Source organism: Anser brachyrhynchus, assembly GCF_964034855.1.
Source record: "Anser brachyrhynchus genome assembly, chromosome: W".
Taxonomy (NCBI): domain Eukaryota; kingdom Metazoa; phylum Chordata; class Aves; order Anseriformes; family Anatidae; genus Anser; species Anser brachyrhynchus.
Genome location: NC_137704.1, coordinates 1,579,204 through 1,651,292, shown reverse-complemented (window position 1 = coordinate 1,651,292; position 72,089 = coordinate 1,579,204). Strand labels below are relative to the sequence as shown.

The following is a 72,089-nucleotide window of genomic DNA, read 5'->3' as shown; positions in this document are numbered from 1 at the left end:
AAGCTCAAAGTGGTTTTTAACTCTTCTGTAGATCATTAAAGTTCTTTGACTTTTCACAACTGGAGATAACATATCTTCATCACTGAAGATACATTTAACCAAAGTGTATGGACATTTATACTTATTCTCTCTGGTAAATGCATTTTTAATGGCAGCTCCGTTTGCAAGCAATCAAAGGCAGAAATGTTAACATATAGTTCACAATTTGAAGTGAAAATCTCCCAGAATTAAGAAGTGGAAATATCAAGTCTCAAAATCTGATATTATTTCAGCAGTATTGTGCATTCTTTAACTTACATATTTTATCACGCATTTCATTAGAGTGCCTTAAGGATACAATATTAAGAATGAGCTTTACTAAGGCTTTGTGGAAAGTATTTCCTGTTGAGCATGTACTCAGAAAAGATTTTTCAACATAGAGATTGCTTTCCCACAATGCAACCAGACCATTTTTTTCTTTATCAATGTTTTGTCAAGTTCAATATCTGGCTTCTTTTGTTCTAGTGCATTCCACAAAGAACATATATTTAATTGCTCAGGCAATTTAAATATATTAATAGTTTCAATTAGAAACTTTACTACAATGAAGAAACTTTACTATAATAAAGTTGTTTGGTTTTTTTCCTCAGTGGTTTTCTCAAAACAAAAAACGTCTTTGAATTTTTTGAAACTAATGTCAGTAAGGTCTGATCAGGTAAGAGACATAAATATGAATGTCTCAGAAAACATGATTGCTGAAAGATGCAAATTAATATGGAACCTGTCTTTTAGATCCTCCATGGTATCAATGAGAAAACAATTTTATGTATTTTTTTCTGTAAAGACTAAGCTGATTTTTTTCTTTTTTTTTTCTTTCTTTTTTAAATACAGTTTTGAGTCAAGTATGCAATTTGCCTCTGAAATTTATTCTAAGGATATTTTCCATACTTTTCCCAACAATTTTAAATGACATGCTTAAATGTTAGGACAGACAACTGCATAGTACATGGAGGGAAACAGAGAAAAAATAGCTGCTGGACAGATGTCAGGAAGTAATTTTTGTTTTATATAAGACATAGCAAGGCAAAGTTGTTGATATAAAAACCCTGAGGGGAAGGAGAGTCATTTAGAAGCACAGCTATGCCATCCCAGGGTACAGGCAGTAACAAAAGGAAATTGGCTTTTTGGAAACATCTTCACAGAGTGCCAAATTGAAAATGATTATTTTCAAAAGTGTCTTTAAAAAGAATTCAAGAATCAACAACACAGACAGAAAACCAGAGGAAATCTGTGGTAATTTCTGGAATCTCGGTGCTTTCTTACGGTCAGGAAGAGGGTAGGTGAAGCAGAACAACGGGGTTGGGACTATGAGTGAGGAGGCGTCTCAGCTCTGCAGTGCGTTTGCTGTGTGTCAGCCACTCTGCTCCTCCAGTATAAAATGAAGATGATAATTTTTTTTCCTGGCAAACCCAGTTTCAGTGAGGCATAGATGATTAGTGGTTGCTGACTGTTCTTATGATGTGTCAGTGAATGCCACAGAAAATAATTGTGGAAGACCACAGTGGCATTGAATAAAGCAACCAAGGGTTACTGTAGGAGGGGTTACATTACAATTTTCAGCAAAGGGCAGAGTGAAAGAAGAGATAAAATGAATACCAGGACTATCATGTAAACCAGCAATTAGTTGTCTCTTTAGGCTTACTGCTCAGAAACTTTTTACATTATTGTGCTCATTATGGCAATAACTAAATATTGCTGGCATTATAATTAGCAAAAAGAAAAATTGGGGCTGAATGATTGTGGAAATAAAAACTTTTTTTTTTTTTTTTGCAAACCCAGTTTTTCACATACTTAGAGGAGAAGCAGGTTACATCAACATTATCTAGTGTACCCCCTCTTCGATGTGGCAAAATCCAACATTTCAGGAGCTCAATGAATTGCAAGTCTGAACTATTCAACACTTCACAGGGTGGAGAGTTTGGGGGAGGGATTTTGGCTGTCATCAGCTGGTATCTTCTAATGAAAGGCGAAAGGATTATTTTTCTGCTTTGAGAAAAAGTCTGTTTAGACTTGACTTAACTGGATGTACTAAACACACAGAACAAATCTCACGTGCTGTAAACTGAACATACCATTCCTTTTATAATTCAAAAGCATTCCTCCAAAAAGAAATTTTCACAAAGATGTGAAAGGTTTTTATGCCACTCACCATTCCATGATACCCTCTGGAGCAACATCATTTCTGCCTCTAGATTTCATCTTCATCTCTGAGGTCACGTTTCCAGCAACATTGTTCTGTGTTTTTACCAATGGGATCTATTGTTTATGTACTGCCTGTCTCTGCAACACATTCATGTGGGATTCTCTGAGTCACATAATTCTAATGATGTTTTTACCAGGACATTTCAACATTTCAATACTGTGTAAAGACTTATAAAGGCATCTTCAGCAAAGATTCTAATTTCATGCAGCAGCTGTCTCAAAAACTTCATATTAGCAAGCTTGTAACATGTGGGATTCTTTTTATCACTTTGCAGTAAATGCCAGTCTGATCTACACAGGCATAAATCCTAGTATTTACCCAGAGCACTATCTGTAAGCCTACTACCAGAAATAATGTTAGTACCTCTGGAAAAAAATTAAAATTAAAATTAAAAAAAAAAAAAGGAAAAATCTCTAGCTCAAGCAAAACTTTACACCCAATGATCTAAAAGAATTCTCAAACATGAATAGCTTGTGTAGTCCTGCAGCAAAACTGCAAACTCCTTTTCCTCCCATCAAAGTTTTTCTTTTGGCATTCTCACTTAACTATCACAGAACATTCTTACCTAACACCACATCTAGCTGGTGCCAGAGGCAGGCCTGAGCAAAAAGAAACTTGAATTTAAATAAAATTTTACTTTTTTAATTGTTAATTTTTAGCTGATCTAACAAGAACAATGCAGTATAAGTCAAAGAACACAAAAGTCTAGGATATTAATCCAGAGGATTGAGAAATCCCTTCATAGCATAAGTCGTCAGTGATCCTAAGGTCCAATACACTTAGTGAAGTGAAAGTATATACAGTTTATTAGCCAAAAGTGTGCATGATAACTTTTATACACTTCATTCAAGAGAAAAAGAAGTAGCAATGAGTAAATATGTATGATTAAAAGGGCAACACTAAGTATCCTTTTAATCAGTAACAAAAGTCTCCTTACTTCATTACAAATTGGCAGCTGAAGCAGAAAATTGCCAATTGTATAATATTTAGCTTGTTATCAACTTCTCTAACGGTATTAAAGTAGACAGCAATTAAGACACAAGTATTGCATCAGTGCAGTGTTCCTATTTTCAATACATTATTTTTGGAAAATGAATGAAACCAGAGTGCTGGTATGTTTCTTAAAAGATGGGCAGCACTCTATGATTTACACAGTAGCAGCCATAGATCTGCAATGATGAGAGGGGTCTGAGATGTAATGACTCATTTATTGCTATTGCCTTCAAGTGAGACATATGAAAGATTTTAATTTTGTTTTGAATACTCTTTCACATAAAATGTCCCACATTTACTGCAGATACTGGGCTTTTTGACAACATCCCAGCTTTTTGCATGGATGTAGAACACTGGTCATGACAATGCCCTTTCCAGATCTTTGCCTCAGGCAAATGGTCATTTCTGTGGATTTGCATTCTTACTTAAATTCTTAATTTGTTACAGGGGGTTTAGAAAGACTTTCTGTCTTGCAGTTTTGTCTGAACTTTGTTTGCCTCTAATTGCTGGATCTGGTCTGAAATTTCACAGCCAATCACATACATATGAAAGTTCCTAAAAACAGAGAGGCTCATCAGCTAGAAACAGCAGTTCCATGGGGAGATGAGACATGAAGGTTTTAAAAACAGAAGGAGAGGGAAAAAGAAAAAAAAAGCAAAAAAAAAGCAAAAAAAAAAAGCCTTTTGCACCAGCATGGCTGAATTTGCATGTGCTAGAAACTAATACCAATAGATACTGGTATTAGCAAAAAGTGTGCTGCCTGCAAATGAGAGAGCACAGTCAATGTCAGTCATTCCATTTGTAAATGTAAAGGGTGATACTTTGACAAGATAAAAAACTACAGAGGTACTACCTAAGCTCCCGGAGCCAAAGTCATACATTATGTACAGGAAATGGGGAAGAATTTTAGTATGCAAAAAACAGTTCAAAGCAGCAGGAAAGGAATCATTTGGTAAGTCTTTGGGAAGACTAAAGACTAAATTGGAACCAGTGATACATCAAGTAGAAATGGCAGCATATATGTCTCTAGATATAGATGTAGCTGAAGAATGAGCTGACAGCACTGGCAATGTTTTGATAGTTTTAACTAGGGTCAATTGAGTGCAAGAGTAGAGTAAAGATGAGTTGCAGGTGCTCCTAATGCCTAAAGAAGTAATTTTATTCTCAAGACAAATAGGCAAAAGCTAGAATTACTGGGTAGGGCAAAAGGCATTTAAATTAAGCTAGAAAATAATTTTGTCAGAACAGGTAGGGAGGGTGGGCCAGGAAGCATCCATCAGAGCATTAAAACACATGAATAGTAGAGCAAATTCAGGGGATAATTTATATTAAAGAAAAACACAAAGGCAGAAACAAGCTGTTAGGATGCATCAGATAACAAACCACAAAGTGGGAAAATAGGTCTTGTACTGTAATAAATATCAGATACAGATATCTGTCTGTCCAACATGAAGTTATAGGAAAACAATCTATTTTTGTTAAGTCCTAGAAGAGACCTGAACTGCAGCAAGTAGTAAAATAGTTACTAAAAGACATTTACAGTGGATATCCCATTGTTAATAAAACTAATTTCTGTCCTTGTATCAATCATTCTTTATCCATACCACCATAAAATATTAAACAGAATATAAAAGGGAGAAAATTTTCAGAAACATTACAGTCGTGCTACAGGAAGGAAGCATTTTCGCTGCTTCCAATTGATAATACCTATTTCAAGTTCTGTAAAGAAATTAGTCTTTAGCAACCTATGCTAGTGATAAGTAAACTATGTTTTTTAGAATTTCAAGTCTATATACCATGAAGAAGTCATTTATCATAAAGATGAGATACTGTGCTGAACAGACATACTGTCTAAAGTGTGAGGTTTCTAGAGGTTGACATAGAAGTATAGCTTTCTCAGCAATCCTTCATAAATTTAAGTAGGTTATTTAAATATCCACTGAGTCCATTTAAAAATGTTTAGGTAGTGAACATTGGCTTTCACCAGTCTACAAAATGCTAAGAATACATAAAAACATTAAAGACAAAATACATGGTGGTTCTTCAAGTTCCACACTGATTGAGTGTAATATCATGAGCTAATTGTAAAATGATCTATACCTAAAGGATTAAGCACAGTGATCAAGAAAACAAAAATGGAATTCATACTGGCTGAGAATTACAGTACCCACTACCTGCAAAAGTAGGCATTCAAAAATAAATGTTGCCAGTAACTAAGGTTAGTAGATGTCATCAACCCTAGCTCTAAATAGAAATAGTGGTAATTTTACAGAGTAACACATGGAAAATCTTAACAGGTACCATACTGTTAAGTGTCTCAATATCTGTTTCTCAGGGCAGAAAGTGATCTTGTAGCAAAAGGTGATAACATCTCACTGTGGTATCTTCACTGAGCACTGTGCAAGGAGGGTGCAGTGTCACACACCTTAGTGCCAGGATTTGTAGTGTTAAATTGGAGACTTTTTCACAAGCCTGTCCAGTGATAATCACAATTCTCTGGGGGTTTCTGGCTTGGATGCTAAACCCATGCCTTATATGATGAACTTTTTCAGGTCTTCCAAGTGTTCCCTCCCTTTCACTTCATGAATTAGCTGTCCACAACCAGCTTACCTGCTTCAACTTTTTATTATTATCTACCAATTGCAGTTAATATCCTAAGCACACTTCAGGCTGTTTCTTAGATGGTATAGCCCCTGCCCTAATCATTGATTCTCAAGTCTAGTACATTTCAGCAAATGCCTAAACCTTCAGTGTATGAGTCCCCATGAGGAAGTAGGAGGAGGTGTTCCAGTCAATAGGGAGTGTGGGCAGCCCTGCTCAGACCCCCATGCCTGGCTCAGCTCAGCGGGCTCCTGACCCAAGAGCTGTGGGCATGAAGGAGAGGGAGGCAGAAAGGGCTGTCCAAGAGAGGATCATTGGGGAGCTACAGGAGAAAGGCGACTGAGCCTGCCATTTGTGCTAAGGGGGTAGCTGGAGGAGGAGATGGAGCTACAAAGGAAGACAACACTGAACATGACTTTCAAGGAAAGCTGCTGCAGGCACCCGTCCCAGGGGAAAGCCAAATGTTTGCGGAGATGGCAGACCTGGCTGCTGCACACCCACCTCTGGCATGTGGAGTTCCTGTTCCAGCTGGACATATGCCTTGGAACAGCAATTGTACTGAAGCTGCCAGCACTCAGGAGGAAAACAAACAAATCTGTAGAGTATGTGACACAGCTTGTAGGTCGGAGAGACATGAGAGATTTCAGGCATGAGAGACACAACAAGTCTTCAAAATTGCTTCATGCTCCTGCTCCTGCCAGAGCAAGTTTTTTCTGGGTGTTGTGTGAATTAGTCCTGTCTGCTACTCCCACATCAGCCAGAAATTTCAGTATAGTAGGAGAACTATTATTTGCTCTGCTCTTTTAGCACATTATACTCATCGCATTGTCTGAGTAATGAACAGTGATCAAATCCTGTATCCTAGATCTCTTCTGTATTTTTGTAGGATTATGATGGATTGATAGGTTCATGGAATTTAAGCCACGCTGTCCACTTAAAAAGTACATGATTCACCAAAGTCATATGTGAGGGTTTTGTTTTCTTTTTTATAAAGTCCACTTAGGTCTGCTTTTTTTGTGTGTGCAAACAAACAAAACCAATAAGACTAGCTAATAAAAATCCAGTTGCCATTAATGGTACAATACCCATCTGCTGTTCTGTTGTATCTTCAAGTTGATGTTCAAAGTCATAAATTTAAATTTTGTGTGTTAGTGTGAGGGTCTTTTTCTTTATTGTGACCATGGGGCTTACCTTGTTGGGAATCACCATCTTGCAGCAGTAATATGAGAGCCTTTGGCAGCCTCTCACATGCACAAGGACAGTGTCAATAATCCTTTGGAGCTTTATACCATTTACAGAAATGCAATTTATGTATGCAGAATTCTTTGAGGGTAAGCCTTTCCAATGACAATATTAATTTAGTGCCTTGTAAATGTTATTTAATCTTCACAACAGTGTTTGGACGTGGTACAGTTATTTCCATTGGAATGGCCTTGGATATTATGCATTCTAATGCATGTAGACCTGGATTATGCATACAGACTGTGTTTATTAGAAAGACAACATTTCTCACTGCAATGAGAGAGAAATGTTTTGAAATCTCTTTCTTTCTTAGGCAGTAGATGCTTTTATAGTATAATTATTGCATTTCTGAACTTGGTATATTAATCTTTTTTTCAACCACTCCTTAGCAAGCTGATGAGCTGGGAAATGCAAGAGGCTTCGGAGTGCTCAGAGAACTCAGCAGCAGTGGTAGGGCAGTCAGGGAAACAGCACAGATTCCCAAAGGTATCAAAAAAAGAAAAAAAAATCTATTTCTCACTTTTGCAGGCATTTACCAGTCTAAGTCTGAACTAAGTCTGAAGACTTTCTTGCTGGCCGTTGCATAAGTGACACATTTGTCTTTTCCAAAGTTTCCCAATACCAGATCTGTCTGCCCTATATTTTCAGTTTTTGTGGAGATGGGCAGCTCTCTGTAGATACAGATATCTTGTAGACCAGCACAGAGGACTCCTGTGACTGCAAAGGTTGCTAACCTGAGAAGGAGCCGTTCATAACTCATCACACACTCCCAGGGCTTCTGTGTCTTTCCGTGCTTTAGCTGGAAAATTCCAGCACACTGACCTAATGCTGACTCTTCACTGTGAAAACACAATGGGATCCATTCTCCTATCACAGTCAAATTGCCCATAAAAATCCTGTTGACTGAAAGAAGACTTAGCATGTCAAGTCTCCTTTGAATGCTTAGACCACTTTTCAGGGAACTGTTTTGAGGATGGGGAATACTTTCTCCCTTCCCTCTCCTTTGCTCTCTTCTCCTTACAGAAATGCACAGCAACATACATATAATCTCTTTTCTATATAAGGCTCTCAAACACCACCCTCATTCTTTTCAGCCAGTTTCCTCTCATTCTTACTTGTGTAGGGACATGCTCTCTATTCTACTACAACTGGCATTCACTCTGATAGTTCTGTCCACCTGCACCATCTAAGTCCCCTGTTGCACACTGGCTCTGATGAAGCTGTCTTATGAGGTGCTCTGGGATCATGTTTCACATTAATAGACATGACTAGTAATTGGGAGAGGATGTGGGAAGAGAGTTACTCTGTCAGAATCTATAAAAAGTGCAGACAAAGTATGAAATTCCAGGCTAGCAATTCAGTGAGTCCTTGGAGTTGCCAATATGTCAAGTGATATCCATCTCACACGTTATGGGCATGATAATGGCTCAGATAATTACTAATTTTGATCTACACTATTGCCTGTTGTAAAAAATGTTATATGCTTTAGATGTTATGCTAATTACATTTTAGCTAACCAAGCCAATCAGTCATGTCAGTGCCAAAGAAAAACTAGCAATCCCTGACATGTTACTCTTCTCTCCAGTTCCTTCTGGCTTCCAGTAAAGCTCAAATAATGAGACAGGTTCTGAAGATGAATGAAATGCAACAGATTTAAAGTGGAGAGACATGAATTGCAGATTTGTTTATTTGCACTGTGGTATTCTCAGTTTCTAATCCCAGCCCTGCTTAAAGCAGACATTTTATCTGAAGGGCAGAAACAACCATATAATAGCTAAAAAAGGGTTTGATCTAGAGCTCTCTGAAACGGACAGTTCTCCTATTATCTTCAGTGACTTTGGATCCAAACTCTAAGAAAGTATTACATGTAGATTCTTTTTTCTTTATGGCAGATAGTCACCTTAGAAATTTAAGTAATATTTGAACAGTTCATTTGGATCATTTGTGTTAATAGGTTGGTTCTTAGTCAAAGAATAGTATCTTCATAAAAATAAAGTAGCAATTGGTGTTTTGATCTTTGAATGCTTTGGAAACTGTTGGATGAAAGCAAAAGTTTTAAATGTGAAACTGAGGTAAAATATCTTCTTTGTTATGTTTTATAGAGAGAGAGATAGATATAATATTGCAAAGAAAAAAAAAGTTGTATAATGTAATCATTTAGTGTTTATTTTATTATGTGTACCTTCTACTCAGAGGGTTGGCATTATTGTTCCTAACAGTGACGGATACAAGCAGATCATGCCCTATGACCTCTACCATCCCCTTCCTCAGTATGTAAAACAATCAACCAGATGCTAGGATTAACTAATACATTTACGGCTTTTTTAGTCTTCTCTGTATTTCTGCTTTGCTCTCAAATCAAGGTAACAGATGTGTCTTTCCTCTTGCTCTGAATGCTGCACGTTAACCTGCAGATGTTCAGGCACTAACCTGTTATAAATTCTATTGCTGCAGAGCTGAAACAGTATTCTAGCTGAAGCAGTAATGTAGCTTTATTAAGTGTGTGGTCCCTTTCTTTCTCTCTCTCCCCCCACCCATCCCCACCCTACCCATCCCTCCATCTTCTTTCTCACCTTTCCTTTTCCCTCCCTTTATTCACCTATGAACAGGACTGTGATCTGTGGCTTTGCAATGAACCATCAGCTCTCTCTCTCTGACAGTGCTGTTTCCTGCATGCTTATAAATTGTGAAATTTTCGTTTTAGACAGCATTTGTGATATGTCCTGATCCAGCAAACCAATGCTAATGCCTTCCCAGGGGCATTAATCCATTGGCTCCTCTGAGAACTCAGAGATCAGGGACAGGAATAAGGTCAAGGCCTGGTGTATGTTATTTAATATCTCACAATTAAAATGTCTTTAATGTAAGACATGAGATTCTTATGAAAATAATTACCTGAGTAATTACTTTTAAAACAGTTAATAAGGCTTGTGCTGATAAAAATGCTGAAGGAGAATAACCCGTTGGGTTTGAAACACTGCCTGGACATGCAGTGATATTGTGCTTTGTTTCTTCCTTTGTTAATTTATTGTGTTCCATAGTATCATGCCACAGGGAAAAAGAAAAAAAAAAAAAGCCTCCATGGTAACACGTTAGTCTCAGCTTGGTGAAGAAATCATATACAGACCACAGTGAGTGGCTAATGGAAGACACAGCCACAGATCAGTTCTCTCAGAGACAGAGACAGCAGACACTGAACAGAATATGAGGCTGGCACAAGAGAGGGCTAAGCCAGAAGGACAAAATATGTCTTTCCTCCCAACCTGCAGAGTTTAGGAAAAATAAAAAATAAAAATAAAAAAAATCCCCCAAACCAACCAACCAACCTAACATACACACACACACACAAAAGTACTTGTCTGATAGTGGCACCTAATATCAGGGGCAGAGGAGAATGACAAACACTCCTGGAGAAGTAGAGACAAAATTTGGGAAAGTGTTTTTGCAAGATTTCCCTATTTATCCCTCTGCCTTGAATTTTATCACCAAGGAAAGGTACAGTTCAGTAGATACAGTGCTTACTTTAATGCATTACCATTTCCTCCCACAGATCCTCAGCGTTGCACATTTTGTAACTCAGAAGGAGCTGTGACTCCTTCTTGAAGAGCTGTACGGCAGAGAAAACTTTTAGCTTTCTGTCTTATGTTCATATAAAACCTAAAGACCAAACTGCTGGCCAAGATTTAAGCTGATTTGTATTGCCAAGGTTGCACAAGGCATCCAGCAGCCTGTCCCAGTGACTCCATGGAATTCCAGCCACAGCGCTCCTATGCCTACCTCAGGCTGGTGGCAGGAGTTTCTGCTGCTTCCAAATTTCAGTTTGAGACTTCTTCATTTAGATTTTTGGTATTTAGAAACCTTAGCTGGGAAAGTTGTCCAGAAGAGCCACAGGTAGCATATTTGAATTAAAAATGTTGTCCATTTACCCATTTATGACATACAGAGCTTATGCGGAACACATGATGATGGATAAGACATGGTGTAAATGTGGTTTGACCACTTCTTTGTGGTAAGTCATAGAATTAGTCAGTGGATTTACCATTCATAAACAGCTATTAATATAAACCATTTCACACAGGGTTTTACTGCACTTTCAGCCATTAGCCAACTGTGGGTAGTGCTTAAATGTGCTAGAGCTGGTCAGAATAAGATGGGTTGATATGATGAAAAGTCAGAGGGAAAGATAAGTATTTTTCATTTTGTTTAACAATTTTGGTGATCCTTTGAGGGTTACTTAAAAATAATTCCTTTGTTGTGATTAGGAAGAAAAAAAGTCAAAAAATGAAAAATTGTGACCAAAATCAATCTTTCAAATATTCTTTTAAATTTCCTTGTCAAAAGGAATAGCCACACTCATGACTATCATGGCAGTAGTCCTGTGTCCTCTCTGTGACAGTGGTTTGAATATGAGAGAGGAAATACCAGTCTGCATTTTATGCAAACAGATATACACACATATAAAATGATACATACATTAATGTATATGCATCATTGTAAAAAAAAAAGATTGTTCTCATAAGTATGCATGACTTTTCATAACATACACATTGTTCTGGGAATTTGTCATTACATTTTCAAATGTCACCTGTTGAGAAAAGATGGTTTCTGAATTCCTCCCACTGTCTCAGATGTAAAGAAACAAGGCCTATGTGGTCTATACCATGTAACCTGTCAGTATAGCCTCCTCTTCTCTTCTTTGATAATTTCCACTAATCCTTTTCTTTTTTTTTTTTTTTTTCCTCAACTCAGTTGTTTCGCCCAAAAAAACCACTTCTTTTTCCCTGTATATTCTAGCAAAAGGAACATCATAAGTTCGGGAGCTTACTGACCCTCTAGTAATATGTAACAAAGACTTCTCAGAATCTGGCAAGTTGTGGAGATATGATAATCCCATCAATTAAATAAAAGGAATCAATTTAAAAGTATTTAGAGTTTCTATGGTAGTAGTTATGGGTTTAGTGGAGAGAGGAGGTTTCACATTACTAGTCTGTGACTTAAAGACAGCACCCATTGGAGTCCTTTGTAGTTATCACCATTTATAAAACATGTATGTGCAATTTTTACTGATGGTAACCAGAAATAAAAGAAAACCAACTGCAGTTAACAGTTTATGCATTTGTGATGGGGGCAGCAAGGGTTCCTTTTCCTAACACCTCTCTGTTACATTTTGCTTTTTCCCAGGTGGGAAAGTACACCCTGGACTGCCTGTTCCTCCTCCTGTGGAGGGGGCATTCAAAGCCGCAGTGTCTCATGTGTGGAGGAAGACATTCAAGGGCATATTAGCCCTGTGGAAGAATGGAAATGCATGTATACTCCGAAGATGCCTGTTGTCCAACCTTGCAATATATTTGACTGCCCAAAGTGGCTTGCTCAGGAGTGGTCACCGGTAATGAGTTTCGCTTTGATGGTTTTGTATTTACTGTATTAAGAATACATCTTTAAATCAGATAATAATGCTAATATTTTAGTAAGCATGCTGAATTAGTAACTTTCATTATTTTCCTGCCTCATTACCGTGACCTCTGTTTCAATGATGCTATTTGTCTATCTACAAAGTAAATACTGAGGTTTAGTGTATTAATAGGATTAGTGTGATTAACGAGAATGATGGAAGAATAAATCAGATTTGTAATACTGATTTGTGATCCTCTACTAACAATAGACTGAGAACATGAGTGAAATGCACAAAACAAAAGCAGTAAGCTATTTGTGAACGTGACATCCTGATCTCCAAACTGGAGAGAGATGAATTTGAAGGGTGGGCCATTCAGTGGATAAGAAATTGGCTGGATGATTGCACCCAGAGAGTGGTGGTCAATGGCTCTATGTCCAGGTGGAGGCCAGTGACGAATGGTGTACCTCAGGGGTCTGTCTTGGGACTGGTGCTGTTTAATATCTTTATCAATGACGTAGTGGGATTGAGTGCACCCTCAGCAAGTTTGCAGACAACACCAAGCTGAGTGGTGCAGTCGATACAACAGAAGGAAGGGAAGCCACCCAAAGGGACCTGGACAGGCTGGAGAAGTGGGCCCATGTGAACCTAATGAGGTTCAACAAGTCCAAGTGCAAGGTGCTGCACCTGGGTCGGGCCAATCCCAGACTTGAGCACAGACTGGGAGAAGAACTCACTGAGAGCAGCCCTGCAGAGAAGGACTTGGGGGTTCTGGTGGATGAAAGGCTCGACATGAGCCAGCAGGTACATGCTTGCAGCCCAGAAGGCCAACTGTGTCCTGGGCTGTATCAACAGAGGGGTGGCCAGCAGGGAGAGAGAGGTAATTCTTCCCCTCTACTCTGCCCTTGTGAGGCCCCACTTGGAGTGCTGCGTCCAGGTCTGGGGCCCCCAGCACGTGAAGGATGTTGATCTTTTAGAGTAGGTCCAGAGGAGTGCCACAAAGATGATCAGAGGGCTGAAGCACCTCTCCTATGAAGACAGCTGGGGCTGTTCAGCCTGAAGAAGAGAAGGCTCCAGGGAGACCTCATTGTACCTTTTCAATACTTAAAGAGAGCTTACAAAAAGGATGGAGAGGGAGGTGAAAACATGATGTACCTTACCATAAATAAAGACTTAATTGTCTGAGGGAAGAAAGCCTAAATAGTTTCCCATTCTGTTTGGTGCTATGTTTCAAAATAGCTGTGTCACCCCTGTTAACCCATAAGCTCCAATACTTTGTTTAAGCAAAGCAGAGTGGCTCCAGGTGAAGTTGACAGGGTGTTACTGAGCAAATCCAATCTGGGATGGATGGCCACAAGCCAAGTAGCCAGTGCTGGGAGTGTGACACAGAAAAAAAAAAATGTTCCACAGGCTAAATGTCTAAACCAAATAAACGTGCAGAACACAAAGGCAAATATATATGCCAATTTTATGCCTCATCTGTAACTACCAAATATTATGAATAATTTATTATCAGGGTTGAGTGTTTCTGTATCATGTTTTGACCTCTGCTGTACATGTACTTCTGTTGCACATTCCCTTTTTATTTGTCACGCTCATGGCCTACCGCAATCAGTGCCTCATTCCTCCTTTTATTTCCTTTTTCCAGTGCACTGTGACCTGTGGGCAAGGGCTCAGATACCGTGTGGTTCTTTGCATTGATCACAGAGGGATGCATACAGGAGGCTGTAGCTCTAAAACAAAGCCACACATAAAAGAAGAATGCATTGTACCCACTCCTTGCTACAAACCCAAAGGCAATGAGAGAAAGATTCTCATAAAGTTTTCAGCGTTTTTCCATGTTGAGCAATTTTGTTTTGTCATTAGTAACACTGTTTCCACCTGCACTGAATTCTGAATTTTCACATTTAAGGCCTGCCATTCCTGTTCCAGTTTGCCTGCTAGCCAGGTAGAGTGAATGCTGGCTCTTCATACTTATAAGCTCTAGGGTTTTGTTAATTTGTGATCCAGCAAGCAAAAATACATGTAAATTTGACCACAGTGTAAGCAGTTTAAACCACATTGATCATATCAAAGCTAAACTTGCACTGTATTCTAAAGGAATTAAATATGTAAATAACATTCAAATTAGATAAACATAGCCATAATTTTAAAGAGCCTGTTCACAACTTGGATGCTTAAATCAGACAGAAGCAAGCATTGTGTATTGCACCATGAAGTTCCTCTTATTAGCAAGGCTGCAAAAATACTTGAAGCATCTTTATACAAGGGGGACTCACAATTGGTATGGTTTCTTGACTTGGGCCCCATAGAGAGTAAGATTGGGGTAAATTCCCCACAGTTTATTGAGAGAAGGACAAACTTCTCGAGCCCTTTGGATGTTCTTATGGGATAGAAGTCCCATCAGTCCTGGAGACTAGGTAAATGGGCAATGGCCAGTAGCACCAGTCCCAAGAATTTGTTTCCACAGGTATATCAGTGTGTATGTGTTTGTATGTATGTACATCTCTATTGATGAAACCTTTTTGTGTCTGTACCTTCAGTAATTTATGGTAATTTCTGGGCTCCAGCAATGTAGTTGAACTTAATCAGAGACTTAAACTCCAACATAAGAAAAAATCTGAAAAATGAATTTTTCCTTCTGAAAAATGAATTGCTGGTCCATATTAAGAACCTTTATTATGAAGTGGCCTGCGACTTCATACTGATCCGAGGTGGAAGAGTGAAATTTGGAATTTTAGTTTCTGTGCTCACCGGCCTGTATTAGACAAGCTTGTCAAGCTGCAGTGTTTCGGTCTGTCTGGAACATGGGAATTCACTGCATCTACCAGCCACCCAGTGGCAAAACCCAGATGCAGAGCCTCAGGGGAGCAATGGGTGTGTTTACACTGCACACTGCTGGACAACATGAGCTCAGTCAGCCCATGTTCCAGGATGAATAAAAGGCTCGTGCTGGCTGCGCTAGCATGACTCTGAGATGCAGTGGGCTTGGGCTCAGTCAAACAGCCACATTTATGGGGCTTTATCTGTTTAGAATGTTCAGATCCCAAGTAAAGCAAACTCCTGTTTGCCTGCAGCTTGCAGTGTAAGCAAAATGCAGTAAGATGCCAAAAATCAGGTGGTGTATACCACCCACAACTGACTTCTGCCTATGGAACCTGGGAAAAGCTGCAAGACCAGCTAGGAAAGCTATGCTTGCCTGCATCAAGAAGACTCTTCAAATGGGATTTGTCTGGGAACAAATGGCTGTTGTACGTCTGCTTGCTGGAAGCAGACTCTTGCAACAGAGTGGCATCTTTACCCTAGATGAATTCTTGTGCTGCACCTTGTAGTACATACATCATTAGTATCCGGTTGTAGGTGGTTATTTCTTTCTCCCATCTTTTCCCATGGGATGGAAGGCTCTACGTGAAGAATACTGTTTTGATTGGGTTTAATTTTACTCTTCATCTTGGTTCTGCAATTCTCTCTCAGTTCTTCCTCCATAATGAAGGTGGTAATGTTTGAAGACCCATGTAACTGAGGGCTATATCATGCTTTCAGAAGAGAACTGGACCAGACATTCTCCAGAGGTCTCTTCCAATCCAAATTATTCCATTTATATGATGGAAGCTTGTAATTTTTATGTCATGAATCTAGCATTATAAATTTAAAGCAGCGGTTGTAGTAAAGTACCTCACTTCTGTTGAATGTGTTAATCTTAGCATGTTTTTTCCTTCTGGAGCTGGATTAAAATAAAGCAGGAAAACAATGTTCCTAGCTGATTAAAATATCAAAACAAAAACTGTGGAATACACTTTTACTTTAATGCACTGTGCTAAAGAAAATCAAAATGCAAATAGTTGATGTTATTTATTTCATTTTAGTTTATTCAAGCACTCTGTTTTACACCAATAATGGGAAAAAAGGATAACCCTGGATTAAGAAATGATTTTCAATTTTAATAGAGAATGTGCATTCATGTAATAGAACTTTATGTATAATATAAGATTTAAGTGTTTTTCACTGGAACTCTCTGACAAAAACAAAGATTTTACCTTAATCTCCAAAATTAAAATGTCTTCAGTAGTTTATGTTAGGAGTGGTTTTCTTTCTTTTTCTTTTTTTTTTTTTGTCTAAGCACACTGTATAACATCAACATTTCTGATCCTCCAAATCATTTTACAATGTAGATTATAATTGACTTTATCTGTCTCTGCTGTTGAATACACACCTCTAAAAAAGAAATCTTATTTAAAAAGTCATGTAGCAGACAACTGTACATGAGAGCTTTTGCTTTTTACAAGCACTTGCATCCAAGGAAAAAAAGTGTAGAAGCAAGATATGGCTTTCCAAAACCCATAAAACAAGCTGCAATGCATATAAATAGAAATATCTCCTACATTTTTTGGATAACAAAAGCGGTAAAATATGGATTAAACTAAGAGCTGTGCTGGCAAATATTCATCCTCAAATGGCACTAATAAATATGTTAGAGTAAGAACTTGGCAAGCTATTTCTGGGAGACAGGCATAGTAACTATATTACTGTCCCTTTTTTTCCCGGCTAATATCTTGCTCCAAGAAAAGCTGCAGTAGTTGTGAAATCAAGTTGTAAATTATTGTTCCTCGATGATACATCTAACAGTTTGGAAATTTCATGTACATATATGAAAAGGTCATTCTTATCCACAACAAAGTTACAGAAAATTCTCAAATATTCTGAATGACATTAATCTGCTCCTATTGGCAAATAAATATCTACACATTATCTAAACTTGAAAGGCTTATGTGGCTTGTGAATGGCAAATAAGCCTATCCCTTGTTCTCTTTAGTGGTCTGAATTTCACTCTGTTTTATTTGTGTTTTTACCCTGATCCTGGCCCAAAACATTTTTGTTAAAATGCAGAGCTCATTTTCAAATTATGGTGCCAAATTTGCTCTTACTTCATACTCCTGTAGAGCTAAAACAGCTCCACTGCCTTCAGCTGAAATGCTCCACTTTGACACCGCATGAGAGCGGAATTTGGCTCAAAAAATGGAATGGCCTTGCACTCACCAGAACAGAGCAACTCTTTATGTTGTGTGCATATCCTGGAGGGGAGAAAAAGCAGCTCCACTGTTTTCCATCAGAAATGACAGAAAAAGTATCAAGCTCGTTTTTTAAATCCACATAGCCAATGAACTGATAAAGTTGAAAATATAGCTTGACCATTTGATTACAGTTTCTCTGGGTTTTGTGGTATCACTCATCAAATCAGGATTTTCTTCCTTTTTGTAATCTATCAAAAACAAGATTAATGTGTCTTCTGAAGTTCTAAAATTCAAGAGTGAGCACAAGGAGTTTATACATTTTGCCTTCACAGCTTTCAATGAAGGGTCATTACACTTGCAAGTCTGACTCCAAAAAAATACTTTTAAATATGCCTAGTTTTGTAGCCCAGTTGCGTGTTCTGAAATGTGACTTAATTCACCTTAGAACACCATAGCGTTTTTAGCTGCAATAATAAACTATCTGGTCATATAACTAATCTCGTGAGCTTTATAATCCAGGTCACAACTCCATAATAAGAACTCCATAATTCTGTCCCTTGTCCCCTTTCTCTTGTCCTCAGCCTCCATGTGAATGAAGACACACATGAGGCTAACTCAGTGAGAGAGGAGAGGCAGGCACACATAGGAGCATTGCTGCATGGTTTTTGTTTTGATGTGCTTGTGTTTGTTCTGTAGAGAAACTTCCTGTGGAAGCAAAGTTGCCATGGTACAAACAGGCTCAAGAGCTGGAAGAAGGAGCAGTGGTGTCTGAAGAACTATCGTAAGTCTTAAAAAAATTTTCACAATAGTTCCTTGTGAGATGAGGATCTGGAGCTGAACTGACGTGGTGGAAATTAGTGCACTTAAGGCTGTGTCACATTTAAGTATGAAGAGGCACAGTTTAAGAGGACAAATGCAGACTGAATTTGAATAAATATATGCATGTTTTATTTAAGGTCATTTACAATAATATTATAGTGTGAGTCTGTCTACCTAAAGTAGTTATATGATGCACAACACCATTGTGTCTCAGCACCTCAGCATCTTTATTTATCATCACAATAGACCTGTGAAATAAGAGGTAAAATACAGAGCAGCCAGTGAGCATCCCCACCCCCACCCTACCCCCCAAGAATAGTGTAGTAGCAGCAAATGAAGTGAATTAACTCTAACAAAAAATAAATTAAAACCTCAGCCCTATGGTTTGGATTGCTTTATCATCATACTTCATAATTTCATGCGTTTTTCCCAACCTGCTTTCCTAGCCACTTAATCGCCCTTGCCTAGCTATCTTTGCAAGAGTGATCTCAGTCAGCACCTTGTAACCCATTCATAAACCCAACTCGTCCTCCTGCCATGGAACCTCTTGGATGGCAGATTTGCCTATGTATATACGTTGACAATCCCCTTGCACGCCCTAGGCTGCCCGAAATAATGGAAACTGCATTTCTCCTCTTAGGTATATAGAATTAATTCATTCTGTCCCTATTTTTCTTCTTTTTCTTTTTTTCTATTCATTTGTCTTCTGTTTTGTATATTTTGAGTCAGAAGGACATGGAGGGCATAAAATAGTAACAGTTAGTGCTGAAGAAAAAAAAAGGAAGCCTACAATGAAAAACTGGAATAGAATATTTCCATATAGAGGTGATAGCTGCCTTTTTAACATATCAGTAAGAAAATCTAATTGTAGGAATCTGAACTGGTATACCAAATTCATGACATGGTGCTGTTGAAAATATGATCTAGCAGTTTCCACATGCACTCCACTTCATTAACAGCAGAAGTGCAGGAGAATTTAGAAAAATTAAGTGACCTAAAAAACTCTCAGAAATTCCTTTAGAATTGTGTTTTATTGTACTTTATGAATAATTAATCATCCTTAGCCTAATAAAATAGCAATGAAAAGGACACTGCAGTAAGAATGGCATATCATATAAGCCATTAGCAATGAGACTGAGAAATTACAAATACTATTATGATTATGTTTCAGATTTTTTATCCTGGAACTATGAAAAATGAGTGCTATAACTGTAACTTGTGTTCATAGTTTAATCAGTATCAGTTCCTCATGGCTGAGCACATGGTATTTTAGTTGCAACTGCAGCTGTGTATTGGACTAATAAATATTATTCATTATGCAATAGAATTGTAATTTTGGCACAGATTCAATTCTCCTGAATTGAATTTGTGTGCAACTGGAACGTTGACACAGAGCAAGAGATATACATAAAGCACCCTCCGAATAATAAATTTATTAATCCATCTCTCATGTGTACATAAATGCATACATGTATACACACATGCATTTATATACACACATTTATAAAACTGCAGATATTCACACGTGTATATATATATATTAGTAGCAGCTATAGCATATAATATAATAAGCCGTTTTACTGTTTCCAGAATAAACTTTGTTAGTTGATTCATTCACAAGCAAAGTCTAGAAAATTCTGTATTTCTGAATGTTTGCTTGTGGCTTGCTACACTATAGTAAACCACTTAACTAAATGTGCATTTAGCAAACTGCAATTAACTTCTGAAGGCGTAAATAAAAATATGTATTGCCAGGTATTTTACCAAATGGAATCATGCTGATATGTGGTCATATTTGGAAAAATTTGCAGCAATTTCATACAGTGGCAAAGTTTTAGGTAAATTTTTTGAAGACTGTTGTTAGTACTGTAGAAAAAGAGTGCAGTAATATTTTATATGACTGTGTGTAGCTTTAAATATTAGCAAGAAGGGATTTGTATAGAATAAGCATATGCATTTTAATAAAATACTCTAGAAAAGCTTATGTGTGTATTACTTGTGGTGCTCTAACAGGGAAAGAAGAAGGAGTTCAAGAATTTTAAATAGTTTTAATTGCATCTATGACATCTTACTTTACAGTTTTACTGTTGCAATAAAGGCCCTGACCGCCAAAGGTCTTGTTATCTTTTTACCCCATCTCACGCGACAGTTTAATGATACCAGTGGGATACTAATACAGTGGAGCACTGTCTAGTCTAAGTTCATTCTGCCATGGGGCAACATTTTGTACATTTCTTTCTCCTTACAAGGCACGACTCTGCAAGCATGAATAATCTTTATTTTAGGCTGATGAGAAATCGATATGACATTAAATTTAATTCAGCTATAGATTTTTATACATGTTGACTAGTAGCTAAAATAGAGGGTGAAAAGTCAGACTCTTTGTACAAACTTTCCCAAAGCTTGGAGATATCCATGTCTTGTGTTTAGCTTGGAATGATTTCTAGTGATAAGGCATGAGCCAGAAAGGCCAAATAAAAACTTAGAAAGCTTGTGCTGAAAGGCACATCCATGCAATCCCTGTCTGTAAACCTTAACAGCCATATGCACATTGTTTCAGACTATCTAATCTGTTGACAGTGACCTTGAGTGGTGAACTTCCCCAGAAAATTGGTTTCAGTGCTTCACTATTAATAGTGTTTTTCTTTAATTTCTAGCTTTAAACACATATTCAATTTAGGTTCTGTTTATTAGATTTTTAAAGGTATATAGTGACATTTAAAAAAAAAAAGACAAAACATTCAGAATTCACCAAGACACAGTTAACAATCAACTTTGGAGCCAAGTTTTATAGCATCACTCGACTACATAACAATTTCAAATACACCAATACGTTGAAAAGTAAGGTGAATTACAGGATAATGCATCTTTTGGCTTCTCCTTCTCTAGCTAGAGAGACACAAGGTAGTATCCCATGGCTCACCATGCTGACAGATATTGGACTATCACCCATGTGTATTGACTGATAAATGGTCAGCGTGGAGTGTAGTTGCATGCTAATCTAAGTGTCAGAAATGGTGAGATTTTTTTTAGATGCTGGATCAAATGCCAGCTGGTGTGAGACTGTGTGTGATGTTGCCAGCTCTTTTGCTGATTGTGAATTTGAGTAATTAGAACATGACTACCTATTGACACCTATTTGAGCCAGCAGTGTGCCTTGGCAGCCAGGAGGGCCAACCGTATCCTGGGGTGCATCAAGCACGGCATTGCTAGTCAGTCGAGGGAAGTGATCGTCCCGCTCTACACTGCGCTGGTGCGGCCTCACCTCCAGTACTGTGTGCAGTTCTGGGCACCACATTACAAAAAGGACATTAAACTGTTGGAGAGTGTCCAGAGAAGGGCAACAAAGATAGTGAAGGGCCTAGAGGGGAAGACGTATGAGGAGCGGCTGAGGTCACTGGGCCTGCTCAGCCTGGAGAAGAGGAGGCTGAGGGGGGACCTCATCGCAGTCTACAACTTCCTCTCAAGGGGGAGTGGAGGGGCAGGGGACCTATTCTCCATAATCACCAGTGATAGGACCCACGGGAACGGTGTTAAGCTGAGGCAGGCCAAGTTTAGGCTGGACATCAGGAAGAGGTTCTTCACCAAGAGGGTGGTTGCACACTGGAACAGGCTCCCCAGTGAAGTAGTCATGGCACCAAGCCTGTCTGAATTTAAGAAGCGATTGGACCGTGCACTTAGTCACATGGTCTAAACTTTTGGGCAGACCTGTGCGGTGCCAGCAGTTGGACTTGATGATCCTTATGGGTCCTTTCCAACTCGGGATATTCTTTGATTCTATGATTCTATTTGATACTGTTTATCTACCTAAGCATCTCATTTCTTTGTAGTGTCTTACTTTGCTGTAAATATTTTCAGAAGACACATCAGGGCTTGTAAAAAATAATTTTAATTGTGTGCTTCCCCTTCTCTGAGCAGGCCTTCCCCTTGCCCTAATTCAGTAGAGCGGAGCTGGTTTGAGGGTGGGAATTGAACTGAGGGAGCCAGGACAGGCTTTCTCTGAGACCCTACACCTCAGTTTGTCAGGGAGATAATGATGGGGAGAGGAGAGACAGCATGGAGTGGAGAGGGAGAAGTTGTAAAGCAGGAGCCCTCCAGAGAAATGGTAAGCCAAGTGCTGAGAAGGCAGTACTGAGTTTGTGAGTGTATCTGCTAGAAGCTGAAATGCTGGAAGTTTCTTCAGACAAGATATGTTTATGTGATTTTCCTGCTTGCTCTGTACTGATGCAATAGCAACTGATTTCATGACTGCACATAGGTAGATGTCAGTAAGGACTCATCCTTCTATACTTCATCTGATGTTCTTCCTGAGCTTTCTTATGTTATCAAGTCACTGCCCCCCTTCTCCTCTACAGACAGGATAATTCTTTGTAGCCAGCAGACCGCACTTTGCCCCTAACACTGTCATCTCTTCTTCATTATCATTCTTCAGGCAAAGAAAGCAATTCCCATCTATAAGCAACTGTTTTGTCCTCCTCAAAGTTTACTTTTGATTGGAAACTTAAAAGCAAAAGCAGAAATTTTCCACAAAATTTCTTGTATATTTTGAGGTCTCATGCTGCCTTGTGATTATAATGACTTTCTATTGAATAATTTTTTGTTATGAAATTGAAAACTATGAGTTATAAAGCTACATACATTTTTTGCACTGTCCTTCTACCTGTAATTTGTGATCATTCTCTAAATTGTGCTGCTAGGGCAGCAGATGCCGCAGTTTTATTCCGTCTGCGTCTAATGACTTCCATTGTTTATTTCTTCAGGATTTTCCAAAGGAAGCAAGTCTTAGAGTTTAATTTTGTCTGTATATGTCTGTCTGTCATTTGCCTTCCTCTTCCCTCAGTTATGTCTGAATTTATTGCTATTAACGGAATTTGACAGAGGTACAAAGTTATCACAAGGAACTTTACCCCTCTGTCAAATTTGGTTAATATTCACCAGGAAATTCAGTGGTAGTTTCCCGCATGTTTCACTGAAATAGATGGTTAGGTAGAAAACTGTCAGCCTACTAATTCCCCATCTGAAGGAACACTTTCTAAAAGAGTTTGGTCCACAAGAGAAATCAGAGAATCCACTTGGGCTTTCAACCTTAAAATCCAAATCCATGTTAAATTGGTCTTCATTGGTTCTGCTGGTCAAAGAATTACTTACAACAAGTTCAGCCACTTGGAGGCTAGACGGGACGGTTAAATTTGTGTTTGACCTGCTGCATCCCTACACAGAGTCAATTAAATATTAATTTTTGACAGAACTAATAGGAAATACTCCAGACCAGTAAGCAAGTATTGTAATCTCTGCTAAGACAAAGGTGTAAGGGGAGAAGTCCTTGCTGTCTTATGGCATTGTATGCATTGTTCTCCTATTTCTGTCCATCTCTGAAGCGACCATTCAGTAGGCCTTAGAAATACATTATTTCTATTTCTATATTTCTATTTCTGTCTTTGATAAGACATTATCAAAGAGAGAAGCCACAGTATCTTTCTGTCTGACCTCTTGCACTGTAGCTGATTACACCAGCACAACATTACAGTGGAGTCAGAAAGAACAGTGATCATGACTTAAAAAGCATGGGTTCTTCTGCGTGTAATGAGATTGGTTTTATGGGTGTGGGGGGGGGGGTGTTTAAAAGATTTCTGTCACTAACTCTTGAGAAATGCTTTTGTATGTTAACACCATACCCAGCTTTTAACATATTGCCATAAATAACCCTTGTGCTAGCCATAAAAAGAAGGGGGAAAAAAAAAAAGCAAACAATAATATCTGGATGCCAGATGGCACCATCGTAGTGATGGGGCCACTTCAGTAAGAAACAAAAGGAAATTCCTGACATGCATCAGTGGGGGGGCAGAGCCCTCCGGGAACTGGATTTGGACAGAGAGGCCAGTGTGGCAGTTACCCAATATCTCTTTCTTACTTTTCAGAAGGTATATACATTTCCAAAGACATGGAATCTATGCCATTCTGGTTTTCACTGTTAAATAGTTTCTACAGTTATGTCTATACCAAATTCACAGGTTAATATGTAAATTTGAAACTGCCTGCAAATGCTTTACTTCAAGAATTAAGTACATTATTTCTATTGCATTGCCAAAATAGTAGTGTTGTCACACAGATACTATCAAATGTTATGCTGTTGTTTGTCCTCCTTATCAGTGTTATATGACAAAGAGAAAGAAGCGAGTTTAGGGAAACTTCTCCATATTATGATCTAATTATGTACAATGAAACTATCCACATGGTCGGTCACAGAGATGAGCAGTGCAGCAGCCTAATATTAGTTAATGAGTTCTTACTATTCATTCAAGACACCTCTTTAGAGAATTACTACTGCTTAGAATAAATGTCTGATATCTGTAAAGGACAGAATCAGATATCTTTTCCTGGGTATTAAGACAGTGGTGAGCTTATGGAGAGCACCAATTATACAGAGTGATTTGACACAAAGTGGAAAGAAAAGACCATATTCAAACTAAACTGAAGAGAAACTATAGAGGGATAGATCATAATCACTCCAATTGGAATTGAACCTATACAAGTGCCTCTTGTGCCATTACTCTTACAGATGGAGCCCTGAGATTTTATTGACAGATGGTCATGACCTCCTCTGTTACACTTCTTGGAACAGCCCCAGTGCTGTGTGAGCATCCTGTGGTATTACCTACATGTTAAATCCCATAGAAAGGTGGCCTCTCCTGAAGAAGAAGGACAGGCTTGCATTTCAGTGCAAGACAAGGAGTCTGGAAGTCTGAGTTGAGTTACTAGTTCTGGCACAGAAGTCTACTAAGCCTTTGAACAAGCCAATGAGAACTTTATTTCACCAGTAGTATCTGGTTTTAGGAGATTTAAGAGATGGGTTTCAGTGCTTTTGAACACCCTGTTTTATTTGTATGTACGGTTCTCAGAATTTCAGCCTTTGCCTAAATAATGGATTTACCCAATGATGGATTTTTAAAAATGGCACTAAGTAATAAAAGCTGAGGGCAATATGTCATTTAAGTAGCAGTGGAAAAAAAAATTCTCAAAAGCATAAATGATATCAGTCTCTATACCATCTTTCTTTTTCGTGTGTCTGGAACTGAACCCACTGTGAACTGTGTGGAAGATCTCCCATTACTGAGCATTGAATCTGTCTTTGTGTTTCACTTCTGATTTTCTCAGTCACCTATATGTTACTTCATGGAGGGGAATATACAGCAATCCTTAGCCGTGCCTCAGCTAGTCTACAGAAGCTGGGTTTTTTTGGTGCATTCCATCTATATAATTTAAAAATAAGTTCTTTTAAATTACTAGGCAAATTGTTATCTAAAGAGGCATTCTCAAATGTAAACGTTAATACTTAATAATACTGACAAATGCAAATGGTCGTTGCAAAACTGAACTCGGCAAGTGGCACCTACCAAGTGTTCACACATTCCTACAATTCTGTGAACAGCTGAAATTTGTTTGTTCTTGCAGGTAAATTGTATGTGTACAGCCTGAATGCTGGACTGCAATGTGTTTCAAAAGTTGACCAATGTATTTGTATTAAGTGGTATATGTACAAACACCCATATGTTAGTTTTGCTGTTACATTAAAATGTATTTAAAAGTCTTACCCTACAAAAGCAATGAACTTAAACCTGCACTGTACCACACCTGAGTGAATCCTGTAGAAGTCCATTAATGTCAGTGGCATTACATTTCTTTTCCTCTGCTCATAGAGCACTGTGTGGCCCATTGTAGGCTTTTGTGCACATGGTAAATCATGCAACAATCCATTTCTTTTAGCTAACATTAATGTTGTGAACAATGTGAAGCATTAACAGCTATCAAACAAAAAAGAACATCCAAAAATGCAATTCATTGTTTAAGTCCAGAGCTTGCTATTTTGCCAGCATGTTTCTGTAATGGGAAATGGTTGTTGGTCCATCACCATAAGTGCCTCCAGGTCAAGGAAACAAGCACAGGCATTTGTTTACAAGAGACATCAATTTCTAATTTTTTTTTTAAATGATAGTTTTCCACCTTTCATTCTAACCTGTTTCCTTTCAAGCTTGAGAAAACTGCTGCCTACACAGATGCCCAGGGGAATGGTAGGCAGAGGTGCCCTTCTGCCATAGCACAGCTACAGCTGGGTGCCACAATGTAGGCAACACTCATGCAGTTGGGTAGCAGCAGGCATGGTTAGGTCAATCATAACAGAGAAAGGTCATGATGTTCCCTCCTTCCAGCTTTCACTTCACCCAGTACTGTTCTCTCTAAAGTGGGAGCAAAAGACTTCTCTTTTCAACAGAGCACTCAGAATACACTCAATTCTGCATTTTTCTGTGAGGGAAAAAGTGTTATTTTTGCTGTGCAGAGGAATAAAAGATGATTTTTGATGCAATAGTAACATGCTAATCACTGGGAAGTCTGCTACGAGCCATAAAATATTCAAAGTAATCTGTTTGAGGCAAGAGTCATCTTTTTGTTTTTATTTGTGCAGCAATTAGCCCAGTTGGGCTTTGGCTGATAGCTACTACTGTAACAACACAGCAACTAGCCATTGTGTTTGTCTTACTTATTATGGCTGTTATTACAGGGACTGGTGTTAAAGCAGGATTTAATTAAACAATGTACAATGACATCTGAAGCACCTCCATCATTTCCTGTTTTCTAAAATATCTCCTTCTCTATAAACCTCCGCCACTTTAGTTTTCAAAGAAGACACAGTTGTGAGCATACAGAAAAGCACAATAGTGCGCAGTGGAAGATATGCTATATGCAGAACAAATAACTTTAAACCCATGGAATTGACTGCTTATTATTCACATACTTTTTATGTTCTGTGCTCACCATTTGGCAACATTTATCATTAATGACCACACAAAGATATCTCAAATCCTTTGTAATTTCCTTTGTAATTAAATTAAGGATGATGGAAAATTCGGAACCAGTGTATGTATTTATACTATACATTCACATCACATAAATGTTCAGTATATAATGACAACTCCTGTTTGGAGATTTTATATTTTGTTGTTGTTGTTGTTTGTATTTTTTTTTTCTCCCACTCCCCCCCCTTTTTTTTCCTGCTTACACCTCTTGGTTCTACCAATTCACTCTGTGCTTCAGCAGCCAGCAGTTATATTTGAATAAAATTGCGTTTCAAATGTATTACTTAAAATGTAGAAATTGAGCCTGGAAAGCTGAATAAAATATAATTTCCTGAAGGTATTCCAATATTTGCATTATGAGTTGCTGACAAGGGCAAAATAAAGTAATATGTGGCATTTGTAGGTCAAGTATCATTTCAAAAAGAATCCAGTATGCTTTATTAAAGTTCTTACTTCTCTTTTGTTTCCTTTCTCTTTTGTTCCTGTGTTTGTATGGGTGATATACATCATGTGTAAATACTGAGTGTGTAAAGTGTCTCTGTTTTTCTAAATGAGTAATTTTAATGCCTGGCAAAATATAATCCCTTTTGGTTTGGAATACAGCAGCCCTTCAACAAGGCAAAGTTACACAACAATTCTGAATGTTAAAAAATACAGGGAATAGGGCTTTTGATGAAGACATCCACAGTGACTTTTTTTGTAACCTGATTAAGATTTTTACATCTTAGTTTGTCATGCCAAGAAGCTTTATGTTCAAATTAATCAAAGTATCTAAATCACAGTGGCTGACATGGACTGTTTAATCTGTGACAGGAGGTTTTCTGCATCAAAACAGTATTATAATAATAGCACAGAGAAAATAATATGAGTGGCCCACCTGTACTGTTAAAAACTATAATCCCTTCAAAATGAAAAATCACCAAATCACAGAATTGTAGGGGTTGGAAGGGACCATGAGAGATCATTGGGTCCAATGCCCCTGCCAAAGCAGGTTCCCTAGAGCAGGTTGCCCAGGTAGGCCTCCAGATGGGCCTTGAATATCTCCAGAGAAGGAGACTCCACAGCCTCCCTGGGCAGCCTGTTCCAGTGCTCCATTACCCTCACCGTGAAGAAGTTCTTTCGCGTGTTGGTGTGGAACTTCCTGTGCTCTATCTTGTGGCCATTGCCCCTTGTCCTGTCCCCACAAACCACTGAAAAGAGGTTGGCCAAATCCCTCTGTATCCCACACCTCAGGTATATATACACATTGATGAGATCCCCTCTCAGTCTTCTCTTCTCCAGGCTGAACAGACCCAGGTCTCTCAGCCTTTCCTCATAGGGAAGATGCTCCAGACCCTGTATCATCTTTGTGGCCCTCCACTGGACTCTAACGGTCTTTGAAACAAAACCAATCTTTGTCATTTGCAAGATAGAATGTCTTAGGATAGAGAAATGGAATCACTTTTCATTGTTAGTTTCTCAAAGGTTTTCCTTCAGAATGAAATCTTGCAGTTTTGAGAGCAGTATAAAGAACAGTTCCAAATGTTCCAATAATATATAAAATCCATTTATTTCCATTGTATTACTTCCCGTGTATAGTGCTAGCAATGGATACGAGGGCTATAACAACATGTTATAAGCACCCACAAAAAGTGGGTAGAGAAATGCACAGTATCTGCTCTAAGAGACCAAGTTGTTCCAGTGAGGGATCCTGGTACATACAGGCTGTGGGGGCACCAAGTTCCCCTCTTGGTTTTGGATTCAGGTTTTTCCTTAGTGAAGGGAAGGTCCTTTTGTCAACTAGAGAAAGGTAGTGGATTAAACAACAACAACAAAAAAAAGTGCATACAAAAACTGTAAAGGATGATAATCACAAAACTAAATTTCCTTTCTCTCCCTATCAGGCTGTTCATAGGATTCTCAAGGTAAGAAATGAATTTCCAATAGCTTTAGGTAGACCTACTCTGTGGAACAGATGTATGTATTGCCTTCTGCCCTGGAAGGCAATGCCATTTTTGAGGAAAATGGCACCAAAAGTATAGAATTCGGTCTTTTTTGCTTATTGTAAAGATAGCTGCAAAGTGTTTTGATTAACGTATATATAGACCTTCAGAGGCAAAAATCTGGAGTATGTAAGGGTTCCTAATCAGAGAGACAAGAGTAACAGTCAGAAAAATCCAGAATAGAAATAGAACACTCTTTTAATAATGAGAACGGAAATGAAATGCACTAGGAAAAATAATAATAATAGTAAAAAGCTAAAAAGATGGTGGGCTTTTATCTTTTCATGGTTTTGAATTAAGTTTTAAAGACAGTTTCTGCAGCACAGGTTCAATGGTTGACATTATTTTCCTCAGAACACTGTACGTAGTATATAACAGCCTATTTAGTAAGTTTTAATGACATAGCTGTGTTATCACCTAAGGCAAAGGTGCTTTAGGTTGAATCCTAGAAAAAAGTAGTGGGATTGTGGTGCACATCAGGAGTTTCCAGGACTCCTTACATTGAGAGCTTTTAGGATAAGCATAGGTGCTCTCAGCATTTGTCTTCCTATCTGGAGATGAGATACTCCAAAAGTTCTTGAGAGCCTTTCTACTGTTGCTGGTGAGTTGCCAGCTCAACTCCTACATCATGGTTTTTATGTGTATTTCATTATAGCATGGTGATAAGGTGAAGCATGTATTTTTCATTAAACGGACTTTGGCTTGGACTGGCCTATGCTACTTTTGCTTGCCTGGTTGTTTATGGACATTGCTCACCTTGTGCTCGCTCTTTCCCTCACAGGTTTATTCCTGAGGCTTGGTCCTCCTGTAGTGTCACCTGTGGAGTGGGCAGCCAGGTGCGGCTTGTGAAATGTCAGGTGCTCCTGTCTTTCTCTCAGTCTGTCGCTGACTTGCCCATTGATGAATGTGAAGGTCTAAAACCTGTGTCTCAGAGAGCCTGTTACAGTGGCCCTTGCAGTGGAGAGGCAACTGAATATACCCCAGAGGAAACCGACCTGCTCTATGGCAGCTTGCAGGAATTTGATGAGCTCTATGACTGGCGATATGAGGGCTATACAGAGTGCTCAGAGTCCTGTGGAGGAGGTAAGTGCAAAATGTTTCTGTGTTGCATGTGCTTTCCCTCTTTAAGTGCATGCTTTTCAGTGAGAACACCCATGGACTTGTTCCTTTGATGCATCTATTTGAAAAGGCTTGGATGAAAACTGTAAAATGCCCAAGTGCATGACATGTTTTACACAGGACTTTGAGGCTCCATGTTCTGGCTGTCACCAAGAATGATCAATGTTTCATGTATTACTGTTTCCATGTATCTGCAGATCATTCAGATTGCACTCACACAAAAATTGCTGAAGTGATTTTGTGATACAGGCAAGAATCATATGTCATTTTTAGTTTTTATCTCTTGACTTGTGCTGTGCAAATATAGACGTGGAAACAAATGGTCCTCCCATAGCAGATGCATTTGATTATTGATATTCTAAGGGCTCAGCTGGTTCTGTAACTCCTACCACTAAGTGCCACTAGTTCTGATCTCACTGCTAAGAAAACATATGGTAAAAAAGTACTAATGGTGTAATTGCCTGAAGCTAGCAGACTTGATGCTTGGAGCTTCTCAGTGTTAATCAAGGTCACAGGATCCACATGTTAGGGAATACTAATGTGCTCTGATATTCATTTTTCCCATCATTTTGTCTAGCTAGTTCTGAAAAATAAGCTCTCTCCATTATTTTTAAATTAAATCTTGATTTTGTTAGGTGCTCTCTTTTTACATGAGAAGTTTCAGGCTACATATACATAAATACAGAATGAATACACTAGGACTGGAAACCACTCAATAACTCATGAATGCTTAAGAGTTTGATCTACACAGATTTACCAGTAATATGTTGCAAACTTATAAACAACAGTAATAATTAATGGAAAATAATGCAAGAGGTTTCTAAGCTTACTATTATCTTGCTGATGGTAGTCAGTGTTTAGAGCAGTTCACAAAGAGTTGTCATATCATTGCCTCTATTGCTTTGATTCCTACATAAAAAATCTGACACTAATGTATGCTAAGTGGTGATGAACACTGACTTTACAGGAGTATCTGTCACATATTGAGTCTACTAGTGAGCACTAATGATTTGTCACATTTGCGCTGTGAATACTGAAACCTTAATATCTTCTAGAAATGTCCTGTTGAAATGAAGTCATTTCTCTAAATACAGTGATTATGTGCATATTTTTCCAACATAGACTGAAATGACAGAGACATTTTGCTTTATAATTGTCAGCAAAAACCTTTAGCCAAGATTTCTTTTTGTCTGATGTCAGCTCCAAATTTTGCAGATTAGCAGATGCTAAGTCAGATACTTTTGCAGCCATAGGTGCAAGACAGGTCAAACTAATTTTATTGGTTTTGGAATCTCAAGAGAAGAAATTGGATAGATGCAGAAGTAACCTTTCACCTCCTAGAAGTAGCAACCAGAAGGAATTAGTTAGCCATTTAGTCTGCTGTTAGTGGCTGCATTTCCCAGAGCTGTCATCAAATATCATGTAACAATTATTCTATTCTGGTAGATATAAACATAGAAAATCTCATTTGATGGTATTTTGAAAGTTAACTTAAACTGCTTAGATTCATGTCCCACCCTTATACCATTTTGTATTGCAATTTCCCACTCAGAACTGATTTCTTTTTTTCAGAGAAAGCAATTTTAAAGAGAACAGCTTTTGTTCTGGTAATATTGTCCATAATAGTGCTTAGAATTCACTTATTTGACAAGCAAATTTCTTGAAGTTCATACACTTTTTTTAATGGTCTCCATACTGTGGAGCTTCTGACAGACAGTAGCTCTTTATATCCTCTAAAGGTACAGTGATCCCTCTGTTGATTTAAAGTTTGTAACCAATCGCCTCATTGACCTATCAAAAACAGAGGATAGATGTTATCAATATGCTGAAATGAATTCCATGTGAGAATCAAGGAGAAGCTGAAAAAAGTGATTTTGAGCACATTTGTTTGCTGCTAGAGCAAGCTAGATTTTTTTTTAGTCATTGGCACATACTGTTATAGCCAGCAATCTCTGTCATTACCAGATCTAGGAACAACGGACTAGCTAAGCTCAGGAGGAGCCTTTTTCTTCAATACCCAGGCCATCAGACAGGATTAATAGTCATACTGAAATCTTTATAAGGTAAAAATTTGCAAGAATTTCTGAATGGTAATCACAATGAGCAGAGTAGAATGCTGGTAGAATAGACTAAAATTGTTGGAAATACAATCAGAGATAATTTAGGTGACAGGAGGAAGCATGGGTAATAGAATCGTAGAATCAGAGTTGTAAGGGATCCACAAGGGTCGAGTTCAACTCCTGATGTGGTCCTAATGAGCACACTGTGGGGTTTGGGGACAGTTGTATAGTAAAAGCTGAAGAGCAGTAGTTTCAGAGCTTGACTCCATGAGCTTGATAAAGCCTTCCAACTCTGGATATTCTATGATTCTATGAAATCATCTGGGTTGGGATGGAGAAATGGAGGAGAGGCGGAATTCAAGACCTCACAGTCAATCAGAGTTGGATAGTCAGCTCCGAACCAGGCAATGCAAAAGCGCTGAGGTAATTGATAATCATTGGTCAACAGCTCATTAGTGACACACTTCAGAGAGGAGAAATTGAAACTGTGGAAATAGACCTAGTTTACAAAATTCTGATCTGAAAAGCACATAACAGATGTGTTTAGCCTTATCCCTATCAAACAATGAAATTGTCAGTATGCAGAACTCAGTGGTTTCTTTCCACACAGTTAAGAGAAGTACTTTCCAACATTTCCCTTCCTCAGGACTAGTGGTCCTTTTCCCCTGTGTTCATCAGTTTGGTCTTGCTATTTAGGCCTGCTCAAGTGATCAATGCAAAGTAGAGACCAATAATTTCAACACAGTGCCATTTCCCACCAGTTAGAGAACTGCTTCTGTTCTGCAGACAGGAGCAGTCTGTCCCAGGGGGGAGTCCATATGCCTCGTTTTGCAATATACTCAACAGAAAAACAATTGGGTTGGAAACATACTGAACAAGACAGGGCAGAGAACATATTGTTTATGTATAAATGTGTTTGGGGAGATTACTTGAATAGAAAAATTGTTTGAAAGTATGCGGCCATCTTCTGAAGAATGAAACCCATAGCAATGTTGGCTGACTTAAGAGTCTTCAGTAATTTTGTTGTCGAAAAAATGTCCAAATGTCCCAAAATGTCAAGTTTCTTTCTTCTTTTCAGCACCTGAGTACAGCAGGGATAATGCTTGGGGATAGGGTCACAGGCATGTCCTGAATAGGCTTGCACAAGCACATAGAAACCTATAAATTGTTCAGCATGCCACTTTGCTGTGGACCTCTCTTCAGCCTGTACTGAGAATAAGAGGAATGAATCTACGAATGATTTCAGGAGTGCAGAACCTATGATGAGCTACAGTTCTTTGGTCCTGTAGAGCAATATGATGTCATTGTTTGCCTAATGACGTGTTCTGGCGTTAGAAATAGCAAAAAGCATTGATGATTCTGTTACACTGCTCGTGGAGCTGTTTGAGCTTCCCACTTTTCTTCTTCCCCCCTCCCCCCACTGGTATCTTCAAAAGATTGTAAGATATTTTGGAAAACTAATTGCTGATTTTGAAAAGATGATGCAATTGTGAGTTCAGCTAACCTTTTCCCAACTCAGGAGGTTGGGATGAATGTAAAGAGCATACTTCTATCTTGCTTGAACCACTGTGGATTAGATTTTTAGGGAATTTAGGCAAATAACTATCCACACAACCCCCGGGGAAGAAGTAGATCCAGCAGACTTCTTTCACTAAGTAGTCTTTCCTATAACATGTAGTGCTGCAATGCTTGATTTTCTATCTTTCTAACCATGTGATCCAAAAAATCTTGATATGCCTATTTTACAGGAAAACTGAGACAGAGTAACTGGCGTGCATAAGAGTACATGACAAATTTGGTATCAACAAGCATTTTCCAAGTTGTAGCCTAATCATCCAATCTTCCAACTTCTCTCTTAGTCCTCACAGCTACCCCTCTTCTGTACCAGTTCTCAGACACACCTGGCAGTTTTGCATCTCCAGTGCAGGTGTTAGTTTGGATATAGAAAAATAGCTGATACTTGACCTTGTTTTGCTTTACTTTTGTACTTAGAGTAATCTTAGTTTCTTAAAATATAGCGTGCCAACATCAAGGCTATCTTTACACCCTAACCTGCCTGGCTGACAAATAAACAGCATGACTGCACATACTATGAATGGAGGCATCACTGGAGAGCACTGTACATTTTTCTGCCCAGGCAAGGTAAGTAGTGAACGAACCTACAGACTTCTCAATGCTGTTGAGACACACAGTGAGAATGAGAGCAAGGACAAGCCCAGCATCCCATGCAGAGTTTTGATTAGACCATCTCCCTGTCAGCTGGGAAACCAGACATATAAGGTGCAGTAGGCAATGTGTGACTGTTACAGGAAAATTACAAGAGTTACAATTGAAGGCTTGTTCCCAACAGAGGAGAAAAAAGGAATTGCGGGGCTGTCTCTGCCCTTGGATGCCCCTCTGGGTACCGGGAGCTGGCAGTGACCATGCATTTTTGTGTGCAGGTGTCCAGGAGGCTGTGGTGACCTGCCTGAACAAGCAAACCAGGGAGACTGCAGATGAAACATTGTGCATAATGAGCCGCCGTCCTCCACAGCTGCTGAAAGCCTGTAGCCTGGATCCCTGCCCCCCAAGGTATGCATCTTGTATCTTATCACCAGGAGTATATGTTTTCAGGACGTAGGAGAGGTGTGATCATCAGTGAAGATGGCAAACTAATCAGAAAGCTCTTCATGAAGCTGGGGCAAGCAGGATCCATCTGGTTAGGATGCTTAGATGCTAGGTCTGGAAATGTGTGTATAAACTAAAACTTAATATTTGCTACCACTTGATTTTTTTTCAATATTTTGAACAAACATGCTCTTACTTCTGCATTTCAGATATTAATTTCTAATTCTTAGCTTGTTCTGTATATATTCTTAATTTTCTTGAGAGTATTAATTCACTGCCTCAATGGCAGGATTTCACTCTAGAGAGAAAGTTTTCCCAAGAATAATGATAAAGAGCATGCCTTTGTTCTTGAGCCAAATTCAGTGATAGGTCAAAAGTTTTGTGGCAGGATTAATTTCTTCTCAGTAGCATTATCCTGTGAGATTAGCTACAGGGGCTTATAAATGGATTGTTTTACTATGCATCATCGCTTCCTTTTAAAAAAGGAGGAAAAGAAAACAACCATTATATCTTCCATTTACAGTACTGTTGAAGTAACTTATTGTATCAGTTTAAAAGGAATGCCCAATACTTTTTAACTAATAAATATTGAATGATGAGAAGATGAGGTGTATAAAAGAAGCATAAAAATGTGGCCTTAACTGCTGAAAATGTACTGTACAATTCTGTACAATACTTACACATAAGTAAAGATTCATACTTGAAATAAATTGAGGAGGTGTTTTCATTTACAGTTTGATTTGGAGTGAATTAACTACCTATAGAAGGAGTGAGACTGATTAAACAAAGTGTGCTGAATCTGCCGAGTAGGTCTGTCATATCTGCAGTAGCAGAGTAAGCTGTTCTATTTCTGACCATTAAAATTTCCATCTTCAATTAAGTGATCCATTCCTGATAACTTCCTAGTCTCTCTGCTAACATTGTTAAGCATTCAAAATCTCACTGACAGAGGAGTTTGTGGTGTGCAATTACTCATTAGAAATGTAGCTAAGCTGACTTATTTCACAATGTCACCAACTGTTTGTAGAGCTTACTCATTCACAGCCCTGGGAACAATTTGAAGCACTTATAGAGAGGTGAATGACAATGTATTTAATTACTACCCAGCTTATCCACAGATTTGTATTGTTTTAACTATATTGGACAGAGGATTCGTTTTTGTTTTTAATTTAATGAGAATCATAGAATCATGGAATCATTTAGGTTGGAAAAGACATCTAAGATCATTAAGTCCAACCATTAACCTAGCACTGCCAAGTCTACCATGAGACCATGTCCTTAAGCTCTACATCTACAAATCTTCTGAAGACCTCCAGGGATGGTGAGTCAACTACTTCACTGGGCAGCCTGTTCCAACGCCGCACAACCCTTTCAGAGAAGAAATTTTTCCTAATACCCAACTTAAACCTCCCCTGGTGCAACTTGAGGCTATTTCCTCTTGTTCTATCACTTGTTGCATAAGAGAATGTACAGACCCCCACCCCACTACAACCTGCTACAACCATTTATAGTAGTCACACTGTCACAGCTCCTGATCTAAACAAAGTTGTTCTTATATGTCAGACAAGTTTATTCCTCTTCCCACAAGGAAGCGGACTGTACTGTCTAAAGCTAAGACTTTCTCCAAGATCTAAGAAACAGTTTCTCATTCAGAGAAAGTTAGGGGAGAAGTGTATTAAACTGCCATTCTATAGACCCTGCATTGTGCCCACAGATCAGTACTGTTACAGCTATTTGAGTCGAGATACAAAGTGTTTTATTAGAAATTTGATTTTATACGTAGTAACCTCTCTGACACCATCATTTTAAATATAACCATAACCTTTCCTTTCATGTATTTTTGGGTTAGACTCAAATCTTGGTAGATTCTCCCATGAATCTAAAAACTTAATTATGTCTGTTTCATTTCGTTGTCAAATGAGTTTAGAACATTCTCACTCTGCATGAGGAACTCCATTTTTTTATTGCAGAAAAATGAGTAAGTTACTAAATAGATTATCAGTACAAGCATCAGGGTCTCAAAGGGGAAGTTAAAGAAACAATATTGGGTCTGGATGTGCCCTTGGAACAAGATTCTTGCATTGCCTGACTGTTGCAAAAATTGGGTGTTGCAAAAAGAACTGCAAAGAAAAAACATTCAAACATAAGCAGGCATTGGGAATCTCTCAAGTTCAGCCTGTCCTGGTTCCAGTTAGGACAGAGTTAATTTTTCCTCCTAGTAGCTGGTAGGGTGCTATGTTTTGGATTAGGATGAGAAGAGCGCTGATAACATGCTGATGTTTTAATTGTTGCAGAGCAGTGTTTACACCAGGCCAAGGACTTTTCAGCTTCTCGCTCTGTCCTGCCAGCGGGCAGGCTAGGGGTGCAGCAGGAGCTGGGAGGGGACAGACCCAGGACAGCTGACCCAAACTGTCCAAAGGGGTATTCCATACCATCTGATGTCATGCTAAACAATATATAGGGGTGGCTGGCCGGGGTGGGGGCGCCGGCTGCTTGGGGATAGGCTGGGCATCGGTCAGCAGGTGGTGAGCAATTGCATTGTGTATCACTTGTTTCTTACACATTATTATTAGTAATACTATTATCATTATCACTATTATTATTATTGTTATTATTATATTCCTGTCTTAATAAACTGTCTTTATCTCAACTCACAGGCTTCACTTTCCCGTTTCTCTCCCCCATCCCAGAGAGGGAGGGGGGAGGGGGAGCGAACGGCTGTGTGGTGTTTAGCTGCCAGCCGGGTTAAACCACAACACAGCCACAGTACCATAAGTATATACATACATTCTCCTCTTCTCCTGCTGAGAGAGAGAGAGAGAGAGAGATGCATGCCTGATTTTGAAAGACAGCCTGTTTGTACCTTTTGCACTGCTAGAATAGTTCAAGAACAGTTCATCCTAACAAAAATATTATCCCTGTAATACTGCCAGCCAGGTCAGCAAGAAGCTCATGTTATCTGCTGTTTCTGTGGCAGTACTGCTCACAAAACTTGGACTTGTTAGAGAATTACTTAAGCCCACTCACTGTTGTCTGAACACTGCCTCATTCATGAATCTGCTTTCTTTGTCCATTCAGTCTAGTGATGACATCTCCTTCTCTTCTTTCCTGGACTGATCATTTCAGGAAAGGAATCTTTGGACTTGAGGAGAGTCCTATTGCTCAGTGGAACAAAACCACATGTTCATGAATGTTGATCTTACAGATAGGCAAGTCAGGTTTCTTGTATATTCTTTCCAAGCCATTTACATGTATTTCCAACAATCTCATTTCTAAAATGCTTCATTTTAGATATTGTACAGATTACAAATGATCAGTTCATTGCCCATCCTTCTCACCTGCTGAGCTTTTTCTTTCTTTGTCTTCTGGTATCTGCAAGCTTGTTGATTTCTTCTTCAAGAACAGCTGTTTTTTAACATTTTCCATATGGCATAAACTTAGGCCTATGAAAAGGTGTTGGCTTACAAGACAGAGCCAAGCATGGAGTGCACCAGTGTGAACAGAGACAGGGAGCTTTGGACATAAAGCAGCTCTGGTCTGGGTAGCGGGGTTTGAACTTAAACTCTCCCTCTACTTCTTCAGAGAAGTGTGCGAGAGGACTTCATAAACTGGTAGGCACAATATATTTGACAAATTAGTGGTTCTTGTGTTTTTGCATTACTTTGGTGTAGGTTTAGGGCAAGGGATATTATCCTGCTCCACTGTAGTTTCCAAAATACGTGTTCCACCCTGCAGTCCTCATTCATGGCCTGCCATCTGCCATTACAAGTACAATTTGTGCACTTTCTGTCTTATTCCTCAAACCTTCCTGTATTACCTCTTAACTAGATTTCCACCTTTACACTACATACTCTGCTTCACAACTGTTTACTATATTCATCTTTGAAAGGGGTTACAGAAGACTTAGTTTCAGTGTATTACACATGAAGCACTGAACAACATCCTCGTAAGAAGTTGATGCTTTGAGCATTAGCCCAAGTCTAAACTTGAGCCAAAAAACAACTCATTTGTTTATCATGCCTAATCTGGTCTGTGCACCTATATCAAACACAGCCATTGCTACCATTTATCTCAGTGTCTCAATTATCACACAATGTAAAATTCTTCTGTGAGATACATTTCTGTATTCAGTATGCCTGCTAATCTCTCAAAACAGTTCTCTGCCAAACAGATTCACTTACCTGAAGTTGCCATTCATGTTGCCCCATATGCATTCTGCATCTGCTGTAGTCCCTCGAAAGACCCACTGGACAACCTCTGACTGTTCAAAATGTTGGCATAAAAACACAAACCCTCTTTTCTGACCTGATCTAATGGTTGATGAACTCTGCCTTCAGTTCAAGGAGCAGCAAGAGTTATTTGCTGTAAGGAACCATATATTGCTTGAAGTATGTCAGAAAGTTACTCCAGCAACCAAAATTGCCATTTGTAGAGTTGTTGCATATTCCATTTACCCTCTGTTCTTCTTTGACCTCTGAGTTCCTCCTGTATTTTCCTCCATTTGGCTCTGTTATATAAATATTGGCTCTCTGCCACTTTCAGCTATAATGAACTGCAATATTCACTGATACCAATAAGCCTAGAGAGTGAATGCAGGCCACTTCTGTCATCTCCCAGAACACTCTCACTGAGCCTTTGATCTGCATGCATGTGTTGGCTGCATAGGCTTCTCTTTTAATGGATTACCTTCACTTGCAAGGAAGATGTTTTTTGAAGAAAAGATCCTTACTCTTCCTTGTGCACAGCAGCCCCCTGAATCTTACCCTGCCTGTTGCACAGAGCAGTTCTGCTCCCTTGTCACATTAGAAATACTGAAAATTAGGCTGTAAAATTTTGTCGGACTAGCACTGGACAACAACTAAGTATGACTTATTTCTCTGTTGCTACTCTTAATTACAAATAACTTTACCTTTTAAGTTTTATTTCTTAATAAAGTATCAACTTTTTCAAATATTAGTTACATCTCACTTTTCCTCTGAGATATATGCATACTTTTCGTGTATTTCTAATGTTATCTCTAATCTCTAACACAGACTGAGTTATGGAAGTAGGGAGATTACTTCCTAGAGACACGACTCAATGTTTTACCATCCATTCTTAGCTCTCACACTTCACTTCAAAGGAGTCTGATTTTACAGTGAATAATTTAACAGCTGAATGGAAAATTAGTTGTATTTAAATCATTACTTTTTATGCCCCTTTTTTTGAAACTAGTTCGATTATAAAGCCAGGAACTCACCTTGGAGTCCTCATCTTAGTCCTGTAGCCTCACAGGAAACAATGCTTCCCATCCAGGATTAACACTAATTCTCTCTGCTGCCCAAAGTTGAAGATCACATTCTGAATGGTATTTAAGACCTGACACTGAAGATACTTACTCAACCCAAGAAAAATCTGCTAAAGAATTCTCATGAAAGCTTTTCTCACTAATAAAATAGGAAGATGTGCCACAAACACAGCTCCAGATCAATAACAGAAAAGAAAGGGAGAAGTATGTGCTCCCATTAGACTTCTTCTCACTATGCAGCATCCCATGCAGGATGCACAGGCTGAGGACAGGAGGCAGCCAATATTAATGTAGTATGTGATTTAGTCCATTGCATGTGCATATACACAGCTGCCACCACTCCCTTGTGCACTGAGTAATGTTTCTATGCAGGCAGGTGTCAGATGTTAAGTAAGATGCTTCCAGGCAAACTTCTCTCCACACTGATGAATGTTTATTTTAGAAAGAAAAAAAAAAAAAAAAAGAAGAGTTCTTTTGTATCACTTTCATATGGTTTAACCGCATAAAAATGACAACAATTTCATTTTTTTAGAACTAGTTTGTGAGGTCTTTGTGTAGAAGGGTATTTACTTCTCCTGTGCAGTATTCAATTTTCTTGGCAGTGCTTAAAGGGATTCTGTCAGGACGAACATTGTGTATCTCTAGAAAATGTCCTTCACTTATAACACCTAACAGCTTAGTATGCTTTGTTTTTACCATATATACCATGCATACAGGGACTGATCCAAAGCCATTCTCTCCACAGGGATGCTTTGGTTCAAGCTTATATATTTTTTTTTTAAGTTCTGCCTACATCGTTTACTTTTTCCAGGCTGACTATGGGGGTGCAAGAGTGTTTTGTTCTGAAAGGTAATGGCTCCACAGGGGCAGCTGCTCTGATTCTAGCAGCCTCTCCTGCCATGAGTAGCTGGTTAATAACTGGTGTCATTTTCTGGTCTAGCTAGCTAGCAGAATTATTATGTGGGGTCCAGTTTCTGTAGAAAAGAGAAGGAAGTTTCAAAACTGAGGCAACAGTACATTATTGTCCCTGTTGTTATTTGCAACACACTAATGCCTAGAGGCTCCTGTCTAGCTGGGAGTCCCATTGTGCTAGGCAGTAGATAAAGACAGAGATACTATCTCTGTAAACTAATACAATTGGCAATTTTCTGCTTCAGCTGCCAATTTGTAATGAAGTAAGGAGACTTTTGTTACTGATTAAAAGGATACTTAGTGTTGCCCTTTTAATCATACATATTTACTCATTGCTACTTCTTTTTCTCTTGAATGAAGTGTATAAAAGTTATCATGCACACTTTTGGCTAATAAACTGTATATACTTTCACTTCACTAAGTGTATTGGACCTTAGGATCACTGACGACTTATGCTATGAAGGGATTTCTCAATCCTCTGGATTAATATCCTAGACTTTTGTGTTCTTTGACTTATACTGCATTGTTCTTGTTAGATCAGCTAAAAATTAACAATTAAAAAAGTAAAATTTTATTTAAATTCAAGTTTCTTTTTGCTCAGGCCTGCCTCTGGCACCAGCTAGATGTGGTGTTAGGTAAGAATGTTCTGTGATAGTTAAGTGAGAATGCCAAAAGAAAAACTTTGATGGGAGGAAAAGGAGTTTGCAGTTTTGCTGCAGGACTACACAAGCTATTCATGTTTGAGAATTCTTTTAGATCATTGGGTGTAAAGTTTTGCTTGAGCTAGAGATTTTTCCTTTTTTTTTTTTTAATTTTAATTTTAATTTTTTTCCAGAGGTACTAACATTATTTCTGGTAGTAGGCTTACAGATAGTGCTCTGGGTAAATACTAGGATTTATGCCTGTGTAGATCAGACTGGCATTTACTGCAAAGTGATAAAAAGAATCCCACATGTTACAAGCTTGCTAATATGAAGTTTTTGAGACAGCTGCTGCATGAAATTAGAATCTTTGCTGAAGATGCCTTTATAAGTCTTTACACAGTATTGAAATGTTGAAATGTCCTGGTAAAAACATCATTAGAATTATGTGACTCAGAGAATCCCACATGAATGTGTTGCAGAGACAGGCAGTACATAAACAATAGATCCCATTGGTAAAAACACAGAACAATGTTGCTGGAAACGTGACCTCAGAGATGAAGATGAAATCTAGAGGCAGAAATGATGTTGCTCCAGAGGGTATCATGGAATGGTGAGTGGCATAAAAACCTTTCACATCTTTGTGAAAATTTCTTTTTGGAGGAATGCTTTTGAATTATAAAAGGAATGGTATGTTCAGTTTACAGCACGTGAGATTTGTTCTGTGTGTTTAGTACATCCAGTTAAGTCAAGTCTAAACAGACTTTTTCTCAAAGCAGAAAAATAATCCTTTCGCCTTTCATTAGAAGATACCAGCTGATGACAGCCAAAATCCCTCCCCCAAACTCTCCACCCTGTGAAGTGTTGAATAGTTCAGACTTGCAATTCATTGAGCTCCTGAAATGTTGGATTTTGCCACATCGAAGAGGGGGTACACTAGATAATGTTGATGTAACCTGCTTCTCCTCTAAGTATGTGAAAAACTGGGTTTGCAAAAAAAAAAAAAAAAGTTTTTATTTCCACAATCATTCAGCCCCAATTTTTCTTTTTGCTAATTATAATGCCAGCAATATTTAGTTATTGCCATAATGAGCACAATAATGTAAAAAGTTTCTGAGCAGTAAGCCTAAAGAGACAACTAATTGCTGGTTTACATGATAGTCCTGGTATTCATTTTATCTCTTCTTTCACTCTGCCCTTTGCTGAAAATTGTAATGTAACCCCTCCTACAGTAACCCTTGGTTGCTTTATTCAATGCCACTGTGGTCTTCCACAATTATTTTCTGTGGCATTCACTGACACATCATAAGAACAGTCAGCAACCACTAATCATCTATGCCTCACTGAAACTGGGTTTGCCAGGAAAAAAAATTATCATCTTCATTTTATACTGGAGGAGCAGAGTGGCTGACACACAGCAAACGCACTGCAGAGCTGAGACGCCTCCTCACTCATAGTCCCAACCCCGTTGTTCTGCTTCACCTACCCTCTTCCTGACCGTAAGAAAGCACCGAGATTCCAGAAATTACCACAGATTTCCTCTGGTTTTCTGTCTGTGTTGTTGATTCTTGAATTCTTTTTAAAGACACTTTTGAAAATAATCATTTTCAATTTGGCACTCTGTGAAGATGTTTCCAAAAAGCCAATTTCCTTTTGTTACTGCCTGTACCCTGGGATGGCATAGCTGTGCTTCTAAATGACTCTCCTTCCCCTCAGGGTTTTTATATCAACAACTTTGCCTTGCTATGTCTTATATAAAACAAAAATTACTTCCTGACATCTGTCCAGCAGCTATTTTTTCTCTGTTTCCCTCCATGTACTATGCAGTTGTCTGTCCTAACATTTAAGCATGTCATTTAAAATTGTTGGGAAAAGTATGGAAAATATCCTTAGAATAAATTTCAGAGGCAAATTGCATACTTGACTCAAAACTGTATTTAAAAAAGAAAGAAAAAAAAAAGAAAAAAATCAGCTTAGTCTTTACAGAAAAAAATACATAAAATTGTTTTCTCATTGATACCATGGAGGATCTAAAAGACAGGTTCCATATTAATTTGCATCTTTCAGCAATCATGTTTTCTGAGACATTCATATTTATGTCTCTTACCTGATCAGACCTTACTGACATTAGTTTCAAAAAATTCAAAGACGTTTTTTGTTTTGAGAAAACCACTGAGGAAAAAAACCAAACAACTTTATTATAGTAAAGTTTCTTCATTGTAGTAAAGTTTCTAATTGAAACTATTAATATATTTAAATTGCCTGAGCAATTAAATATATGTTCTTTGTGGAATGCACTAGAACAAAAGAAGCCAGATATTGAACTTGACAAAACATTGATAAAGAAAAAAATGGTCTGGTTGCATTGTGGGAAAGCAATCTCTATGTTGAAAAATCTTTTCTGAGTACATGCTCAACAGGAAATACTTTCCACAAAGCCTTAGTAAAGCTCATTCTTAATATTGTATCCTTAAGGCACTCTAATGAAATGCGTGATAAAATATGTAAGTTAAAGAATGCACAATACTGCTGAAATAATATCAGATTTTGAGACTTGATATTTCCACTTCTTAATTCTGGGAGATTTTCACTTCAAATTGTGAACTGTATGTTAACATTTCTGCCTTTGATTGCTTGCAAACGGAGCTGCCATTAAAAATGCATTTACCAGAGAGAATAAGTATAAATGTCCATACACTTTGGTTAAATGTATCTTCAGTGATGAAGATATGTTATCTCCAGTTGTGAAAAGTCAAAGAACTTTAATGATCTACAGAAGAGTTAAAAACCACTTTGAGCTTGGACAGGTTTGTTCTCTGCTAATGCTTATGTAGTCTAAAGCCATTATACCTGGTCTGGGAAGAAACTCTCCATAGTTGGGTAGAGTCCCAGAGATCCCTTAAAACATCCCTCTTCTTTGGCTAGGACAGTTTTTTTCCTTCCTTCCTTCCTTCCTTCCTTCCTTCCTTCCTTCCTTCCTTCCTTCCTTCCTTCCTTCCTTCCTTCCTTCCTTCCTTCCTTCCTTCCTTCCTTCCTTCCTTTCTTTTTCTTTTTCTTTCTTTCTTTGTTTTTCTTTCTTTCTTTCTCTCTTTCTCTCTCTCTTTCTCTCTTTCTCTCTTTCTCTCTCTCTTTCTCTCTTCTCTTTCTCTTCTCTCTCTCTCTTTCTTTCTTCTTTCTTTCTTTCTTTCTTTCTTTCTTTCTTTCTTTCTTTCTTTCTTTCTTTCTTTCTTTCTTTCTTTCTTTCTTTTCTTTCTTTCTTTTCTTTCTCTCCCTCTCCTGTAGCAACCTCCAGTAATATGAAGGGCCACAGTAACTTTTCAGGTAACACTCAGGTAACACTTGATTGAACTCTCTTGTTGTGGTTTAACCCGGCTGGCAGCTAAACATTGTATCCATTGTATCGTTCAACTTTTCCAGAGGCTGGTGCATGATAGGGGATGTGATACACCCACTCAATACCATGTTCTTTGGCCCAAGTGTCTATAAGGTTGTTTCGGAAATGAGTCCCGTTGTCTGACTCAATTCTCTCTGGGGTGCCATGTCGCCATAAGACTTGCTTTTCAAGGCCCAGGATAGTGTTCCGGGCGGTGGCATGGGGCACAGGATATGTTTCCAGCCATCCGGTGGTTGCTTCCACCATTGTAAGTACGTGGCGCTTGCCGTTGCGGGTTTGAGGGAGTGTGATGTAATCAATCTGCCAGGCCTCTCCATATTTATATTTCAGCCATCGTCCTCCATACCAAAGAGGTTTTGACCGTTTGGCTTGCTTGATTGCAGCACATGTTTCACAGTCATGAATAACCTGTGCTATAGTGTCCATGGTCAGGTCCACCCCTCGATCACGAGCCCATCTGTAGGTTGCATCTCTACCTTGATGGCCTGAGGTGTCATGGGCCCATCGGGCTATAAATAATTCACCTTTATGTTGCCAGTCCAGGTCCACCTGAGCCACTTCAATCTTAGCAGCCTGATCCACCTGCTGGTTGTTTTGAAAGAACTCCAACTGGGAACTGAACTGGGTTTCACTTCTGATTTTCTCAGTCACCTATATGTTACTTCATGGAGGGGAATATACAGCAATCCTTAGCCGTGCCTCAGCTAGTCTACAGAAGCTGGGTTTTTTTGGTGCATTCCATCTATATAATTTAAAAATAAGTTCTTTTAAATTACTAGGCAAATTGTTATCTAAAGAGGCATTCTCAAATGTAAACGTTAATACTTAATAATACTGACAAATGCAAATGGTCGTTGCAAAACTGAACTCGGCAAGTGGCACCTACCAAGTGTTCACACATTCCTACAATTCTGTGAACAGCTGAAATTTGTTTGTTCTTGCAGGTAAATTGTATGTGTACAGCCTGAATGCTGGACTGCAATGTGTTTCAAAAGTTGACCAATGTATTTGTATTAAGTGGTATATGTACAAACACCCATATGTTAGTTTTGCTGTTACATTAAAATGTATTTAAAAGTCTTACCCTACAAAAGCAATGAACTTAAACCTGCACTGTACCACACCTGAGTGAATCCTGTAGAAGTCCATTAATGTCAGTGGCATTACATTTCTTTTCCTCTGCTCATAGAGCACTGTGTGGCCCATTGTAGGCTTTTGTGCACATGGTAAATCATGCAACAATCCATTTCTTTTAGCTAACATTAATGTTGTGAACAATGTGAAGCATTAACAGCTATCAAACAAAAAAGAACATCCAAAAATGCAATTCATTGTTTAAGTCCAGAGCTTGCTATTTTGCCAGCATGTTTCTGTAATGGGAAATGGTTGTTGGTCCATCACCATAAGTGCCTCCAGGTCAAGGAAACAAGCACAGGCATTTGTTTACAAGAGACATCAATTTCTAATTTTTTTTTTAAATGATAGTTTTCCACCTTTCATTCTAACCTGTTTCCTTTCAAGCTTGAGAAAACTGCTGCCTACACAGATGCCCAGGGGAATGGTAGGCAGAGGTGCCCTTCTGCCATAGCACAGCTACAGCTGGGTGCCACAATGTAGGCAACACTCATGCAGTTGGGTAGCAGCAGGCATGGTTAGGTCAATCATAACAGAGAAAGGTCATGATGTTCCCTCCTTCCAGCTTTCACTTCACCCAGTACTGTTCTCTCTAAAGTGGGAGCAAAAGACTTCTCTTTTCAACAGAGCACTCAGAATACACTCAATTCTGCATTTTTCTGTGAGGGAAAAAGTGTTATTTTTGCTGTGCAGAGGAATAAAAGATGATTTTTGATGCAATAGTAACATGCTAATCACTGGGAAGTCTGCTACGAGCCATAAAATATTCAAAGTAATCTGTTTGAGGCAAGAGTCATCTTTTTGTTTTTATTTGTGCAGCAATTAGCCCAGTTGGGCTTTGGCTGATAGCTACTACTGTAACAACACAGCAACTAGCCATTGTGTTTGTCTTACTTATTATGGCTGTTATTACAGGGACTGGTGTTAAAGCAGGATTTAATTAAACAATGTACAATGACATCTGAAGCACCTCCATCATTTCCTGTTTTCTAAAATATCTCCTTCTCTATAAACCTCCGCCACTTTAGTTTTCAAAGAAGACACAGTTGTGAGCATACAGAAAAGCACAATAGTGCGCAGTGGAAGATATGCTATATGCAGAACAAATAACTTTAAACCCATGGAATTGACTGCTTATTATTCACATACTTTTTATGTTCTGTGCTCACCATTTGGCAACATTTATCATTAATGACCACACAAAGATATCTCAAATCCTTTGTAATTTCCTTTGTAATTAAATTAAGGATGATGGAAAATTCGGAACCAGTGTATGTATTTATACTATACATTCACATCACATAAATGTTCAGTATATAATGACAACTCCTGTTTGGAGATTTTATATTTTGTTGTTGTTGTTGTTTGTATTTTTTTTTTCTCCCACTCCCCCCCCTTTTTTTTCCTGCTTACACCTCTTGGTTCTACCAATTCACTCTGTGCTTCAGCAGCCAGCAGTTATATTTGAATAAAATTGCGTTTCAAATGTATTACTTAAAATGTAGAAATTGAGCCTGGAAAGCTGAATAAAATATAATTTCCTGAAGGTATTCCAATATTTGCATTATGAGTTGCTGACAAGGGCAAAATAAAGTAATATGTGGCATTTGTAGGTCAAGTATCATTTCAAAAAGAATCCAGTATGCTTTATTAAAGTTCTTACTTCTCTTTTGTTTCCTTTCTCTTTTGTTCCTGTGTTTGTATGGGTGATATACATCATGTGTAAATACTGAGTGTGTAAAGTGTCTCTGTTTTTCTAAATGAGTAATTTTAATGCCTGGCAAAATATAATCCCTTTTGGTTTGGAATACAGCAGCCCTTCAACAAGGCAAAGTTACACAACAATTCTGAATGTTAAAAAATACAGGGAATAGGGCTTTTGATGAAGACATCCACAGTGACTTTTTTTGTAACCTGATTAAGATTTTTACATCTTAGTTTGTCATGCCAAGAAGCTTTATGTTCAAATTAATCAAAGTATCTAAATCACAGTGGCTGACATGGACTGTTTAATCTGTGACAGGAGGTTTTCTGCATCAAAACAGTATTATAATAATAGCACAGAGAAAATAATATGAGTGGCCCACCTGTACTGTTAAAAACTATAATCCCTTCAAAATGAAAAATCACCAAATCACAGAATTGTAGGGGTTGGAAGGGACCATGAGAGATCATTGGGTCCAATGCCCCTGCCAAAGCAGGTTCCCTAGAGCAGGTTGCCCAGGTAGGCCTCCAGATGGGCCTTGAATATCTCCAGAGAAGGAGACTCCACAGCCTCCCTGGGCAGCCTGTTCCAGTGCTCCATTACCCTCACCGTGAAGAAGTTCTTTCGCGTGTTGGTGTGGAACTTCCTGTGCTCTATCTTGTGGCCATTGCCCCTTGTCCTGTCCCCACAAACCACTGAAAAGAGGTTGGCCAAATCCCTCTGTATCCCACACCTCAGGTATATATACACATTGATGAGATCCCCTCTCAGTCTTCTCTTCTCCAGGCTGAACAGACCCAGGTCTCTCAGCCTTTCCTCATAGGGAAGATGCTCCAGACCCTGTATCATCTTTGTGGCCCTCCACTGGACTCTAACGGTCTTTGAAACAAAACCAATCTTTGTCATTTGCAAGATAGAATGTCTTAGGATAGAGAAATGGAATCACTTTTCATTGTTAGTTTCTCAAAGGTTTTCCTTCAGAATGAAATCTTGCAGTTTTGAGAGCAGTATAAAGAACAGTTCCAAATGTTCCAATAATATATAAAATCCATTTATTTCCATTGTATTACTTCCCGTGTATAGTGCTAGCAATGGATACGAGGGCTATAACAACATGTTATAAGCACCCACAAAAAGTGGGTAGAGAAATGCACAGTATCTGCTCTAAGAGACCAAGTTGTTCCAGTGAGGGATCCTGGTACATACAGGCTGTGGGGGCACCAAGTTCCCCTCTTGGTTTTGGATTCAGGTTTTTCCTTAGTGAAGGGAAGGTCCTTTTGTCAACTAGAGAAAGGTAGTGGATTAAACAACAACAACAAAAAAAAGTGCATACAAAAACTGTAAAGGATGATAATCACAAAACTAAATTTCCTTTCTCTCCCTATCAGGCTGTTCATAGGATTCTCAAGGTAAGAAATGAATTTCCAATAGCTTTAGGTAGACCTACTCTGTGGAACAGATGTATGTATTGCCTTCTGCCCTGGAAGGCAATGCCATTTTTGAGGAAAATGGCACCAAAAGTATAGAATTCGGTCTTTTTTGCTTATTGTAAAGATAGCTGCAAAGTGTTTTGATTAACGTATATATAGACCTTCAGAGGCAAAAATCTGGAGTATGTAAGGGTTCCTAATCAGAGAGACAAGAGTAACAGTCAGAAAAATCCAGAATAGAAATAGAACACTCTTTTAATAATGAGAACGGAAATGAAATGCACTAGGAAAAATAATAATAATAGTAAAAAGCTAAAAAGATGGTGGGCTTTTATCTTTTCATGGTTTTGAATTAAGTTTTAAAGACAGTTTCTGCAGCACAGGTTCAATGGTTGACATTATTTTCCTCAGAACACTGTACGTAGTATATAACAGCCTATTTAGTAAGTTTTAATGACATAGCTGTGTTATCACCTAAGGCAAAGGTGCTTTAGGTTGAATCCTAGAAAAAAGTAGTGGGATTGTGGTGCACATCAGGAGTTTCCAGGACTCCTTACATTGAGAGCTTTTAGGATAAGCATAGGTGCTCTCAGCATTTGTCTTCCTATCTGGAGATGAGATACTCCAAAAGTTCTTGAGAGCCTTTCTACTGTTGCTGGTGAGTTGCCAGCTCAACTCCTACATCATGGTTTTTATGTGTATTTCATTATAGCATGGTGATAAGGTGAAGCATGTATTTTTCATTAAACGGACTTTGGCTTGGACTGGCCTATGCTACTTTTGCTTGCCTGGTTGTTTATGGACATTGCTCACCTTGTGCTCGCTCTTTCCCTCACAGGTTTATTCCTGAGGCTTGGTCCTCCTGTAGTGTCACCTGTGGAGTGGGCAGCCAGGTGCGGCTTGTGAAATGTCAGGTGCTCCTGTCTTTCTCTCAGTCTGTCGCTGACTTGCCCATTGATGAATGTGAAGGTCTAAAACCTGTGTCTCAGAGAGCCTGTTACAGTGGCCCTTGCAGTGGAGAGGCAACTGAATATACCCCAGAGGAAACCGACCTGCTCTATGGCAGCTTGCAGGAATTTGATGAGCTCTATGACTGGCGATATGAGGGCTATACAGAGTGCTCAGAGTCCTGTGGAGGAGGTAAGTGCAAAATGTTTCTGTGTTGCATGTGCTTTCCCTCTTTAAGTGCATGCTTTTCAGTGAGAACACCCATGGACTTGTTCCTTTGATGCATCTATTTGAAAAGGCTTGGATGAAAACTGTAAAATGCCCAAGTGCATGACATGTTTTACACAGGACTTTGAGGCTCCATGTTCTGGCTGTCACCAAGAATGATCAATGTTTCATGTATTACTGTTTCCATGTATCTGCAGATCATTCAGATTGCACTCACACAAAAATTGCTGAAGTGATTTTGTGATACAGGCAAGAATCATATGTCATTTTTAGTTTTTATCTCTTGACTTGTGCTGTGCAAATATAGACGTGGAAACAAATGGTCCTCCCATAGCAGATGCATTTGATTATTGATATTCTAAGGGCTCAGCTGGTTCTGTAACTCCTACCACTAAGTGCCACTAGTTCTGATCTCACTGCTAAGAAAACATATGGTAAAAAAGTACTAATGGTGTAATTGCCTGAAGCTAGCAGACTTGATGCTTGGAGCTTCTCAGTGTTAATCAAGGTCACAGGATCCACATGTTAGGGAATACTAATGTGCTCTGATATTCATTTTTCCCATCATTTTGTCTAGCTAGTTCTGAAAAATAAGCTCTCTCCATTATTTTTAAATTAAATCTTGATTTTGTTAGGTGCTCTCTTTTTACATGAGAAGTTTCAGGCTACATATACATAAATACAGAATGAATACACTAGGACTGGAAACCACTCAATAACTCATGAATGCTTAAGAGTTTGATCTACACAGATTTACCAGTAATATGTTGCAAACTTATAAACAACAGTAATAATTAATGGAAAATAATGCAAGAGGTTTCTAAGCTTACTATTATCTTGCTGATGGTAGTCAGTGTTTAGAGCAGTTCACAAAGAGTTGTCATATCATTGCCTCTATTGCTTTGATTCCTACATAAAAAATCTGACACTAATGTATGCTAAGTGGTGATGAACACTGACTTTACAGGAGTATCTGTCACATATTGAGTCTACTAGTGAGCACTAATGATTTGTCACATTTGCGCTGTGAATACTGAAACCTTAATATCTTCTAGAAATGTCCTGTTGAAATGAAGTCATTTCTCTAAATACAGTGATTATGTGCATATTTTTCCAACATAGACTGAAATGACAGAGACATTTTGCTTTATAATTGTCAGCAAAAACCTTTAGCCAAGATTTCTTTTTGTCTGATGTCAGCTCCAAATTTTGCAGATTAGCAGATGCTAAGTCAGATACTTTTGCAGCCATAGGTGCAAGACAGGTCAAACTAATTTTATTGGTTTTGGAATCTCAAGAGAAGAAATTGGATAGATGCAGAAGTAACCTTTCACCTCCTAGAAGTAGCAACCAGAAGGAATTAGTTAGCCATTTAGTCTGCTGTTAGTGGCTGCATTTCCCAGAGCTGTCATCAAATATCATGTAACAATTATTCTATTCTGGTAGATATAAACATAGAAAATCTCATTTGATGGTATTTTGAAAGTTAACTTAAACTGCTTAGATTCATGTCCCACCCTTATACCATTTTGTATTGCAATTTCCCACTCAGAACTGATTTCTTTTTTTCAGAGAAAGCAATTTTAAAGAGAACAGCTTTTGTTCTGGTAATATTGTCCATAATAGTGCTTAGAATTCACTTATTTGACAAGCAAATTTCTTGAAGTTCATACACTTTTTTTAATGGTCTCCATACTGTGGAGCTTCTGACAGACAGTAGCTCTTTATATCCTCTAAAGGTACAGTGATCCCTCTGTTGATTTAAAGTTTGTAACCAATCGCCTCATTGACCTATCAAAAACAGAGGATAGATGTTATCAATATGCTGAAATGAATTCCATGTGAGAATCAAGGAGAAGCTGAAAAAAGTGATTTTGAGCACATTTGTTTGCTGCTAGAGCAAGCTAGATTTTTTTTTAGTCATTGGCACATACTGTTATAGCCAGCAATCTCTGTCATTACCAGATCTAGGAACAACGGACTAGCTAAGCTCAGGAGGAGCCTTTTTCTTCAATACCCAGGCCATCAGACAGGATTAATAGTCATACTGAAATCTTTATAAGGTAAAAATTTGCAAGAATTTCTGAATGGTAATCACAATGAGCAGAGTAGAATGCTGGTAGAATAGACTAAAATTGTTGGAAATACAATCAGAGATAATTTAGGTGACAGGAGGAAGCATGGGTAATAGAATCGTAGAATCAGAGTTGTAAGGGATCCACAAGGGTCGAGTTCAACTCCTGATGTGGTCCTAATGAGCACACTGTGGGGTTTGGGGACAGTTGTATAGTAAAAGCTGAAGAGCAGTAGTTTCAGAGCTTGACTCCATGAGCTTGATAAAGCCTTCCAACTCTGGATATTCTATGATTCTATGAAATCATCTGGGTTGGGATGGAGAAATGGAGGAGAGGCGGAATTCAAGACCTCACAGTCAATCAGAGTTGGATAGTCAGCTCCGAACCAGGCAATGCAAAAGCGCTGAGGTAATTGATAATCATTGGTCAACAGCTCATTAGTGACACACTTCAGAGAGGAGAAATTGAAACTGTGGAAATAGACCTAGTTTACAAAATTCTGATCTGAAAAGCACATAACAGATGTGTTTAGCCTTATCCCTATCAAACAATGAAATTGTCAGTATGCAGAACTCAGTGGTTTCTTTCCACACAGTTAAGAGAAGTACTTTCCAACATTTCCCTTCCTCAGGACTAGTGGTCCTTTTCCCCTGTGTTCATCAGTTTGGTCTTGCTATTTAGGCCTGCTCAAGTGATCAATGCAAAGTAGAGACCAATAATTTCAACACAGTGCCATTTTCCCACCAGTTAGAGAACTGCTTCTGTTCTGCAGGTATTTAGAAACCTTAGCTGGGAAAGTTGTCCAGAAGAGCCACAGGTAGCATATTTGAATTAAAAATGTTGTCCATTTACCCATTTATGACATACAGAGCTTATGCGGAACACATGATGATGGATAAGACATGGTGTAAATGTGGTTTGACCACTTCTTTGTGGTAAGTCATAGAATTAGTCAGTGGATTTACCATTCATAAACAGCTATTAATATAAACCATTTCACACAGGGTTTTACTGCACTTTCAGCCATTAGCCAACTGTGGGTAGTGCTTAAATGTGCTAGAGCTGGTCAGAATAAGATGGGTTGATATGATGAAAAGTCAGAGGGAAAGATAAGTATTTTTCATTTTGTTTAACAATTTTGGTGATCCTTTGAGGGTTACTTAAAAATAATTCCTTTGTTGTGATTAGGAAGAAAAAAAGTCAAAAAATGAAAAATTGTGACCAAAATCAATCTTTCAAATATTCTTTTAAATTTCCTTGTCAAAAGGAATAGCCACACTCATGACTATCATGGCAGTAGTCCTGTGTCCTCTCTGTGACAGTGGTTTGAATATGAGAGAGGAAATACCAGTCTGCATTTTATGCAAACAGATATACACACATATAAAATGATACATACATTAATGTATATGCATCATTGTAAAAAAAAAAGATTGTTCTCATAAGTATGCATGACTTTTCATAACATACACATTGTTCTGGGAATTTGTCATTACATTTTCAAATGTCACCTGTTGAGAAAAGATGGTTTCTGAATTCCTCCCACTGTCTCAGATGTAAAGAAACAAGGCCTATGTGGTCTATACCATGTAACCTGTCAGTATAGCCTCCTCTTCTCTTCTTTGATAATTTCCACTAATCCTTTTCTTTTTTTTTTTTTTTCCTCAACTCAGTTGTTTCGCCCAAAAAAACCACTTATTTTTCCCTGTATATTCTAGCAAAAGGAACATCATAAGTTCGGGAGCTTACTGACCCTCTAGTAATATGTAACAAAGACTTCTCAGAATCTGGCAAGTTGTGGAGATATGATAATCCCATCAATTAAATAAAAGGAATCAATTTAAAAGTATTTAGAGTTTCTATGGTAGTAGTTATGGGTTTAGTGGAGAGAGGAGGTTTCACATTACTAGTCTGTGACTTAAAGACAGCACCCATTGGAGTCCTTTGTAGTTATCACCATTTATAAAACATGTATGTGCAATTTTTACTGATGGTAACCAGAAATAAAAGAAAACCAACTGCAGTTAACAGTTTATGCATTTGTGATGGGGGCAGCAAGGGTTCCTTTTCCTAACACCTCTCTGTTACATTTTGCTTTTTCCCAGGTGGGAAAGTACACCCTGGACTGCCTGTTCCTCCTCCTGTGGAGGGGGCATTCAAAGCCGCAGTGTCTCATGTGTGGAGGAAGACATTCAAGGGCATATTAGCCCTGTGGAAGAATGGAAATGCATGTATACTCCGAAGATGCCTGTTGTCCAACCTTGCAATATATTTGACTGCCCAAAGTGGCTTGCTCAGGAGTGGTCACCGGTAATGAGTTTCGCTTTGATGGTTTTGTATTTACTGTATTAAGAATACATCTTTAAATCAGATAATAATGCTAATATTTTAGTAAGCATGCTGAATTAGTAACTTTCATTATTTTCCTGCCTCATTACCGTGACCTCTGTTTCAATGATGCTATTTGTCTATCTACAAAGTAAATACTGAGGTTTAGTGTATTAATAGGATTAGTGTGATTAACGAGAATGATGGAAGAATAAATCAGATTTGTAATACTGATTTGTGATCCTCTACTAACAATAGACTGAGAACATGAGTGAAATGCACAAAACAAAAGCAGTAAGCTATTTGTGAACGTGACATCCTGATCTCCAAACTGGAGAGAGATGAATTTGAAGGGTGGGCCATTCAGTGGATAAGAAATTGGCTGGATGATTGCACCCAGAGAGTGGTGGTCAATGGCTCTATGTCCAGGTGGAGGGCCAGCCACCCCTATATATTGTTTAGCATGACGTCAGATGGTATGGAATACCCCTTTGGCCAGTTTGGGTCAGCTGTCCTGGGTCTGTCCCCTCCCAGCTCCTGCTGCACCCCCAGCCTGCTCGCTGGCAGGACAGAGCGAGAAGCCGAAAAGTCCTTGGCCTGGTGTAAACACTGCTCTGCAACAATTAAAACATCAGCATGTTATCAGCGCTCTTCTCATCCTAATCCAAAACATAGCACCCTACCAGCTACTATGAGCTACTTAACTCTGTCCTAACTGGAACCAGGACACAAGCCCACATTGAAACAGGCTGGGGAGAGCAGTTGTTCAGCAAGCCTATGCTACGCAATCATCTTCCAACGTGCACTCCCATGGAGAAAACAGTAATACTCCTCCCCATATAAACCCTATAAAAGGGAGAAGGGAAAGAGATAATGCAGTACCACTTCAAGAAAACACACAAATATGAATACTCAGAAGTGCATTGTCATTCTGTGAATACACAGAAGCCAAACAAGATCTGTAAGCACTTTTTGCTTTGACAGCTCCACAGAGCACTTCACTCCTGAAAGGATGGCAGTTCTGAAGGCTGTGTTGCTAGGTGTGCCAGAAAGCCCAACAGCAGCTTTCCTTTTTACATATATGATAATATCAAAACAGGATGCATTAATTTTTTGCTTCGGGTCAAGTAAAAATTTCTCTTTCGTTACATAACAGGCAATGACAACAGCGTGCTGTTAACACTTTGCAGGCGCATTTGCACACACCAGCGCGCACACGTGCCAGAAGGCAACTCCTGTAATGTGATTAACCGCTGTACACGAAGCGTGCAAGCAGGTAATAAACACGGGCTACGAGAATAACAGAGGAGCCCCCCGTCCCACCCACCGAGCGCTCCCACAACCACCACACGCCCCGCAGCCGCCCGCGCGGCGCCGCACGCCGGGTCGCGGCTGATGCCGGCCGGCAGGAGGAGGGGCCCTCGCCTGAGAGATTATTCGAGGCTGGCAGCGCGTCCCAAAAGGCCCGGCCGCAGGCAGCGAGGCTGCGTGATTTCATTCGGCAAGGGGCGAGCTCGGGCCGGCCGCACGGGTACTCGGAGCGTCCGGAGCTACCCCTGCGCCCAGCGGGGGCAGAGGGGCAGACCCCGAGGCGCAGCCCACGCTGTGAGGGCGCCGTGCCGGGCCGGGGGCGGCCATGTCCATGTGGTGGAGCCGCGCGGAACTCACCTGGGCTGGGAGCGCGTGAGAAGGGAGGAAGGGAGAGCTGCGCGCGCGTCACGGCCGCTCCTCGTCACGAGGTGGGGTGGGGAGAAGAGAATTAGTTCCTAAAACAAAACAAAACAAAAAAATAAATAAAAAATAAAAACTAATAAATAAATAAAAAATAAAAAACTGCTGGTGGTACTGTGGCCTTGGCTTCTTCTACTGCAGTCATCATTTTGATCTCTTCTGCTCATACAAAAATCTGCAAACAATAATTAACAGAAAGGATTGATGGTCCCCACTGAAAGCAGAGAGGGAAAGCCAACCATCTCTCTGCCTCAGCACATGCTTATGAGCATCCACGCACGTGCATATACTGCACAGGATTCAGGCAAAAACACCAATTTCATTGTTTGGGAGTCAGGGAGGCTGGTCCTTTCTCAAACTTGTGGAAAGAAGTTTCCACTTGTGGAAAGAAGTAAGTATCACTTACTCAGTAATAAAACAAAGAAGGACAAAGATTTATTAATGGATGTCTCCTATTTGAGGTCTGCAGAGTCGATATTTATAGTGGCTTGTAAAAATGAAAGCTTATATCCATATTCCTCCAGAAACACTATTGAAAACACGATGAACATCCTAATGGATTTAGCTAAGGAATAGAACTGTTTAAAAATAAATAGCCTTGAATCTGCAAAGAGTTATTTAAAAAAATTGCTTGGAGTGTTACAACACTGATAATTATCCTGTGTTTATCTGCCAGGAACACTGGGTCTTTTAAAGGCATTTAATTCAGAGAATCCTCCCTTAACAAGCATAAAGAGCCTTAGAAAAGAAAATGCTGTGCATTGCAATTTTGTTTGTTTGTTTCTTTGCTTAAAATTATTTTGAGAGAGTGCTTGGAAAAGCATGATGAACTTCATAGATTAAATCAAAGAAATGGCTTCAAATGGTGCCACGTGGGGTGCAGATGTTTCCCTCCACTGCCTGCGAAGCTTTACAGGCACCTTCCTGCATGGCCCTCTGTCTCTCCACAGGTGGGAACACCTCTCAGGGTCTCAGGGTGATGTGGAGACCTCTGTAAGGTCTGTAGGTTTGTCTTCCAAGAAGCCTCCTGCAGGATTTGGGCTGCTGGGTACTCCCTCCTGAAACAATGTGCAGCCATGCTGGCTACCCCCTGACTTGGCAGCCCTGCTGTGTGGCTGGGGCTCGCCTCCAGATGAAGTCTCAGCTACCAACATCCCATCCAGATGGTCTCTTCCCTTGCACATCCCAGGAGTCAACCAGTGGTAATAATGACAAAGTGCAATGCACTGGCCTGTTGATGCAGGTTTTCACATAGAGGCCATCCACAGGAAACCTGTGTGAGACAGAACTGCCAGGCCTGGCTTTGCTACAGGGTGGACCTCTTATGTACACAGGTTGGTGGTGCAAAGAAGGAAGACAGACATCTTTAAAAAATGAGAGGATGGAAATTAATTTTAGTGGATTAATTTATTTTTTCTTGCACTATACTGTTCTCAACAGAGGCAGATGACTACATGTAGAGAAGTGCATTGTTTATGTCATTTTCTCCTGGTAAAAGGGAGTCACAAGAACTATTCAGTGGCCACATAATGAGGAGCTGAATATACAGCTGTCCTTCCTGCAAAGTGTAGAGGACCTTAGTTAATCCACAGCAGTGAAATGCAGCACACATCCTCTGTCTCCACCTAGTCCAGAGAAGACAGCAGTTAACACAAGAGGTGCAACCTGGACAGTCTTATTTAATTCCTGATTCCTGTTAAAGCCTTTACACTTAATTGAGTGCCATCCTCCCTAAGATCTGTTTCATCTTTCAACAAGATTGAGAGCCTCTGTGCAGATATAAAAAATGCCTAAAACATTACTTTAGACAGGCAAAAATGTGTGTGATTACACTATTGAGGAAGACATTGAGTATCATATAATGAAGTAGATCCAGCAGACTTCTTTCACTAAGTAGTCTTTCCTATAACATGTAGTGCTGCAATGCTTGATTTTCTGTCTTTCTAACCATGTGATCCAAAAAATCTTGATATGCCTATTTTACAGGAAAACTGAGACAGAGTAACTGGCGTGCATAAGAGTACATGACAAATTTGGTATCAACAAGCATTTTCCAAGTTGTAGCCTAATCATCCAATCTTCCAACTTCTCTCTTAGTCCTCACAGCTACCCCTCTTCTGTACCAGTTCTCAGACACACCTGGCAGTTTTGCATCTCCAGTGCAGGTGTTAGTTTGGATATAGAAAAATAGCTGATACTTGACCTTGTTTTGCTTTACTTTTGTACTTAGAGTAATCTTAGTTTCTTAAAATATAGCGTGCCAACATCAAGGCTATCTTTACACCCTAACCTGCCTGGCTGACAAATAAACAGCATGACTGCACATACTATGAATGGAGGCATCACTGGAGAGCACTGTACATTTTTCTGCCCAGGCAAGGTAAGTAGTGAACGAACCTACAGACTTCTCAATGCTGTTGAGACACACAGTGAGAATGAGAGCAAGGACAAGCCCAGCATCCCATGCAGAGTTTTGATTAGACCATCTCCCTGTCAGCTGGGAAACCAGACATATAAGGTGCAGTAGGCAATGTGTGACTGTTACAGGAAAATTACAAGAGTTACAATTGAAGGCTTGTTCCCAACAGAGGAGAAAAAAGGAATTGCGGGGCTGTCTCTGCCCTTGGATGCCCCTCTGGGTACCGGGAGCTGGCAGTGACCATGCATTTTTGTGTGCAGGTGTCCAGGAGGCTGTGGTGACCTGCCTGAACAAGCAAACCAGGGAGACTGCAGATGAAACATTGTGCATAATGAGCTGGTTGGGTATGTAATGCAGTGACTCCAGAGAGTGAACTGGCACCTTGGGTATGTAGTGCACTGAGTCCAGAGAGTGCACTGGCACCACTGGGGATGCAGGACAGTGAGTCCAGAGAGTGCACTGGCACCTCAGGGGATGCAGGGCAGTGAGTCCAGAGAGTGCACTGGCGCCACTGGGGATGCAGTGCAGTGACTCCAGAGCGTGCACTGGCACCACTGGGGATGCACTGCAGTGAGTCCAGAGAGTGCGCTGGCACCACTGGGGATGCAGTGCAGTGAGTCCATAGAGTGCACTGGCACCACTGAGGATGCAGTGCAGTGAGTCCAGAGAGTGCACTGGCACCTCAGGAGATGCAGTGCAGTGAGTCCAGAGAGTGCACTGGCACCACTGGGGATGCAGTGCAGTGAGTCCAGAGAGTGCACTGGCACCACTGGGGATGCAGTGCGGTGAGTCCAGAGAGTGCACTTGCAACACTTGGGATGCAGTGCAGTGAGTCCACAGAGTGCACTGGCACCACAGGGGATGCACTGCAGTGAGTCCAGAGAGTGCACTGGCACCACTGGGGATGCAGTGCAGTGAGTCCATAGAGTGCACTGGCACCACTGGGGATGCAGTGCAGTGAGTCCAGAGAGTGAACTGGCACCTTGGGTATGTAGTGCATTGAGTCCAGAGAGTGCACTGGCACCATGGGGATGCAGGGCAGTGAGTCCAGAGAGTCCGCTGGCACCACTGGGGATGCAGTGCAGTGAGTCCAGAGAGTGCACTGGCACCACTGAGGACGCACTGCAGTGAGTCCAGAGAGTGCACTGGCACCACTGGGGATGCACTGCAGTGAGTCCAGAGAGTGCACTGGCACCACTGGAGATGCAGTGCAGTGACTCCACAGAGTGCACTGGCACCACTGGGGATGCAGTGCAGTGAGTCCAGAGAGTGCACTGGCACCACTGGGGATGCAGTGCAGTGAGTCCATAGAGTGCGCTGGCACCAGTGGGGATGCAGTGCAGTGAGTCCAGAGAGTGCACTGGCACCACTGGGGATGCAGTGCAGGGAATCCAGAGAGTGCACTGGCACCACTGGTGATGCAGTGCATTGAGTCCAGAGAGTGCACTGGCACCACTGGGGATGCAGTGCAGTGAGTCCACAGAGTGCACTGGCACCACTGGGGATGCAGTGCAGTGAATCCAGAGAGTGCACTGGCAACACTGGGGATGCACTGCAGTGAGTCCAGAGAGTGCACTAGCACCACTGGGGATGCAGTGCAGTGAGTCCAGAGAGTGCACTGGCACCACTGGGGATGCAGTGCAGTGACTCCAGAGAGTGCGCTGGCACCACTGGGGATGCAGGGCAGTGAGTCCAGAGAGTGCACTGTCACCACTTGGGATGCACTGCAGTGAGTCCAGAGAGTGCACTGGCACCACTGGGGATGCAGTGCAGTGAGTCCAGAGAGTGCACTGGCACCACTGGGGATACACTGCAGTGAGTCCAGAGAGTGCACTGGTACCACTGGGGATGCACTGCAGTGAGATCAGAGAGTGCACTGGCACCACTGGGGATACACTGCAGTGAGTCCAGAGAGTGCACTGGAACCACTGGGGATGCAGTGCAGTGAGATCAGAGAGTGCACTGGCACCACTCGGGATGCAGGGCAGTGAGTCCAGCGAGTGCACTGGCACCACTGGGGATGCAGTGCAATGAGTCCAGAGAGTGCACTGGCACCAAAGGGGATGCACTGCAGTGAGTCCAGAGAGTGAACTGGCACCTTGGGTATGTAGTGCAGTGAGTCCAGAGAGTGCGCTGGCACCATGGGGATGCAGTGCAGTGAGTCCAGAGAGTGCACTGGCACCACTGGGGATGCAGTGCAGTGACTCCACAGAGTGCACTGGCACCACTGGGGATGCAGTGCAGTGAGTCCAGAGAGTGCACTGGCAACTTGGGTATGTAGTGCAGTGACTCCAGAGAGTGCACTGGCAGCATGGGGATGCAGTGCAGTGAGTCCAGAGAGTGCACTGGCACCACTGGGGATGCAGCGCAGTGACTCCAGAGAGTGCGCTGGCACCACTGGGGATGCAGTGCAGTGAGTCCATAGAGTGCACTGGCACCACTGGGGATGCAGTGCGGTGACTCCAGAGAGTGCACTGGCACCACTGGAGATGCAGTGCAGTGACTCCACAGAGTGCACTGGCACCACTGGGGATGCAGGGCAGTGAGTCCAGAGAGTGCACAGGCACGTTGGGTATGTAGTGCAGTGACTCCAGAGAGTGAACTGGCACCTTGGGTATGTAGTGCATTGAGTCCAGAGAGTGCACTGGCACCATGGGGATGCAGGGCAGTGAGTCCAGAGAGTGCACTGGCACCTCAGGGGATGCAGGGCAGTGAGTCCAGAGAGTGCACTGGCGCCACTGGGGATGCAGTGCAGTGAGTTCAGAGCGTGCACTGGCACCACTGGGGATGCACTGCAGTGAGTCCAGAGAGTGCGCTGGCACCACTGGGGATGCAGTGCAGTGAGTCCATAGAGTGCACTGGCACCACTGGGGATGCAGGGCAGTGAGTCCAGAGAGTGCACTGGCACCACTGAGGATGCAGTGCAGTGAGTCCAGAGAGTGCACTGGCACCTCAGGGGATGCAGTGCAGTGAGCCCATAGAGTGCACTGGCACCACTGGGGATGCAGTGCAGTGAGTCCAGAGAGTGCACTGGCACCACTGGGGATGCAGTGCGGTGAGTCCAGAGAGTGCACTTGCAACACTTGGGATGCAGTGCAGTGAGTCCACAGAGTGCACTGGCACCACAGGGGATGCACTGCAGTGAGTCCAGAGAGTGCACTGGCACCACTGGGGATGCAGTGCAGTGAGTCCAGAGAGTGCACTGGCACCACTGGGGATGCAGTGCATTGAGTCCAGAGAGTGCACTGGCACCATGGGGATGCAGGGCAGTGAGTCCAGAGAGTGCGCTGGCACCACTGGGGATGCAGTGCAGTGAGTCCAGAGAGTGCACTGGCACCACTGAGGACGCACTGCAGTGAGTCCAGAGAGTGCACTGGCACCACTGGGGATGCACTGCAGTGAGTCCAGAGAGTGCACTGGCACCACTGGAGATGCAGTGCAGTGACTCCACAGAGTGCACTGGCACCACTGGGGATGCAGGGCAGTGAGTCCAGAGAGTGCACTGGAACCACTGGGGATGCAGTGCAGTGAGATCAGAGAGTGCACTGGCACCACTCGGGATGCAGGGCAGTGAGTCCAGCGAGTGCACTGGCACCACTGGGGATGCAGTGCAATGAGTCCAGAGAGTGCACTGGCACCAAAGGGGATGCACTGCAGTGAGTCCAGAGAGTGAACTGGCACCTTGGGTATGTAGTGCAGTGAGTCCAGAGAGTGCGCTGGCACCATGGGGATGCAGTGCAGTGAGTCCAGAGAGTGCACTGGCACCACTGGGGATGCAGTGCAGTGACTCCACAGAGTGCACTGGCACCACTGGGGATGCAGTGCAGTGAGTCCAGAGAGTGCACTGGCAACTTGGGTATGTAGTGCAGTGACTCCAGAGAGTGCACTGGCACCATGGGGATGCAGTGCAGTGAGTCCAGAGAGTGCACTGGCACCACTGGGGATGCAGCGCAGTGACTCCAGAGAGTGCGCTGGCACCACTGGGGATGCAGTGCAGTGAGTCCATAGAGTGCACTGGCACCACTGGGGATGCAGTGCGGTGACTCCAGAGAGTGCACTGGCACCACTGGAGATGCAGTGCAGTGACTCCACAGAGTGCACTGGCACCACTGGGGATGCAGGGCAGTGAGTCCAGAGAGTGCACAGGCACGTTGGGTATGTAGTGCAGTGACTCCAGAGAGTGAACTGGCACCTTGGGTATGTAGTGCATTGAGTCCAGAGAGTGCACTGGCACCATGGGGATGCAGGGCAGTGAGTCCAGAGAGTGCACTGGCACCTCAGGGGATGCAGGGCAGTGAGTCCAGAGAGTGCACTGGCGCCACTGGGGATGCAGTGCAGTGAGTCCAGAGCGTGCACTGGCACCACTGGGGATGCACTGCAGTGAGTCCAGAGAGTGCGCTGGCACCACTGGGGATGCAGTGCAGTGAGTCCATAGAGTGCACTGGCACCACTGGGGATGCAGGGCAGTGAGTCCAGAGAGTGCACTGGCACCACTGAGGATGCAGTGCAGTGAGTCCAGAGAGTGCACTGGCACCTCAGGGGATGCAGTGCAGTGAGCCCATAGAGTGCACTGGCACCACTGGGGATGCACTGCAGTGAGTCCAGAGAGTGCACTGGCACCACTGGGGATGCAGTGCGGTGAGTCCAGAGAGTGCACTTGCAACACTTGGGATGCAGTGCAGTGAGTCCACAGAGTGCACTGGCACCACAGGGGATGCACTGCAGTGAGTCCAGAGAGTGCACTGGCACCACTGGGGATGCAGTGCAGTGAGTCCAGAGAGTGCACTGGCACCACTGGGGATGCAGTGCAGTGAGTCCAGAGAGTGAACTGGCACCTTGGGTATGTAGTGCATTGAGTCCAGAGAGTGCACTGGCACCATGGGGATGCAGTGCAGTGAGTCCAGAGAGTGCGCTGGCACCACTGGGGATGCAGTGCAGTGAGTCCAGAGAGTGCATTGGCACCACTGAGGACGCACTGCAGTGAGTCCAGAGAGTGCACTGGCACCACTGGGGATGCACTGCAGTGAGTCCAGAGAGTGCACTGGCACCACTGGAGATGCAGTGCAGTGACTCCACAGAGTGCACTGGCACCACTGGGGATGCAGGGCAGTGAGTCCAGAGAGTGCACTGGCACCACTGGGGATGCAGTGCAGTGAGTCCATAGAGTGCACTGGCACTACTTGGGATGCAGTGCAGTGAGTCCAGAGAGTGCACTGGCACCACTGGGGATGCAGTGCAGGGAATCCAGAGAGTGCACTGGCACCACTGGTGATGCAGTGCATTGAGTCCAGAGAGTGCACTAGCACCACTGGGGATGCAGTGCAGTGAGTCCACAGAGTGCACTGGCACCACTGGGGATGCAGTGCAGTGAGTCCACAGAGTGCACTGGCACCACTGGGGATGCACTGCAGTGAGTCCAGAGAGTGCACTGGCACCACTGGGGATGCAGTGCAGTGAATCCAGAGAGTGCACTGGCAACACTGGGGATGCACTGCAGTGAGTCCAGAGAGTGCACTAGCACCACTGGGGATGCAGTGCAGTGAGTCCAGAGAGTGCACTGGCACCACTGGGGATGCAGTGCAGTGACTCCAGAGAGTGCGCTGGCACCACTGGGGTGCAGTGCAGTGAGTCCAGAGAGTTCGCTGGCACCACTGGGGATGCAGGGCAGTGAGTCCAGGGAGTGCACTGGCACCACTGGGGATACACTGCAGTGAGTCCAGAGAGTGCACTGGTACCACTGGGGATGCACTGCAGTGAGTCCATAGAGTGCGCTGGCACCACTGGGGATGCAGTGCAGTGAGATCAGAGAGTGCACTGGCACCACTGGGGATGCAGTGCAGTGAGTCCAGAGAGTGCACTGGCACCACTCGGGATGCAGGGCAGTGAGTCCAGCGAGTGCACTGGCACCACTGGGGATGCAGTGCAATGAGTCCAGAGAGTGCACTGGCACCAAAGGGGATGCACTGCAGTGAGTCCAGAGAGTGAACTGGCACCTTGGGTATGTAGTGCAGTGAGTCCAGAGAGTGCACTGGCACCACTGGGGATGCAGTGCAGTGACTCCACAGAGTGCACTGGCACCACTGGGGATGCAGTGCAGTGAGTCCAGAGAGTGCACTGGCAACTTGGGTATGTAGTGCAGTGACTCCAGAGAGTGCACTGGCACCATGGGGATGCAGTGCAGTGAGTCCAGAGAGTGCACTGGCACCACTGGGGATGCAGCGCAGTGACTCCAGAGAGTGCGCTGGCACCACTGGGGATGCAGTGCAGTGAGTCCATAGAGTGCACTGGCACCACTGGGGATGCAGTGCGGTGACTCCAGAGAGTGCACTGGCACCACTGGAGATGCAGTGCAGTGACTCCACAGAGTGCACTGGCACCACTGGGGATGCAGGGCAGTGAGTCCAGAGAGTGCACAGGCACGTTGGGTATGTAGTGCAGTGACTCCAGAGAGTGAACTGGCACCTTGGGTATGTAGTGCATTGAGTCCAGAGAGTGCACTGGCACCATGGGGATGCAGGGCAGTGAGTCCAGAGAGTGCACTGGCACCTCAGGGGATGCAGGGCAGTGAGTCCAGAGAGTGCACTGGCGCCACTGGGGATGCAGTGCAGTGAGTCCAGAGCGTGCACTGGCACCACTTGGGATGCAGTGCAGTGAGTCCACAGAGTGCACTGGCACCACAGGGGATGCAGTGCAGTGAGTCCATAGAGTGCACTGGCACCACTGAGGATGCAGTGCAGTGAGTCCAGAGAGTGCACTGGCACCACTGAGGATGCAGTGCAGTGAGTCCAGAGAGTGCACTGGCACCTCAGGGGATGCAGTGCAGTGAGCCCATAGAGTGCACTGGCACCACTGGGGATGCAGTGCAGTGAGTCCAGAGAGTGCACTGGCACCACTGGGGATGCAGTGCAGTGAGTCCAGAGAGTGCACTGGCACCACTGGGGATGCAGTGCAGTGAGTCCAGAGAGTGAACTGGCACCTTGGGTATGTAGTGCATTGAGTCCAGAGAGTGCACTGGCACCATGGGGATGCAGGGCAGTGAGTCCAGAGAGTGCGCTGGCACCACTGGGGATGCAGTGCAGTGAGTCCAGAGAGTGCACTGGCACCACTGAGGACGCACTGCAGTGAGTCCAGAGAGTGCACTGGCACCACTGGGGATGCAGGGCAGTGAGTCCAGAGAGTGCACTGGCACCACTGGAGATGCAGTGCAGTGACTCCATAGAGTGCACTGGCACTACTTGGGATGCAGTGCAGTGAGTCCAGAGAGTGCACTGGCACCACTGGGGATGCAGTGCAGGGAATCCAGAGAGTGCACTGGCACCACTGGTGATGCAGTGCATTGAGTCCAGAGAGTGCACTGGCACCACTGGGGATGCAGTGCAGTGAGTCCACAGAGTGCACTGGCACCACTGGGGATGCACTGCAGTGAGTCCAGAGAGTGCACTGGCACCACTGGGGATGCAGTGCAGTGAATCCAGAGAGTGCACTGGCAACACTGGGGATGCACTGCAGTGAGTCCAGAGAGTGCACTAGCACCACTGGGGATGCAGTGCAGTGAGTCCAGAGAGTGCACTGGCACCACTGGGGATGCAGTGCAGTGAGTCCAGAGAGTGCACTGGCACCACTGGGGATGCACTGCAGTGAGTCCAGAGAGTGCACTGGCACCACTGGGGATGCAGTGGAGTGAGTCCAGAGAGTGCACTGGCACCACTGGGGATGCAGTGCAGGGAATCCAGAGAGTGCACTGGCACCACTGGGGATGCAGTGCAGTGAGTCCAGAGAGTGCACTGGCACCACTGGGGATGCAGTGCAGTGAGTCCAGAGAGTGCACTGGCACTACTGGGGATGCAGTGCAGTGAATCCAGAGAGTGCACTGTCACCGCTGGGGATTCACTGCAGTGACTCCAGAGAGTGCACTGGCACCGCTGGGGATTCACTGCAGTGAGTGCAGAGAGGGCACTGGCACCACTGGGAATGCACTGCAGTGAGTCCAGAGAGTGCACTGGCACCACTGGGGACTGTTTTGCAAAGAAAAGCGTTTTATTGTTGCTATTCACAGCTTCCATTATTCACAGGTTTTTGAATGCTAACATTGCTCAGGAAAAGATCTGATATTTGTAGGGGTACCGTCATTCCTAGTTATTTGTTTTTACATTGTCCTTGCATTTATTACCATATAATTTCAAGTCTACGTTTGTGGTTTAAGTTATAATAAGGAAAAAAGCAGTAGTTGAAGTAGTCAGGTTAAAGATTATAGATGGAGAGGAACTTGGCTTTAGATACTAAAAACAGGATGGCAGTTAGACTTGCCTTAGAAAAATTAAAATGGTTGACTAAACTTTTTTTCCCAAAACGTTGTGCTGACCAGCCAATTTGAATTTGGCGGTATTAAAGCTGTCTGCAATAAGTTTTTCTGTTTTGGATTGTAGCTAGTTCCTCTAGGTGCTCCCGCAGAATAGTATTTTTACTATACCTATATATACTTTATATATTTACTATACCTATATATACCTAATGCCTTTCTTAGAAACAAACAAAATCTCTTTTTAAATATAACTTTCTTGCAGTTGTTAATGATGGAATTGCTCCGCCACAAAGGATTCTTTTTCCACCTGAGAAGATACGTATGGATTGGCAAGAAACACAAAGTGTTGGAGTTGGCCTGTACAATCTTGGCAACACACGTTTTCTTAATGCTACTCTACAGTGTTTGACCTACACCCCCCCACTTGCCAATTACATGCTTTATCTTGAGCACAGCCAGTCATGTGAGTACTTTCTAACAGTATTTTAAATCTGTTGGATAGCTCTGAAGGTGAAAGAACAGCAGTGATTCTGTGAGAAAAAGTTACTTGCCTGATTTTACCTGTAGAAGCTGGCTTTGAGCATTGTATTAGCAGTGGGCTCAGAATAGCATATGGAGTGCGTTTAATGCACCATGTGTGTTTTTTGTTTGTTTTTTTAAAAGGATCTTTTCTTGCTTCATGGGAATAATGAAGTGCATTGGACAGGAATGCATTTAATGAACATTTGGCATTTGGGCTATTTGGGCTTCCTGCTGCTAGAAAGGCAATAAAATTTAGGATGTTGGCATCATAGGTCTTTAGTCTTCACAGCCTAGGTTCCATAATGCACTACAATAAATGGTCTGTTCGTTGTTGAACCAATTAAAAAAACAAACAAACAAAAAAAAAACCTAGAAAGCAATATGAGCTGTTATGAACATGACTAGATTTTTTTGTGGGACTGTATTAAAATCTAGACTGATTTTGTTCTAAATAAAATGTTGTACTATAAACTAAATGTTGTACTAAACGTGTATGCTTTTTAGGCTGGTACCTTTGTATCGATACCTAGAAATTTAACTGTTTTCTTCCTGTATATAGAAATTGTTTCAGTTAAGAATCCTGTTGAAAAAAGGAGGGCAGAAGTACTATTACATACATTACTTTAGTTTTTCCTTTCTCCCAAAGGACTCGTAGCTCTGTATCATGAAGCTCACCTGACAGCACTGTGCTGAAAATAACCCACATTCTCTTAATGCTGTATCATCAATGTCAAATATTCTTTCCTCATATATTTTGCAGCCTGTGGAGTTCACATTCCTGTCAGCCTTCACAAACGTGACTTTGCAGTAGTCTTTTAGATTTCTCATCACAAAATGCACTTGAACACAAGCTTAATGGATATTTTTATTCTATAAAGTTGTGTGAAATGAAATGTTACGAGACTGTTGGGACAAGGAGAGTGGATACTGTATCTATAGTTTAAATGTTACTTATATGTTTGTTTGTAGTTATGTCTGTTTCGCTAGACTGGGATGCTTTCTTCTTTCACTCTTCAGGTCGTGAACAAGATTTTTGCATGATGTGCACGATGGAGACTCACATTAACCAGGCCCTGCGTTGCACTGTTGATGCTATCGAGCCTATGCGTGTTATCAATAACCTCAGTCGTAAGTGGCTTCAGATGTGTTTCTTTTTCAGTATCTTGTAATCTTCAAATAATTATTTGATGTGTATAAATGGTTTTAACACTATAAAGAACAGAGATTTTAGAAATACGAGAATTATTTCATTTTTAAATGAGGTAAATACTATCATCTTCTTATTTAGGAATAGGACAACATTTCCATTTTGGCAGTCAAGAAGACGCACACGAGTTCTTGCGCTATACTGTCGATGCTATGCAGGAAGCGTGCTTGAATGGAAGCACCAAGTCAGCATAAACAAATTCACTTTTATACGTTCTCTAGCACCTTGTAGTCCTTTATTTACTATCAAAACTGAAAGTCTACGTCATCCTTGGTTTTCATAAAACTCTTTGAAGAGTTAACTGTGTGCCTTAAATCTTCTGAGGTCTGATTATAATTTATTTCCAGATTGGACAGATCTTCTCAAGCTACCACCATCATTCATCAAATATTTGGAGGATTTCTAAGATCAAGAGGTACTTTTAAAAATATTCCTGTCCTTAGAACTGATCTGTGTCTTTTGTCGGTAGTAAAGCAGTCTGCAGCTTGTCTAAAGTAGTATCTATCGACAACTTGAATTTGGACAGTTAGTCTCCTCCACGTATTGTTAAGCATTTATATTTTGCTTCCACTGAAGTGCTTGAATTGCAAAGCAGTTTCGGATACATATGAGGCATTTCTTGATATCACTTTGGATATAAAGGTAGGATGTTTTGTAAATATAATTCATGATGTTTAAGTACATGTATAACTTTCTAAATTAAACTTGTTTAACTTAAAAAACCAAACCACATACAATGTTAAAATATAAGAGCTTAAGAGAGCAGATGGAAGCATCTGCCTCGAGGGCAGGTGAGTTGGCAGAGTAAGGGAGCAGATGAGAGTACCTGTCCTAGCTGTGCTGTGGCTTTGGATGCTGCCGCGGCCTATGCTTTTCTTTTTCTTTCGCAGGTGCCTTGCACAGACTCAGAGGGGCCAAGCTGCACTCTGAAGAGCAGCACGAGAAGGGCAGGCTGGTCGTGAGTGGGGTTGGAGCGGAATGGCCAAGTTGCGCAAGGTGACTGCGAAGGGTATCCATTTTGCTTTTCAGGTGTCATGGCAGGCTCTACACAGAAGTGGCTGAGGATTTGAGAAGAGGTTACAGAGCATCAAGGAGCAGCACGTGCAGTGACGGTTTCCAAACGGTATGGTTGCTTTCTCTTCTGTTCATCAGGTGCCACAGGCAAGGTGGGCTGTGACGTTAGTCTTTAGAATCGGAGCTAAGCAGGTCACTAGAATGCCACAGGGCATCTGAGAAGGGTGTTTTAACAGAAAAAGCTTGTCTGGCATGGCAGTGCCTGATGGCAGCGTGTTTCCACAGGTGAAGAGGTGCCTGAAGCCCCATCCTGTCTAGCCTGCGCACACCTCGCTGAGAATGAAAGCCGCTTTCCAGTAATTCAGAAAGCCAAGTTACATCTCGGCCTCGAGCATCTGGGGCCTGTGCTTTTGGGCCTGTCTGTAGCATTTGGCACTTGCATTAATACTTTCTTGGCATATATTTAGGCTTTTGGGGCCAGTGTCTTGGGGGGGTGTGGAGCTGCTTGTACACCTTTGGGGCTTGCATCTGGGGGGGGGGGGGGGTTGGGAGTTGCTTGTACACCTTTGGGGACTGTGGCTGGGGGGGGGGGGGTCAGGGCCTGCATCTGGGGGGGTTGGAAGCTGCTCCTACAATGTAGGGATCTGTATCTGTGGGGGTTGGGAGCTGCTTGTACACAGTATGGGCTTGCGTTTGGGGGCAGGTGTTGGGAGCTGCTTGTACAATGTAGGGATCTGCATCTGGAGGGGGTTGGGAGCTGCTTGTACACCTTTGGGGCTTGCATCTGGAGGGGGTTGGGGCCTGCCTCTGGGGGGGTGGTTGTGAGCTGCTTGTATACTGTAGGGGCCTGCTTGTACACCTTTGGTGGGGCCTGCGTCTGGGGGGGGGGTGGGAGCTGCTTGTACACTGTTAGGGCCTGCCTTGCGGGGGGGGGTGGGAGCTGCTTTTACACTGTAGGGGTCTGGGTCTTGGGGGGTTGGGGCTGTTTGTACACCTTTGGGGTGTGCCTCTGGGGAGGGTGGGGAGTTGCTTGGACACCTTTGGGGCCTGTGTCTGGGGGGGGTTGGGGCCTGTGCTGGGGGGGTTGGGAGCTGCTTGTACACTCTAGGGTCTTCTGGCGGGCTTTGGAGCCTCCCTTTGAGGGGGACATTTGGGAGCTGGTTGTACACCTTTGGGGCCAGAGTCTGGGGCGTGGGGGCTGGGGCTGGGGCCTGCATCTGGGTGGGGTGGGGTCCAGTTCATGGGGGGGGGTTGGGAGCTGCTTGTGGACAGTTGGGGTCTGCATCCGGGTGTGGTTGGGGCCTGCTTGTAGACTTCTGCAGCCTGCGTCTGGTGTTTGGGGGCTTTTCTGTAGCGTTTGGGGCTTGCATTTTGGCTTTGGGATGTGTCTTGAGCTTCTGGGGCCTAGCTGTAGTGCTTGGGGCCTGCGTCTGGGGCTTTTCTGTAGCATTTTGGTCACGTGTTTGTGATTTGGGGTGTGTATCCAGGGTTTTGCCTTTTTTGTAGTTTTCAGCTATGTGTCAGTTTCTTTGTCAGTTGCCTGGGGTTAGGGGCAGTTTGGGGTTTGGATCATTAGTCAGTGTCATTAGCGTTGGGGGGTTGATATGAAGGGTTAGGGTTGTGGTTAGAGTTGTTAGGGTTAAAGGGAATAAGGATTTTAGGGTAAGGGGATCAAGGTTGTGGGAATAAAAATGTTTTTGCACAGAGTTACATCGTTTAGAGGGAAGGAAGGTGGTACTGAGATATGCTTGCAGTGATAAGAAAGCTTCACAGACAACCTTGTAAAATGCAGACAACCAGAATCCTTAGAGCAATTGGGTGGAAATCACGGTGTAAGAAACATTACCACCTCAAAGAGGAAAACAGTCAAGAAAAAAAGAAAATTGACTTG

At 41.5% G+C, this 72,089-nt stretch overlaps 1 protein-coding gene across 1 annotated transcript; it reads left to right on the top strand.

Annotated features, from left to right (window-relative positions):
* Positions 1–29,174: 29,174 nt before the first annotated feature.
* LOC308184983 (ADAMTS-like protein 1) lies at positions 29,175–50,399 on the top strand (the record flags this gene model as incomplete). The annotated part of the gene is made up of 4 exons (XM_080572527.1): positions 29,175–30,218; positions 34,756–34,885; positions 49,383–49,403; positions 50,360–50,399. The coding sequence occupies exons 1-4, from the start codon at positions 29,810–29,812 to the stop codon at positions 50,397–50,399; spliced, it is 600 nt and encodes a 199-aa protein (XP_080428653.1). The 5' UTR covers positions 29,175–29,809.
* Between the last annotated feature and the right edge of the window lie 21,690 nt (positions 50,400–72,089).